Genomic DNA, 72,089 nt, shown 5'->3' with positions numbered 1-72,089 from the left:
AGAGGCGAAGGAAAAAGTAAAGGAACAAAGGGAACATCTGCACGAATCAAGAGAGCAGAAGAATTAGAAGCCCCAGCAATGGCTGGGGGGGGGGAAGAGAAAGGAATAGCCACGAAAACGACCAGGACGAGCACCAAGCATTGGCTCCTGGAGACAGACACAAAGGGGCGAAAACCGCGAAATCAGAAGTTGGAGTTCGAGGAAATTGGCGTAATAACCTCGAACGTTCCATTGAAGAATGGACAACGACGGGAAGAGAAAGGACAAAAACAGAGAACAAGGAAGAAACAAAGGCGAAAGAGCAACAGAGCACGTTAAAGAATATCAGGGTCGGGATCAGGGTCAGCAAAGTCAGGGTTAGGGGGCATGGGTAAACTGAGCAAAGACGGAGGGAAGGAAACGGGAGAACAGATCAGAGGTGGGCGGGCGGGGTCTGGAGGAGGAGGAGGAAGAGGAGGAGACAACGGAGAGGAGCGGTCAAGGACAGCAGTAGGAAGAGGGGGAGTAGAAAGAGGGGAGCGCACCCCAGCAAGAGCAGCAACCGAAAGGGAAGCAGGGGCCAAAGAAACCTCCATAGCAGGAACAGGGGGCGCAACCACTGAAACGGGAGGGGAAGGAGCAACAGAGCCAGAAGTAGGAGCTAAGGAAGAAAGCGAAGCCTTCTTACCCGCCGGGGAAGAGGAAGGAGAGGAGCCAGGCTTACGCTTCTGACTTAAAGAGACAGGTGTCCCAGCAACTACGTACCGGGCAACGGATTCCAGTGTCTCAACAGGAGAAGCCGAACGAGAGCACACACGACGGCCGTTAGGAGAGCGATGGACATCCGCCTGCACCGACAGGCGGCGGGGAGAGCCGATAGATGGAGGAAGAGGATGGGAAGGAGGATCGGAGGGGGACGAGGAAGAAGACACAGGAGACATGACAGACCGGGTTGAAAGAAGGGGAACCCCAGACAGAGGACCAGGAGGGGGACCCCTCGGGAAAGAACTCAAAGGAACAGAGGAGGGGGCAGTGGGCGTATCAGGGTCCAAGGCCCGGAAACGGTTGAGAGTCTGAGGAAGGGGGGAAGGACGAGGAGAGGAAGAGCGCAACACGCGAGCATAAGAGATGTTAGTATAAGGCGGGAGCCGGCGAACCTGGCGCCTCGCCTCAGGAAAAGACAAACGCTCCCGGTGCTTCAGGTTAAGGACGGCCGCCTCAAGCTTGTAATGGACACAGGCACGGGAGAACGTAGGATGGGCCTCACCGCAGTTGAGGCAGCGAGCTTGGGGAGAAGTGCACTCCGACTTAGAGTGACCTTCACTCCCACACAAAGGACAGAGAGAGACAGTCCCAGAGCAGCGGAGGGCACCATGCCCAAACCTCCAGCACTTATTACAAAGTCGAGGAGAAGGAATATACTCCTGGACAGAGCACCTAGCACCAGCAAGAATGACAGAGGATGGAAGGGTCCTACCATCAAAGGTGATCTTCACAACGCGAAGGGGTTGACGGCGACGACCACGAGGGGGACGAGTAAACGAGTCAACCTGGAGGACAGAATGGCCTTGGGCATCAAGGATATGCCGAATATCATCGTGGCAATCCTGCAGATTCCGAACACCGGTTGCAACATGGGGTGGGAGGAGAATAGTGCCAACACTGGAATTCATCTGAACGTTCTTGGAGACCCGAACAGGGATCTCGCCAAGGCAAGATAAGGCAGCCAAGCGGGAAGCCGCATCCTGAGAAGGAGCAGCAACGACACGTGTACCGAGACGAGTGGGGTTGAAAGTAACACACGCATCCACGGAATCTACAAGATGCCGATGGAGGGAGAAATCGTCAGGAGGCGCAGAATCAAGAGGGAGGAGATCAAAGTATTTGGCCCATGAAGCAGGACCAAACAAGGCCTGATACGCATCAGCACGGGAAGGAATCGAGCGAGTGCGGTTGGGGCGCGAACGGCGTTGAGAACCCCTAGAGAGAGGGGGGTCAAAAGGCGCAGTAGTCACAACGAAAGACTTAGCCACACCAGGGGACGAAGTGGTCACCACCGGGGGCTGGAGGCTCGACCCAACCTCAGAGGAGGGAGGGGAGCTGGGGGAAGAAGTCAGGACGGTCAAAGGAGGAGCAAGGTCGGGGCCCAACGCAGCGGGAGCTACAGAGCCTGGTCTTCCAATACAGGCCGACTCGGGGGCTTGGTCGCCCACCCCACGAGCCTGAGAGGGTACAACGGAAACATTCAACGACATAGAGACGAAAAGTGACAAATTCATCCACGAATGTGCCCCCATACCCACCATGGAGCCACAATTAGAGGCAGGACACCCAACAGGAAGCTATCGCTGATCACGCCGGGGCCCCCTAGGGGTGCGTCGTGAGTATACGCCCCACAAACGCCACCTTAAGAACCGTCAGTCCGTCGAGATCGGGTTCAGCGACGAAAGGGGGATTGACAATAAAAGGTTCCCCTCGCTCGAGACGTCGGGTACTACAGTTCTACGGGTGCAAGAGTATGCCTCCTCAAGCACCCGGGCGTCAAAATAGAAGAAGTCCAAAGAAATAATCCAAAACAAGCAAAAGGTCGGCAGGAAACGACAAGCAGATAGGAGAAGAGGGGGGAGAAAAACGAAACATAAGGAAAAGGAAAAGCGATCCGGCACAATTGGAGAAGACAGCAGCAGGAGTGCAAGGCCAGAAAAGGACAGAGGACTGCCCAACGGAGCATCACACTCCGGCAGCCGTCCACCAAGCCCCCTCACGACGCCAACGGGCCGGAAGGGGAGGGGGTGACCTGCAATAAGCTAGGCCGTAGCTGTACTTACCAGTCCTCAACCCGTCCTCGACTCAAGTCCATTACATCCAGCGGTCGACCCCACAGAGGCATTCATAAATTTTAACATGCTGTTCATTCAAAACGGGAATTTTCTCAAGTATAAATTAATATTATAATATATTGGCATATTGTGTATATATAGGCATAGGTTAGGTTAGGTCAGGTGTTTAGGTTCTGTTAGCGATTATTTGTATTTGTAGTACGTGGGTGAAGCATTTACAGCGTTGTGGTTCGAACAAAATTCGTCAGTGAAGCACTTGTTCCGGAAGTGTTCGAACGTCAGCAGTTGTGAGTCGTGTGTAAACCGTTTTTCATTCATAAACAGCTGGGGTTTGGCGGGTGGATGGAATAACTTTTGGGTCTTTGTTTGGAGGACGGGCTGGCGGTCCACGAACAGGTGAGAGGAAGTTATTGGCGCTGAGGTTTGGTGCTCCTGGGGTTCATGAACACTGAGGTTTGGTGTTCCTGGGGTTCATGAACACAGAGGTTTTGTGCTCCTGGGGTTCATGAACACAGAGGTTTGGTGTTCCTGGGGTTCATGAACACAGAGGTTTGGTGCTCCTGGGGTTCATGAACGCTGAGGTTTGGTGCTCCTGGGGTTCATGAACGCTGAGGTTTGGTGCTCCTGGGGTTCATGAACGCTGAGGTTTGGTGTTCCTGGGGTTCATGAACGCTGAGGTTTGGTGTTCCTGGGGGTTCATGAACGCTGAGGTTTGGTGCTCCTGGTGTAACGGGGGGTGGGGGGAAATAGCTCTATCTTGTCCATTATTCCACCCCCCAGTTAACTAACGAGGCCGGGGGAAACAGCTCTCTCTAGTCCGTTATCCCGTCCCCAGTTAGCTAACTATTCTAGAGCACTCCCAGAGTTCCTAAGGCAACCTCTCTCGTTCAACACCTTGTAACCTAGGTATTCGACTACCTAGGTGCTAAGACTACAAGGCGCCGTCACTTGATCAGTTACCCGAAACTCTAGAGAGAACTCTAGAATACAGAATCATTGCCACAAACGTATAAGAGAAAACGAAAGGAAAGAAAAGAATAGTGAAGTAATTGGTGAGGGTTTGGGGTGAGAGAGGTAGAGGTGGGAGGGGCGAGGAGGGTCATTAGTTGAAAGTGAGAGTTTAGAGAGTGGTGGAGGGAGAGGTGTAGATAGGTAGAAGTAGAAGAGTAGATAGTAGAAGTAGAAGAGTAAATAGTAGAAGACGAAATGCTGCCACCATCCATTCATGATCATTACATACAAGACAAGGAATGGAACTTGTCTGTATCACAATATTCACCAAAGATGTTATCAAGAGATCATTATTAGTATGGTCCCATCTTTATCATGTACTCATTCTAAACCATGAAACCAGTAACCACAGAGGCTTTCTCACCTCAACTCAAAATCTCTAGGGAACAAAATAAAGTCCATTTAAATAATAAATTCAACAATTATATTTTTCATGATAAGTATCATAACTTAAGCAATCAAATTAAAATGTTAAAGATTAATATTCAAAGTGAGTCATCCTCCAAGAATCTGAGAACACTACAACTGACTGCCCCTGATCATCACACAACACTTGTAAAACACGACCAAGTCACCTTACTGCTTAACTCACCAAGTGTATGCCTATAGCTGGATAGAGGGGGGGGAGAGTCTGCAGCTGTCAGGCAGCTTCACCCCCGTCCGACCAACAGCCTGTCTCGGCTGTTGCCATCCTGCCCTGCTGCCTGGTCTTCTGTCTTGTTAATGCTTAATGCTCTCGAATCGATAGTTCTCCGAGTATATATTGGGAAACCTAGTAACTAACTCCGCCCACAAGTAGATAGCCTCCGGCACTCTACCAAGCCACTCCTTAAACGTCGGCATGTTTGAAGGCTACCAGGCTCCAATTATGAGATTAGTAGAAGTAAGGTGAAATTCGCATGATCTGACCTCAGGTCACTTGGGGTCATTAATGCTTTGAGGTGTGAGATCTCAGGCCGACAACCTGGCGACTTCTCTAATCCCTGTCTGTGACTCATGTACTCTATGTATGTATTAAACTAAACCAAACACTTTTACAGTGTTACATCTCCCCTTCTCCCCGAAATAAAGTTTTTGCAACACTGCTAAAGCAAGCTAGCTGTGTGCAACAACTTTATTAACGAAAAAAAAATACATCCTAGCTAAACAAATATACATCATCCTACTCTAAAAAATGAAATATGTAGACAGACGTCCATTGTCTCTGGCTGGGCGACGTCACTGCTTGGTCTTGTAGATAATCCTGTACCACATTTCTTCAACACAACTGCCTCCGTCGCTTCTCCGTCGTTAACGCACAACAACCCTTGGTCAACCAGGAAGCCGTTACTACTTGAACTGCGCACAGGACCGTGGAATTCGGTTGTCCCAGCTGATCTGTAATTGGCCCTACGTCAGTCACCATGAGAGACGTATATTGGGGTTCTTCACAGCTATGGGGACTACAAGTTTCGAGACCTTCATATAGTTGCCAACGTAGAAATCTCATCCTACTCTTCTTCCTCCCTGTTGCTCCAGCACGCCTCCTTCAGAGAGACACTTCTGACAGCCACATCAAGTCCGCATGACACAGGAAGAATCACTCAACAGAGCAACATGCTTGCAGGAGGGGTGGCCAGTTAAGGCAAACGATCCTGTCTTGCAATTACGCTCCATGCAATGATGCTGACACCAGCAAGGGACACTAAGCATCGTGTCTCACTCAGCTTGGTCTTATCTTCTCCTCTTCTTTCTTCTCTCTTCTTTCTTCTCTCTTCTTTCTTCTCTCTTCTTTCTTCTTTCTTCTCTCTTCCTCCTCCCATGGATCTTTGACAAGCGACCTCGGGTCCATTGGGGTCCGTCCGTCCTGGGGTCCGTCCTGGGTAGACTGATGTTGGTGGGACAGACTGGAGTCGTTGTTGTTCCTCTTCCATCTTTACTGGGTCGTCTGGGGTCGTCTGCAGAACGACCTGGGGTCCACTGGGGTCCGTCCGTCCTGGGGTCCACTGGGTAGACCAATGTTGACCGACCGAGAGTGTGGGAACCGACCTGTGAGATTTATATTTATTTAATTTATATGAATTTATATTTACGTTAATTTGTATACTTCGATAGCAATTTGTATAATGATAAGTGGACTGTATTTCTGCAATAATCTCAATCTCACAAATCGATCCTCTACACATTAGGGGGATTTATATTTATATATGCAGCCAATCAAATTACAGTAATAGCTACATACATTGATGAGGTTCCTTCTCTTATAGTACAGCAGGTTAGTCCACCAGGTATAACTAGAGTGTAGACACCAAATTATCCTCTTTGAGGTAGCTTCTATCACCCAGTAACTGGTGCACATAATCTTGCATCCTCGTCTTGACCTGTCAAAAGTGCGCTAGCTGTGAAGCCAGAATCCTATATATGACAAGTATATCAGAGAAAACAGTACATGGAACATGAGGACCTGGCTTAATTACCTTTAGTTTGAGGCGATTTCGCGTTCTAACCGGCTAACCCTATATCCTGACATTAATGGCCATAAATGAATGATAAACGGGTTTCGGATAGACACTTAACTTGTATCTGTAGACAGCGTGTTGACAATGGTACCTTTGGTTTCCATAACACTACGTCCAAGTAAATTTAACAGGAGCCGAATTTGCTCCCGTGTGAGCCTCTGGTCTCAATATAAACAACAATGGCTGCCCCTCTTCCTCCACTCTGACGCCTGGCTTACATTGTCCAGATTTCAGAACGTGATAGAAGGGTCACATTTACTCTACTTTAATATTGATAATTAAGTTAATTTATATAAGATGTTTTTATGATGGTAAAGTCCAAAGACTAATGTATTTAAGAATAATTCCCAGCAGAATAGCTGGTGAATTATAATGGTATGTGGTGATGATATCCCGTTTTCTTTAGACGGTAATTCCACTACAAGTTACGTTTTCTATGGGTAACTTGTTGGTAACACAGCTCTTATCTGTCTGTATGATATTATTATTAAATGGTGTCGGATTTTCCGACATAATTCCCCAGGGGCTGCTCACGGGTCGAAGTCCTCTTTAGAACAGACGAACACCGATACTCCTCCTTCGGATTATTAGATTAATTTGATGTTAGTAGTTAGTAATCACACATTTGTGTGTCTGTTCGTACAGGACGGATGTCCCGTACTAGAGTTGCAGGGGTTAGAAGTCTAATGCGAATTCATTTCCCTGTCAACTCTTGAAAGGCTAATATTCAAGCCTTATTACATATTATTTAACCCAGAAGACTGAATGTGATCAAGTACTACAGTCAAGTATGATTCAGGGACTGCAGTGAGATCAGTGACATTAGATATAACTTGAAGTTTGTTCAGGTAACTGGTCACTGATATATAAACACTGAGGCCCATGGAATACATCTTGATTAAATAATAAATGTATCAAATCAGTCATCAGATTTATTGGGGTTTAATTTAGTTAATTGATTCAGAAGATTGAATAGCTCATCATTAAAGTAAAGTATGGTTCTGAGACTGCAGTGGGTTCAGTGACATTGGTCGCAGTGACTTGTAGCTGTTTTAGGCTACTGTTCACTGATTTGCCACTGAGGCCTCATGAACTCATCTTCAGCTTCAAATGATGATACTAACATCAACCTCTGTTACTATAGTCAGCTGTAATCTCCTTAGTATAATGCTACTGGAGAAATATAATCAGCTGACAAATTTAGATTTCTACTGGTATTGTTTATCTGCAGGCATAGGTCTCCTCAGGCTTGATACTGGGCCTGAGAGTAATTTACCTCCTGCAGAGTTTAACATGGTTATACCCTGATATTTAGTAGGGCTACCGATGAATCGATGACAATAGTCTGTCCCTACAAGGAGACCGAAGTCGGTGAGGTGATCAGACTTAATATTATCTGCCAATTTTATTCCTCTATTTCTCAGGAATTTGGCTGTTGCTCTCAGACCTTGAACTTGTAGGTCTACTGGTATTTTGTCCACCACAATGGCTTGTACTCGACAGACGTACCTGCCTAAGCGTACTGATGGTTGTACCACCTGGTAGACTTGAGGTCCTGCATCTGTTACAAACCCTGAGATGTTGAATGACATCTGGGCTACAGGCCTTAATTGTAATTCATCTGCCAGCTTTTTAGTAATATATGTTCTCTGGGATCCTTGGTCAAACAACCCACGGGTATGGACCTTGGCCCTCTTATTCAGGATGGTAATTTGGGCAGTAGGCAAAGTCGTATTACCTTTAGACTTTGCCGATTGGACACTCTTTGTTGGTTGCACCTTGCAGTATTGTACTGTGGTGGGAATGCTATCTTCCACCTTGGGGTTTGGAGACGTTGTTTTGGTGTCTCTGCACAATGCTGCATGGTGCTGACCTTTGTTACACCTATTACAAGGGTGTAATTGGGTATCACAATCCTTGATGTTATGTTTCCTGAGGCACCTCGTGCAATGTTGCAAATCTTTGAGTCGCTCAACACGGGCGTCACTATCAGGAAAATTAGGGCAGTGGTACATTGAATGTTTCTCATTGCAGAACAAACATGTTCCATAGCTTCCAGTACCCTTTGGTGTCACGTTCTTGGGTGACACAGTAACTATAGGCTTGGAGGGTCCAACTGCATATACGCCCACACTGCCACTGTTCCACTTTGGTGTTGAATTATATTGTCTAGATTGAGTTGGAGTACCTTTGGTACTCTGTGGTTTACTATTATTGGTTTCTGAGGGTTTACTTGGTGGTTTTAATTTGTCATGTGTTCGTAATTGATGAACTACTGACTTTAAACCTTCAGATATTTCATTCATGGATAAGATACTTTTATTGTAATGAGCACTCATTTGTCTCAATATGTCCCTAGGTATTTTCTCCTGGACAATTATTTTCAAGACCCACTCAGCCCCGTTTGTATCTGCTGTCAGGCTGAGGGCATTGATCAATGATTCTACCTCCAGCTTGAAGACTTGGAGTGAATCAGCTGAAGCCTCCGGTGGGGGTAAATGCAACAGCTCATGAACTAAATGTGATGTTCTTACTTCTGGATCAGCATAATTATCCTTGAGGAGTTTTACTGCCAGATCATAGCCGTCATTAGTTAATCTCAGATGGGATACTACTGTTTTAGCCTCACCTGATAATTGACCTTGCAAATAAGAGAATTTACTACTCTTTGGTAAAGATTGTTTTGAGTCTACAAGGTCAACGAATTTGTTCCAAAATTCGTCCCAATCTTCCTCATCTTTTCCTGAGAAAGTGGGTAAATTAATTGGAGGGAGTCGAGCTTCTGCTTGACTCGTATTAGATGCAACTGTTGTTGTTGTTGCTGTTGCCTTGTTCTGGGCAATTAATTTGACATAAGGCTGTAACGTGGCCTGAGTGTGATCTTCATAATTCGCTAGATCAACCATAATGTCGTCTATTTCTGTTTCTGATAAATTGGTGTTGGCAAGTTCAGCCACATATGTTGCTATTTGGCATTTGATTTGCTCAAATTTACCTGCAGCTGCTTGATAATAGCTTTCCAGGTCAGCATAATCAACTTGAGATTGTTGTGACAAATCTTCACATTTCTTGATCTGTCTTGTTAAGTGGCCTTTAAGACCTGCAAGGGTTCTTTTCATTCTCCCTGCATTATCCATACTGGCTCGTTGGTGAAGCCTTGTGGGGCTTGTACTTGGGCTGCTCATAATGCTGAACAAACACTGATGGTAGCCTAGGGTAAATTCTGAACTCACTAGGCAATAATCCTACCTCTACTAGAGGTTAGCACTTAAAATTAATACACATTATATATATACAATCATACACACTAATGATTTGAGTGATAAACCAGTGTCACTGGAAGTACCTTTAGGTTAGCTCTTCTATATCACCCTAGGATGGTAGAGACACTAATTAATCACTCAAAGGTGTAATGATCATAAGTAATTTATTATATATACAACTCAACTTGAGTTGATAAAAATTACACCCAAAATAGGGTCTGCACCATTCATTAATGGTGTTAGGTTGTTGAATATAGTACAACTGACTATAGTAATAATGGGACTAGGATGAGCAATAATAGTTCACTAGTCAATGGTTAATATCCTACCCTGTTGTGGGTTGGCAATTAGTAAATATTATACTGTGATCACTAGTGCAATATATATTAAATAATTCTCTATTTGGAGAAATAATATACACAATTATTGATAATAGCCTCTTAATTAGCCTCTATGAAACTTCTAATATTATCTAGAAGTATTAAATATTATTAGTGACCTCGCGAAATAAAGTCCACAAAATTCGTAGATAATCTCTCGCGAAATGTAACACCACGAAATCCGTGAACAATCTCGCGACACAGTCACTAATTTGGCTGGATTCTATATTAGCGCTGTCATTTCACGAAATAACACGCCACCAAATATCTGTGGGTGTGCATGAAACCGCTGACGAAGCTGAACTGGGCTGAGGGAGGCTCCTGAGCTCCCTCGAGGCTACGCTGCCGTCTTGACTGCTGGCCTTTGTTTAAATAACACTGCACTAGTATATTTAATGAATCCACTGGTTAACTGGTTCATCCGGTACTAAGATGACCAAATGTGGGTTCAAAGGACCAAATATTCCGGTTCCGAAGGTCCAAATAATGTGGGAACCGACCTGTGAGATTTATATTTATTTAATTTATATGAATTTATATTTACGTTAATTTGTATACTTCGATAGCAATTTGTATAATGATAAGTGGACTGTATTTCTGCAATAATCTCAATCTCACAAATCGATCCTCTACACATTAGGGGGATTTATATTTATATATGCAGCCAATCAAATTACAGTAATAGCTACATACATTGATGAGGTTCCTTCTCTTATAGTACAGCAGGTTAGTCCACCAGGTATAACTAGAGTGTAGACACCAAATTATCCTCTTTGAGGTAGCTTCTATCACCCAGTAACTGGTGCACATAATCTTGCATCCTCGTCTTGACCTGTCAAAAGTGCGCTAGCTGTGAAGCCAGAATCCTATATATGACAAGTATATCAGAGAAAACAGTACATGGAACATGAGGACCTGGCTTAATTACCTTTAGTTTGAGGCGATTTCGCGTTCTAACCGGCTAACCCTATATCCTGACATTAATGGCCATAAATGAATGATAAACGGGTTTCGGATAGACACTTAACTTGTATCTGTAGACAGCGTGTTGACAATGGTACCTTTGGTTTCCATAACACTACGTCCAAGTAAATTTAACAGGAGCCGAATTTGCTCCCGTGTGAGCCTCTGGTCTCAATATAAACAACAATGGCTGCCCCTCTTCCTCCACTCTGACGCCTGGCTTACATTGTCCAGATTTCAGAACGTGATAGAAGGGTCACATTTACTCTACTTTAATATTGATAATTAAGTTAATTTATATAAGATGTTTTTATGATGGTAAAGTCCAAAGACTAATGTATTTAAGAATAATTCCCAGCAGAATAGCTGGTGAATTATAATGGTATGTGGTGATGATATCCCGTTTTCTTTAGACGGTAATTCCACTACAAGTTACGTTTTCTATGGGTAACTTGTTGGTAACACAGCTCTTATCTGTCTGTATGATATTATTATTAAATGGTGTCGGATTTTCCGACAGAGAGGGCTGCATCTTGGGGTCCCCCGGGGTGGTGGTGGTGGTGGAGCCATGACCTCCAGGTAGTGGGCTGGTCGTCATGGTGGTGATAAACGCCCGTGAGTATGGTACACAGCAGCCGTCTCCCTCTTTTGTATGTGCGTCTCGCCTCTCTTCTGGCTCCCACCTGTGAATGAACAGAAAAGCGACAATACCGGGCTCTCAAACTGTTGTGTGACCCTGTAGTTTGTATAGGGTTTACACAGTCCAGTCATACCGCTCTCCTCCTGGCAACGACTACACTCAAATTTTAATAATCCAATTAACTCTGAATGATATTGACTTGGTGGAACATAAAACAGTAACAGAGTAAAGTTTAAAGAAGAGAGAATAAGGTCATCACTACTTGTAATTTGTCACTAAACGAATCTCCACAAAAAAAAATATCAATACTAATAGACAAAACACTAGCCTAACTTAACTGTACCGTTCCTAATCTTACGTACTTAAACAGCCGTTACTCCCACCCTTAACCTACAGCCACCTACGTGACCCAGAGTGTTTCCCTAGCTTCTCCGCCGGTCAACAACTCAAAACTGTTGCCACCCCTGTGACCAGACTATCTAACGTCGAGCGTCCCCAACGTGAAGTCTACTGACATACTAAGCCTCCCCCTAGCATGCTGTACAATACCAGTACACCTCGGGTTATTGCGTTCAAATGGAGTAAAACAGTCGATCGCAATAATCTGAGCAGAACCACCACTTAATACTACTTAAGAACTACACCTGCCGCTCCCCAACTGACCTGGAGACCAGCGGTGGCTGGGTGTCCCCGTGGGACATGCGAGGTCATCTGTCACACTCAGGTGACCTCCACTACCCACCAACCGCAAAGTTCCAAAATCACCAAATCTTAACACTAACATAAATCACTACACACGCAAGTTCTGGTGAACATTCCCTGAACACCACAAAACTCACAAAATCACTAAACCAAATCACCAGAGAATCACCATCTCCTAACCTGGAAAAAGCTCGCTAAATCGCGAATAATAAACACCTGTCAAGATCTCCCTGATAGCGCCTGAGCGGTAAAAAGACACGTGGGACTGAACAATGTTAAAAGAACACCAATACCTTAAACATTGTTCAACATCGCTGCCAACATTGTAACGGGAGGTGGGGGAAATAGCTCTATCTTGTCCATTATTCCACCCCCCAGTTAACTAATGAGGCCAGGGGAAACAGCTCTCTCTAGTCCGTTATCCCGTCCCCAGTTAGCTAACTATTCTAGAGCAATCCCAGAGTTCCTAAGGCAACCTCTCTCGTTCAACACCTTGTAACCTAGGTATTCGACTACCTAGGTGCTAAGACTACAAGGCGCCGTCACTTGATCAGTTACCCGAAACTCTAGAGAGAACTCTAGAATACAGAATCATTGCCACAAACGTATAAGAGAAAACGAAAGGAAAGAAAAGAATAGTGAAGTAATTGGTGAGGGTTTGGGGTGAGAGAGGTAGAGGTGGGAGGGGCGAGGAGGGTCATTAGTTGAAAGTGAGAGTTTAGAGAGTGGTGGAGGGAGAGGTGTAGATAGGTAGAAGTAGAAGAGTAGATAGTAGAAGTAGAAGAGTAAATAGTAGAAGACGAAATGCTGCCACCATCCATTCATGATCATTACATACAAGACAAGGAATGGAACTTGTCTGTATCACAATATTCACCAAAGATGTTATCAAGAGATCATTATTAGTATGGTCCCATCTTTATCATGTACTCATTCTAAACCATGAAACCAGTAACCACAGAGGCTTTCTCACCTCAACTCAAAATCTCTAGGGAACAAAATAAAGTCCATTTAAATAATAAATTCAACAATTATATTTTTCATGATAAGTATCATAACTTAAGCAATCCAATTAAAATGTTAAAGATTAATATTCAAAGTGAGTCATCCTCCAAGAATCTGAGAACACTACAACTGACTGCCCCTGATCATCACACAACACTTGTAAAACACGACCAAGTCACCTTACTGCTTAACTCACCAAGTGTATGCCTATAGCTGGATAGAGGGGGGGGAGAGTCTGCAGCTGTCAGGCAGCTTCACCCCCGTCCGACCAACAGCCTGTCTCGGCTGTTGCCATCCTGCCCTGCTGCCTGGTCTTCTGTCTTGTTAATGCTTAATGCTCTCGAATCGATAGTTCTCCGAGTATATATTGGGAAACCTAGTAACTAACTCCGCCCACAAGTAGATAGCCTCCGGCACTCTACCAAGCCACTCCTTAAACGTCGGCATGTTTGAAGGCTACCAGGCTCCAATTATGAGATTAGTAGAAGTAAGGTGAAATTCGCATGATCTGACCTCAGGTCACTTGGGGTCATTAACGCTTTGAGGTGTGAGATCTCAGGCCGACAACCTGGCGACTTCTCTAATCCCTGTCTGTGACTCATGTACTCTATGTATGTATTAAACTAAACCAAACACTTTTACAGTGTTACACTGGGGTTCATGAACGCTGAGGTTTGGTGCTCCTGGGGTTCATGAACGCTGAGGTTTGGTGCTCCTGGGGTTCATGAACGCTGAGGTTTGGTGTTCCTGGGGTTCATGAACGCTGAGGTTTGGTGCTCCTGGGGTTCATGAACGCTGAGGTTTGGTGCTCCTGGGGTTCATGAACGCTGAGGTTTGGTGTTCCTGGGGTTCATGAACGTAGAGGTTTGGTGCTCCTGGGGTTCATGAACGCTGAGGTTTGGTGCTCCTGGGGTTCATGAACGTAGAGGTTTGGTGCTCCTGGGGTTCACGAATGCAGAGGTTTGGTGCTCCTGGGGTTCATGAACGCTGAGGTTTGGTGTTCCTGGGGTTCATGAACGCTGAGGTTTGGTGTTCCTGGGGTTCATGAACGCTGAGGTTTGGTGTTCCTGGGGTTCATGAACGCTGAGGTTTGGTGTTCCTGGGGTTCATGAACGCTGAGGTTTGGTGTTCCTGGGGTTCATGAACGCTGAGGTTTGGTGTTCCTGGGGTTCATGAACGCATATTGAGAGAGTAGGAAGGGTCTCCTCTGAGAGCAGTGTCCACACCCTGGGCCAGGGGTCCGGACCTTAAGATTAATGTCTGGTCAGTTCTGTCAGCATCTCCAGACTACATTGACCTTACTCATGTTTCAGAGGTAAAGTATCTGTGTGTTAAGTTCACGGGATGAGTCATGTTTTGTTGTATGAGGGCGAGGCCCTCACTCAGGGCCTGGCGGACCCTGGCAGTGTTCCCGGCCACACGCGGGGGCCAGCCGGGGCCACCAGGGCCCTCACACAGGGCCTGGCGGACCCCGGCAGTGTTCCTGGCCACACGTGAGGGCCAGCCGGGGCCACCAGGGCCCCCACACAGGGCCTGGCGGACCCTGGCAGTGTTCCTGGCCACACGTGAGGGCCAGCCGGGGCCACCAGGGCCCTCACACAGGGCCTGGTGGACCCCGGCAGTGTTCCTGGCCACACGTGAGGGCCAGCCGGGGCCACCAGGGCCCCCACACAGGGCCTGGCGGACCCTGGCAGTGTTCCTGGCCACACGCGGGGGCCAGCCGGGGCCACCAGGGCCCTCACACAGGGCCTGGCGGACCCCGGCAGTGTTCCCGGCCAGACGCGGGGGCCAGCCGGGGCCACCATGGCCCTCACACAGGGCCTGGCGGACCCTGGCAGTGTTCCCGGCCACACGCAAGGGCCAGCCGGGGCCACCATGGCCCTCACACAGGGCCTGGCGGACCCTGGCAGTGTTCCCGGCCACACGCGAGGGCCAGCCGGGGCCACCATGGCCCTCACACAGGGCCTGGCGGACCCCGGCAGTGTTCCCGGCCACACACGGGGGCCAGCCGGGGCCACCATGGCCCTCACACAGGGCCTGGCGGACCCCGGCAGTGTTCCCGGCCACACGCGGGGGCCAGCCGGGGCCACCATGGCCCTCACACAGGGCCTGGCGGACCCCGGCAGTGTTCCCGGCCAGACGCGGGGGCCAGCCGGGGCCACCATGGCCCTCACACAGGGCCTGGCGGACCCTGGCAGTGTTCCCGGCCACACGCGGGGGCCAGCCGGGGCCACCAGGGCCCTCACACAGGGCCTGGCGGACCCCGGCAGTGTTCCCGGCCAGACGCGAGGGCCAGCCGGGGCCACCATGGCCCTCACACAGGGCCTGGCGGACCCCGGCAGTGTTCCCGGCCAGACGCGAGGGCCAGCCGGGGCCACCATGGCCCTCACACAGGGCCTGGCGGACCCCGGCAGTGTTCCTGGCCACATGCGGGGGCCAGCCGGGGCCACCATGGCCCTCACACAGGGCCTGGCGGACCCCGGCAGTGTTCCCGGCCAGACGCGGGGGCCAGCCGGGGCCACCATGGCCCTCACACAGGGCCTGGCGGACCCTGGCAGTGTTCCCGGCCACACGCGGGGGCCAGCCGGGGCCACCAGGGCCCTCACACAGGGCCTGGCGGACCCCGGCAGTGTTCCCGGCCAGACGCGAGGGCCAGCCGGGGCCACCATGGCCCTCACACAGGGCCTGGCGGACCCCGGCAGTGTTCCTGGCCACATGCGGGGGCCAGCCGGGGCCACCATGGCCCTCACACAGGGCCTGGCGGACCCCGGCAGTGTTCCCGGCCACACGCGAGGGCCAGCCGGGGCCACCATGGCCCTCACACAGGGCCTGGCGGACCCTGGCTGTGTTCCCGGCCACACGCGAGGGCCAGCCGGGGCCACCAGGGCCCTCACACAGGGCCTGGCGGACCCTGGCAGTGTTCCCGGCCACACGCGAGGGCCAGCCGGGGCCACCATGGCCCTCACACAGGGCCTGGCGGACCCCGGCAGTGTTCCCGGCCACACGCGAGGGCCAGCCGGGGCCACCAGGGTCCTCACACAGGGCCTGGCGGACCCCGGCAGTGTTCCCGGCCAGACGCGGGGGCCAGCCGGGGCCACCAGGGCCCTCACACAGGGCCTGGCGGACCCCGGCAGTGTTCCCGGCCAGACGCGGGGGCCAGCCGGGGCCACCAGGGCCCTCACACAGGGCCTGGCGGACCCTGGCAGTGTTCCTGGCCAGACGCGAGGGCCAGCCGGGGCCACCAGGGCCGTCACACAGGGCCTGGCGGACCCTGTCTGTGTTCCCGGCCACACGCGAGGGCCAGCCGGGGCCACCAGGGCCCTCACACAGGGCCTGGCGGACCCCGGCAGTGTTCCTGACCAGACGCGAGGGCCAGCCGGGGCCACCAGGGCCCTCACACAGGGCCTGGCGGACCCTGTCTGTGTTCCCGGCCACACGCGAGGGCCAGCCGGGACCACCAGGGCCCTCACACAGGGCCTGGCGGACCCTGGCTGTGTTCCCGGCCACACGCGGGGGCCAGCCGGGGCCACCATGGCCCTCACACAGGGCCTGGCGGACCCTGTCTGTGTTCCCGGCCACACGCGGGGGCCAGCCGGGGCCACCAGGGCCCTCACACAGGGCCTGGCGGACCCTGGCAGTGTTCCCGGCCACACGCGGGGGCCAGCCGGGGCCACCAGGGCCCTCACACAGGGCCTGGCGGACCCTGGCAGTGTTCCCAGCCACACGCGAGGGCCAGCCGAGGCCACCAGGGCCCTCACACAGGGCCTGGCGGACCCTGGCAGTGTTCCCGGCCACACGCGAGGGCCAGCCAGGGCCACCAGGGCCCTCACACAGGGCCTGGCGGACCCCGGCTGTGTTCCCGGCCACACGCGAGGGCCAGCCGGGAGCCCTCACATCAACACGTTGGTCGTCGATCGAATGGGAAGGTCAAGTCTACGCTTAATGTCCTCACTATGCTCAGTGTCAAGGTGGGGTACTGTGCCACTATGCTCAGTGTCAAGGTGGGGTACTGTGCCACTATGCTCAGTGTCAAGGTGGGGTACTGTGCCACTATGCTCAGTGTCAAGGTGGGGTACTGTGCCACTATGCTCAGTGTCAAGGTGGAGTACTGTGCCACTATGCTCAGTGTCAAGGTGGGGTACTGTGCCACTATGCTCAGTGTCAAGGTGGGGTACTGAGCCACTATGCTCAGTGTCAAGGTGGGGTACTGTGCCACTATGCTCAGTGTCAAGGTGGGGTACTGTGCCACTATGCTCAGTGTCAAGGTGGGGTACTGTGCCACTATGCTCAGTGTCAAGGTGGGGTACTGAGCCACTATGCTCAGTGTCAAGGTGGGGTACTGTGCCACTATGCTCAGTGTGAAGAGTAGAATGACTGCAGTGTAGGTCAACAGGTCCTAGTGAGGTAAAATTTATTTATTTATTTATATATATATATACAAGAAGGTACATTGGGATTGTGAGAATACATAGTATTTACAATCTTGTAAAGCCACTAGTACGCGCAGCGTTTCGGGCAGGTCCTTAATCTAGCAGATAATTTTAAGTAGGTAAATTCTAACAGAATTAATAAAATGATAACAGATACATTGTAAGAAAAAATGAGATGAGAGAGATTAGTAAGTATATTAAAGCACATTGGTATATTAAAACTCTAATTGATTACATTGACAGCTTGATTGGTAATTTAACAAGATTAATAGGCACCATACAGCAGATTGACAGCACATATAAGAAGACAGCAATGATCACAATGGTAAAGGTGTTCGGATTGGGTACATAAAGATTGGGAGATTGGGTAGCACTAGATAGAGTGCAATTTTAAAGCAACAAGAAATCAGAAATCATCAGTTGAAGAAGTTGGAGAACAAACAGCATTGTTTAAGAAAAGCAAGACATGGGTTGACATTTAGGGGGTAAGGTAGGTTACATGGAGTTATTTAAGTAGCATTTGGTTTTACTCCTAAACTGGTTGAGAGAGGTACAGCCTTTGACATGATTGGGAAGGTCATTCCACATTCTGGGTTCCTTGACTTGTAGAGCATTTTTAGTTTGGTTAAGTCGCACTCTTGGAATATCAAATAGGTGGGTACATGTTCAGTAATGTGAGCTACCCACTCACCCAACACACACCTACACCAGACACCCTGCTCAGCTCTGTGTACAGGGTGTGTACCTGACCTATCTTATCGCCTTGGAATGTTTTAATACCCCTGTGTGGCTGGCCGAGGAGGCTTGGGAGGTGGTGTAATTAACACAGCCTTCCGGATTTAATTGTGGGAGCTGTGTCAGATATACATACTCGGCAAGTGATGTTGGCACCCGGCCTTTGTGCTGGTGTGTGTGTGTGTGTGTGTAAGCTATTGATATCTGTCGTGAAGGTTGAGTGGTGGAGTAGCGAGGCGGTGATCGGCGGTGGTCGGCAGGCCCTTGTTTACTGGTAACTGTGGTAACCCTCCAGGCCAGTGTCACCCTCGGTGGTACTGCAACCCGTTCTCGCACTTGCCCTTTGTCAATATTGACTCATTTAATAAGTGCATATGTGACATACTAATTGATTATAAATATTTTTGTTTACCTTGAAAAGCTTCATAGAAAACACTGACCTCACCTAACCTTCTTAGTAGGTTATCTTGAGATGATTTCGGGGCTTTAGTGTCCCCGCGGCCCGGTCCTCGGCCAGGCCTCCACCCCCAGGAAGCAGCCCGTGACAGCTGACTAACTCCCAGGTCCCTATTTACTGCTATTTACTGCTAGGTAACAGGGGCATTCAGGGTGAAAGAAACTTTGCCTATTTGTTTCTGCCTCGTGCGTGAATCGAACCTGCGCCACAGAATTACGAGTCCTGCGCGCTATCCACCAGGACGAGGTAGTATGTTAAGATAAGCATCTTATTGCTTCGTAATTACAATTATTACTTAACCTATACCTATAATAGGTTAAGTAATAATTGTAATTAAGAAGCAATAAGATGTTTATCTTAACATACTAAGAAGGTTAGGTAAGGTCGGTGTTTTCTATGAAGCTTTTCAAGGTATACTAAAATATTCACAATAAATTAGTATGTAACATATGCACTTATTTAAAAGGTCAATACTGACTGTACGAAAGTGCGAGAACGGGTTGGGTACTGTGTGTGGCTCACCACTGTCGGAAAATCCGACACCATTTAATAATCATACAGATAATAACTGTATTACCAACAAGTTACCCATAGAAAACGTAACTTGTAGTGGAATTACCGTCTATAGAAAACGGGATATCATCACCACATACTATTATAATTCACCAGCTATTCTGCTGGGAATTGTTCTTAAATACATTAGTCTTTGGACTTTACCATCATAAAAACATCTTATATAAATTAACTTAATTATCAATATTAAAGTAGAGTAAATGTGACCCTTCTATCACGTTCTGAAATCTGGACAATGTAAGCCAGGCGTCAGAGTGGAGGAAGGAGGACAGCGATTGTTGTTTATATGAGACCAGAGGCTCACACGGGAGCAAATTCGGCTCCTGTTAAATTTACTTGGACGTAGTGTTATGGAACCCAAAGGTGTACCATTGTCAACACGCTGTCTACAAATACAAGTTAAGTGTCTATCCGAAACCCGTTTATCATTCATTTATGGCCATTAATGTCAGGATATAGGGTTAGCCGGTTAGAACGCGAAATCGCCTCATACTAAAGGTAATTAAGCCAGGTCTTTAATGTTCCATGTACTGTATAGTGTTTTCTCTGATATAGCTTGTCATATATAGGATTCTGGCTTCACAGCTAGCGCACTTTTGACAGGTCAAGACGAGGATGGAAGAGTTTGTGCACCAGTTACTGGGTGATATGGAAGCTACCTCAAAGAGGATAATTTGGTGTCTACACTCTAGTTATACCTGGTGGACTAACCTGCTGTACTATAAGAGAAGGAACCTCATCAATGTATGTAGCTATTACTGTAATTTGATTGGCTGCATATGTGTAATATAAACCCCCCCTAATGTGTAGAGGATCGATTTGTGAGATTAAGAGATTATTGCAGAAATACAGTCCACTTATCATTATACAAATTGCTATCGAAGTATATAAATTAACGTAAATATAAATTCATATAAATTAAATAAATATAAATCTCACAGGTCGGTTCCCACATTATTTGGTCATCTTCGAACCGGATGACGGATTATTTGATCCTTTGAACCCACATTTGGTCATCTTAGTACCGGATGAACCAGTTATCCAGTGGATTCATTAAATATACTAGTGCAGTGTTATTTAAACAAAGGCCAGCCAGTCAAAGACGGAAGCGTAGCCTCGAGGGAGCTCAGGAGCCTCCCTCAGCCGAGTTCAGCCTTAGTCAGCGGTTTCATGCACACCCACAGATTTGGTGGCGTGTTATTCTGTGAAATGACAGCGCTAATATAGAAACCAGCCAAATTAGTGACTGTGTCTTCGAGATTGTTCACGGATTTCGTGGTGTTACATTTCGCGAGAGATTATCTACGAATTTTGTGGAGTTTATTTCGCGAGGTCACTAATAATATTTAATACTTCTAGATAATATTAGAAGTTTCATAGAGGCTAATTAAGAGGCTATTATCAATAATTGTGTATATTATTTCTCCAAAATAGAGAATTATTTAATATATATTGCACTAGTGATCACAGTATAATATTTACTAATTGCCAACCCACAACAGGGTAGGATATGACTAGTTGAACTATTATTGCTCATCCTAGTCCCATTATTACCATAGTCAGTTGTACTATATTGAACAACCTAACACCATTAATGAATGGTCCAGACCCTATTTTGGGTGTAATTATTATCAACTCGAATTGAGTTGTATATATAATAATTTACTTATGGTCATTACACCTTTGAGTGATTAATTAGTGTCTCTACCATCCTAGGGTGATATAGAAGAGCTAACCTAAAGGTACTTCCAGTGACACTGGTTTATCACTCAAATCATTAGTGTGGATGATTGTATATATATAATGTGTATTAATTTTAAGTGCTAACCTCTAGTAGAGGTAGGATTATTGCCTAGTGAGTGCATTTTACCCTAGGCTACTATTAGTACTTGCTCACAATTTATGAGCCAGTGGTGCCCAATTAACAAGTCACCATGACTAATCCACAGAAAGCAAAGCGTGCTTTAATATCAAGCAAACGCCAACTAACAAGAGATCTCAACCAATATGAACAGTTGTTATATGAGCCTGTAATTAATTATCGTCGGTTGAAAATACCACTGTTACAGATTCAAACCCAATTGCATATATTGAAAGCAAATAGGAAATCTTACCAAAATCAGGTCCACGACGACGACATAGTAGTTGAAGATGTGGAACCATTCCTGTCTGACCTTGCACAATATGAAGAAGAAACTCAAGGCAGGTTGGAACATTTACACAGGATAATTGAATCAGAACAAATAGCAAGTACACCAAATAAAGTAGATAATGTTATGGATGATCTGGATCTTTTTGAGAATAAATGTAAAGCCAGATTAGATCCTTTAATCAACAAGGATAAAGCTTCACCCAGTAAAGCTTCACCCACTACAGCTTCACCCAATATTATACCACCAGAAATTAAGCAGTTCTCAGACAATTTATCCACAGTCTCTGTGGTTTCTGAAAACCCAATACCTGAGGCTACTAAGTTAACATGCCTCCAAACTAGAGGTGAAGCTGAACCAGTAGTAGAAAATGTAAATGAAAATAGCGACAGCACTAATTTCCCAGTCCAGCCTCCTAGGAATAATGCTGGCAATGAGAAAACTGTCATACATCTAGTACTACAATTGCTGGATTTACCTCAACCTGATCAGACTGCTGACTCATTACAATCCTTCAGCATGGAGTTTGAGTCACTACTAAGAATATTCAGTCTTAAGGTTGATATAACTACTAGTGAATGGATGACCAAAGTAGTCCTTCAACGAAAATTGTCCAGCGATATACTAGATGAATTATATGCACATCAACATAACACCATCCTGACAGTACAGGACATCACTGAAGGTTTACATTCCATCATAAACAAACGACGAGCAAATGAGGAAGTTAAAGCCTCTTGCAAGCCTTCAGAAATAGAAAATAAGAGTCAATTAAAGGGTAAAACAACTACCCTAAATAAACATCAGTCAATTACTCAAACATCAATTTGCAGAAAATCTGACAATGCAGCAGCAACCTCCAAGCCTACTGTTACTAGTTCACCCAAACCGGTAACCTCCAAACGTGCAGTAGGCTGGGGGACATGTATGTTCTGCAAAAAGAAACATTCAACATACTGTTGTGCTAATTATCCAACCAGAGACACTCGTATGGAGCGACTCCAGGAATTAGGGAGATGTGCAAGGTGTCTCAAGTCACACAACATAGACTATTGTGATACCCAATTCAACACCTGCAACAGGTGTAGAAGAGGTAGGCACCATGCAGCACTGTGCAAATATACGAAATTAACGTATTCAAGACCCAAGGTGGAAGATAGCATTCCCACCACAGTACAGTACTGCAAGGTGCAACAAACAAAGAGTGTCCAATCGGCAAAGTCTAAAGGTAATACGACTTTGCCTACTGCCCAAATTACCATCCTGAATAAGAGGGCCAAGGTCCATACCCGTGGGTTGTTTGACCAAGGATCCCAGAGAACATATATCACTAAAAGGCTGGCAGATGAATTACAATTAAGGCCTGTAGCCCAGATGTCATTCAACATCTCAGGGTTTGTAACAGATGCAGGACCTCAAGTCTACCAGGTGGTACAACCATCAGTACGCTTAGGCAGGTACGTCTGTCGAGTACAAGCCATTGTGGTGGACAAAATACCAGTAGACCTACAAGTTCAAGGTCTGAGAGCAACAGCCAAATTCCTGAGAAATAGAGGAATAAAATTGGCAGATAATATTAAGTCTGATCACCTCACCGACTTCGATCTCCTTGTAGGGACAGACTATTGTCATCGATTCATCGGTAACCCTACTAAATATCAGGGTATAACCATGTTAAACTCTGCAGGAGGTAAATTACTCTCAGGCCCAGTATCAAGCCTGAGGAGACCTATGCCTGCAGATAAACAATACCAGTAGAAATCTAAATTTGTCAGCTGATTATATTTCTCCAGTAGCATTATACTAAGGAGATTACAGCTGACTATAGTAACAGAGGTTGATGTTAGTATCATCATTTGAAGCTGAAGATGAGTTCATGAGGCCTCAGTGGCAAATCAGTGAACAGTAGCCTAAACCAGCTACAAGTCACTGCGACCAATGTCACTGAACCCACTGCAGTCTCAGAACCATACTTTACTTTAATGATGAGCTATTCAATCCTCTGAATCAATTAACTAAATTAAACCCTAATAAATCTGATGACTGATTTGATACATTTATTATTTAATCAAGATGTATTCCATGGGCCTCAGTGTTTATATATCAGTGACCAGTTACCTGAAGAAACTTCAAGTTATATCTAATGTCACTGATCTCACTGCAGTCCCTGAATCATACTTGACTGTAGTACTTGATCACATTCAGTCTTCTGGGTTAAATAATAAGTAATTAGGCTTGAATATTAGCCTTTCAAGAGTTGACAGGGAAATGAAATCGCATTAGACTTCTAACCCCTGCAACTCTAGTACGGGACATCCGTCCTGTACGAACAGACACACAAATGTGTGATTACTAACTACTAACATCAAATTAATCTAATAATTCGAAGGAGGAGTATCGGTGTTCGTCTGTTCTAATTAGGACTTCGACCCGTGAGCAGCCCCCTGGGGAATTATGTCGGAAAATCCGACACCATTTAATAATCATACAGATAATAACTGTATTACCAACAAGTTACCCATAGAAAACGTAACTTGTAGTGGAATTACCGTCTATAGAAAACGGGATATCATCACCACATACTATTATAATTCACCAGCTATTCTGCTGGGAATTGTTCTTAAATACATTAGTCTTTGGACTTTACCATCATAAAAACATCTTATATAAATTAACTTAATTATCAATATTAAAGTAGAGTAAATGTGACCCTTCTATCACGTTCTGAAATCTGGACAATGTAAGCCAGGCGTCAGAGTGGAGGAAGGAGGACAGCGATTGTTGTTTATATGAGACCAGAGGCTCACACGGGAGCAAATTCGGCTCCTGTTAAATTTACTTGGACGTAGTGTTATGGAACCCAAAGGTGTACCATTGTCAACACGCTGTCTACAAATACAAGTTAAGTGTCTATCCGAAACCCGTTTATCATTCATTTATGGCCATTAATGTCAGGATATAGGGTTAGCCGGTTAGAACGCGAAATCGCCTCATACTAAAGGTAATTAAGCCAGGTCTTTAATGTTCCATGTACTGTATAGTGTTTTCTCTGATATAGCTTGTCATATATAGGATTCTGGCTTCACAGCTAGCGCACTTTTGACAGGTCAAGACGAGGATGGAAGAGTTTGTGCACCAGTTACTGGGTGATATGGAAGCTACCTCAAAGAGGATAATTTGGTGTCTACACTCTAGTTATACCTGGTGGACTAACCTGCTGTACTATAAGAGAAGGAACCTCATCAATGTATGTAGCTATTACTGTAATTTGATTGGCTGCATATGTGTAATATAAACCCCCCCTAATGTGTAGAGGATCGATTTGTGAGATTAAGAGATTATTGCAGAAATACAGTCCACTTATCATTATACAAATTGCTATCGAAGTATATAAATTAACGTAAATATAAATTCATATAAATTAAATAAATATAAATCTCACAGGTCGGTTCCCACAACCACCACCACCACCTGGTGTGTGGCTCACCACCACCACCACCTGGTGTGTGGCTCACCACCACCACCTGGTGTGTGGCTCACCACCACCACCTGGTGTGTGTGGATCACCACCACCACCTGGTGTGTGTGGATCACCACCACCACCTGCTGTGTGTGGCTCACCACCACCACCTGGTGTGTGTGGCTCACCACCACCACCTGGTGTGTGTGGCTCACCACCACCACCTGCTGTGTGGCTCACCACCACCACCTGGTGTGTGGCTCACCACCACCTGGTGTGTGGCTCACCACCACCTGGTGTGTGGCTCACCACCACCTGGTGTGTGGCTCACCACCACCTGGTGTGTGGCTCACCACCTGGTGTGTGGCTCACCACCACCACCTGGTGTGTGGCTCACCACCACCACCTGGTGTGTGGCTCACCACCACCACCACCTGGTGTGTGGCTCACCACCACCACCTGGTATGTGGCTCACCACCACCACCTGCTGAGTGGCTCACCACCACCACCTGGTGTGTGGCTCACCACCACCACCTGGTGTGTGGCTCACCACCACCACCTGGTGTGTGGCTCACCACCACCTGGTGTGTGGCTCACCACCACCACCACCTGGTGTGTGGCTCACCACCACCACCACCTGGTGTGTGGCTCACCACCACCACCACCTGGTGTGTGGCTCACCACCACCACCACCTGGTGTGTGTGGCTCACCACCACCACCACCTGGTGTGTGGCTCACCACCACCACCACCTGGTGTGTGTGGCTCACCACCACCTGGTGTGTGTGGCTCACCACCACCTGGTGTGTGTGGCTCACCACCACCTGGTGTGTGGCTCACCACCACCTGGTGTGTGGCTCACCACCACCTGGTGTGTGGCTCACCACCACCTGGTGTGTGGCTCACCACCACCACCACCTGGTGTGTGGCTCACCACCACCACCACCTGGTGTGTGGCTCACCACCACCACCACCTGGTGTGTGGCTCACCACCACCACCACCTGGTGTGTGGCTCACCACCACCACCACCTGGTGTGTGGCTCACCACCACCACCACCTGGTGTGTGGCTCACCACCACCACCACCTGGTGTGTGGCTCACCACCACCACCACCTGGTGTGTGGCTCACCACCACCACCACCTGGTGTGTGGCTCACCACCACCACCACCTGGTGTGTGGCTCACCACCACCACCACCTGGTGTGTGGCTCACCACCACCACCACCTGGTGTGTGGCTCACCACCACCACCACCTGGTGTGTGGCTCACCACCACCACCACCTGGTGTGTGGCTCACCACCACCACCACCTGGTGTGTGGCTCACCACCACCACCACCTGGTGTGTGGCTCACCACCACCACCACCTGGTGTGTGGCTCACCACCACCACCACCTGGTGTGTGGCTCACCACCACCACCACCTGGTGTGTGGCTCACCACCACCACCACCTGGTGTGTGGCTCACCACCACCACCACCTGGTGTGTGGCTCACCACCACCACCACCTGGTGTGTGGCTCACCACCACCACCACCTGGTGTGTGGCTCACCACCACCACCACCTGGTGTGTGGCTCACCACCACCACCACCTGGTGTGTGGCTCACCACCACCACCACCTGGTGTGTGGCTCACCACCACCACCACCTGGTGTGTGGCTCACCACCACCACCACCTGGTGTGTGGCTCACCACCACCACCACCTGGTGTGTGGCTCACCACCACCACCACCTGGTGTGTGGCTCACCACCACCACCACCTGGTGTGTGGCTCACCACCACCACCACCTGGTGTGTGGCTCACCACCACCACCACCTGGTGTGTGGCTCACCACCACCACCACCTGGTGTGTGGCTCACCACCACCACCACCTGGTGTGTGGCTCACCACCACCACCACCTGGTGTGTGGCTCACCACCACCACCACCTGGTGTGTGGCTCACCACCACCACCACCTGGTGTGTGGCTCACCACTACCACCTGGTGTGTGGCTCACCACCACCACCACCTGGTGTGTGGCTCACCACCACCACCTGGTGTGTGGCTCACCACTACCACCTGGTGTGTGGCTCACCACCACCTGGTGTGTGGCTCACCACCACCACCTGGTGTGTGGCTCACCACTACCACCTGGTGTGTGGCTCATCACCACCACCACCTGGTGTGTGGCTCACCACCACCACCTGGTGTGTGGCTCACCACTACCACCTGGTGTGTGGCTCACCACCACCACCACCTGGTGTGTGGCTCACCACCTCCACCTGGTGTGTGGCTCACCACCACCACCTGGTGTGTGGCTCACCACCACCTGGTGTGTGGCTCACCACCACCACCACCTGGTGTGTGGCTCACCACCACCACCTGGTGTGTGGCTCACCACCACCACCTGGTGTGTGTGGCTCACCACCACCACCTGGTGTGTGTGGCTCACCACCACCACCTGGTGTGTGGCTCACCACCACCACCTGGTGTGTGTGGCTCACCACCACCACCTGGTGTGTGGCTCACCACCACCACCTGGTGTGTGGCTCACCACCACCACCTGGTGTGTGTGGCTCACCACCACCACCACCTGGTGTGTGGCTCACCACCACCACCACCTGGTGTGTGGCTCACCACCACCACCACCTGGTGTGTGGCTCACCACCACCACCACCTGGTGTGTGGCTCACCACCACCACCTGGTGTGTGGCTCACCACCACCACCTGGTGTGTGGCTCACCACCACCACCTGGTGTGTGGCTAGTAGTATAAACCCGGCCAAGTACGTGCATGGGAAAAAAACAAAATTGCACGTACTTGGCCTTGGTCGTAGTTTAGCACCCAAGAGGGACAGGAAGGAAGCGAGACAACCCAGGGCAAGCGCTCCTCTGAGCGCCACGGCACGAGGGCGACACCTACCGGGCATGGGCCCCAAAGGTCGGGCCCAAAGAACATAGGACCACTGCAACCTGTCCACGTAGGGGCGCCTCCAAGGGCGACGCCGGGCCGCTCGCAGGGGGCCCGGCCGGGCATGCACGTCCGAGCAGGGCGCGCCTGCATACCTCAAGACAGACAAACGTGCAGAAGGCACTAGGGAACTAAGGCGGCCCACACGGACCGCGGGGGGAAGGCGCCAACACACGCCAGACACTGGACAGTCCTGACTAAACTTTAACAGAAAATTTTTACATTACCTTAGAGTAGGATGATTAGGGCAGGGGGGCCCCTGCCGTATCGACAGACTGATGAATGCAGGACTGGTGCTGGTTCACGTGTCGTTGAGGCGCAGCGCGACGCAGTTTCGAGATATATAAATATCGAGAAATAAATATCTCTTTGATATCCCCAGGGTCAAACTTAATCTGTGTAAACACTCTATGCAAATTAAGGGACCAAGTCTATGGAACTCTCTCCCTAGTGAATTGAAAAGCTGTCAAACTTTTGCCTAAATAAACTAGCAGTCTCCGTGGTGTAGTGGTAAGACACTCGCCTGGCGTTCCGCGAGCGCTGTCATGGGTTCGTATCCTGGCCGGGGAGGATTTACTGGGCGCAATTCCTTAACTGTAGCCTCTGTTTAACGCAACAGTAAAATGTGTACTTGGATGAAAAAACGATTCTTCGCGGCGGGGATCGTATTCCAGGGACCATAGGATTAAGGACTTGCCCGAAACGCTACGTGTACTAGTGGCTGTACAAGAATGTAACAATTTCTGACCAGGGGGAGAAAGATACTGGCAGTATGGGGCGTTAAAGTTTATTGAAGATTAAATTCTGCAGAACATGTAAATATATAAAGTAAGTAATTGTATAAAGTTTATATTAAACACGGTTTATATTATAGACTTATAACAAAGTTGATATTATATTAAACTTAATATTGAACATGTAAATATATAAAGTTTTCAAATATAAATTAAGTAAATATATAACGTTTATATTAAAATATATAAAGTAAATATAAAGTAAGAATTAACAGTAACAATTCCAAGTCCGAGGACTAGATTTAACTTAAAAGGTACACCCGTAGTAAGTATGAGACCTTAGCCTATAGTGACATGGAAATTAATTCTGCAGAAACCTAAAGGTTAACTGGTACTAGAATTAAGGCCGAGTGCAAATGTGTAGTAATTATATAACACTAGGATATAACAGGCAGGACACAAAGAATAACTAATAAGTGAGAGACCACATAACACGTAATGTACCCGGCCAAGAGGCCGTAAAAGACCTAATGGATAAGGAGAAGGGGGGTGACTACAAGTAGGGCTTACTAGCACCTAGACTGGGCAAAGTATTAGCTGCGGACAGCGGGACACTTGGGGACCGGCGCTGCACCCCCCTTCCCACATGCAGTGGGGAGACAATCGGGACAACTGTGCAAAGCATGACGGGGGTACAAAAGCAGCCGCTTGCAAAGGGGGGGAGGGTGGGGTTTTGCGAGGGCAGCGGCGAGGGCAGGCGGAGTGAGGCAGAGCCCCATTGTGCGCCCGTATTTATACGGCCCCAAACTGCCCGCGCAACGCCGCGGGACGCGCTGCGCAATTGTTTCTTTCTCCCCCGCCAGAAACATCCCCGCTTACGACTCAAGCACTGACCATCTCTTGTATATATCTAAAAAAAAATTTAAAAACAAAACCAAATTGTACCCAATTTCATCTTCGTAGTTTCCTACACTGAGCTTTAAATTTGCTCTGTATCTAGTGTTACCCAATCTCCCAACCTTTATGTACTTAACCCAAACAACTTTATCATTGTGTTCATTGCTGTCTTCTTTTATGTGCTAGCCATATGCTGTATTGTGCCCACTAATTTTTGTTAAACTACCATTCAAGCTGTCATTGCAATCAATCTGAGCTACCAATGTGCTTTAATATACCTACAAATTTCTCTCATCTTTTATTGTTTTTTTCTTGCTTCGTAACTGTTATCATTTTTTTTTTTTATAAATTTTGCAAGTATTTACCTACTTAAAATTTTCTTAGATTAAGGACCTGCCCGAAACGCTGCGCGTACTAGTGGCTTTACAAGATTGTAATTACCATATTATGTATCCTCACAATCCCAATGTACCTTCTTGTATATATATATATATATATATATATATATATATATATATATATATAAATAAGTAAATAAATAAATAAATAAGATCAAATAAATAAATAAATAATAAATAAGATAAATAAATAATAAATAAATAAATAAGATCAAATAAATAAATAAATAAATCTCTCAACCAGTTTAAGATAAAAACTAAACACTACCTAATAAATTCCCTGTAACCTACCTCACTCCTCTATTGTCAACCCATGTCTGTTATTTTTTTTTTAATCAACACTGTTTGTCAACCTATTGTATTTGTGCTGCTTTTTCAGTCATGTTCCCCCTTTTTTTTTTATCTTTATTTGTATTTGTTCTCAACACTTTTTATTCTTTATGCTCAATTAGTATTAAGTTCTAGATATTAATGTTTTTCTTGCCCGAAACGCATTGCGTAATAGTGGTTTTAGGCATTGTATGTACTAGCTCTATATATCAATCCATTAATGTAACATCACTTGTATGTATGTACTGTGACGATAATCTCCTTCAAGAGATTGAGCCTGCTCTTCCCTCCACAATTACGTCGTTGAAATTATATAAAACTACTAGGGAAGAATGTCCAACAACGACAACAACATCTCCAAGGTTTGCCAGAGCGCAAAACGTTGCAGCCAGAGACACCTGTTCAGACTCAAACCGCCAAACTACCTGTTGATCGCTACCGGCTCCGCTGATTGGTCGCCGGTCTGGCTGCACCTGCACTCGCCCCCCCATACTACTTGATGTCTGGGGTCGCCACGACCTCAGACCTCAGAATATTCAGTGCTTTCGTGGTTATCACTCCTCCCGGCTAGACGTTAGCGTGTACTGAGAGAGGTGGTAGCTTAAAGCCAATATTCCAGCACCTTCCCTTTATTTTGTGTTGCACTTCTTGTTATTTTATCTTAACGTAACTTTTCATTGTGTCATTTAATTATTCTTATTATTTTGATTGATTGATTTTATTATACAAATTTGTTTGTCCATTTTTTCATGTTTTGATTTATTTAACGTAATTAAAATTTCATTGTTAAAATTTACTTGTGTTTTGTGTGTCTTCTCCTTACCTTACCACAGACGAAGTTCCAGTTTTTCTATTTTTTTTTTATAACTATGTGACGAGGCCATACCCCTAGCCTTAAACAGCCGAACACCAACGCGTTACCGTCACAAGTTATATGGGGGCCTGTCCGGGATGCTTCACTCAGGTACTGGTGCCAAGTGGTAATTTATGGTAAGCGTATTTAACTTTGTTAACGTAGCTTTACTATTTTTCATATTCAATTTCATTTTTTATAAGGTGCGGTGTATTGTGCATTAGGAGAGTAACATATAGTGAAGGTGAGACAACTTTGGATTACGTGGTGACTGTAGGCCGCAGTCATACTCTTAATTGGTCATCTCTCCCTCCGTGTTATTACTCGTGTTTACCATCTATGTCCCTTGAATATTTCTCATTTTGACAGATCATCATATTGGTACCCTGGTACTGTGGTCTGCCCCGGGTCAAGAGTACCCAATCTTCTGCAATCTGACTGTAGGAGGACAAAGAGGGCCATAGTTTCTCTAGCTCGAACTTTAGTTGCTGAATTGGGACCTCAGCAGCAGTTCTCGTCACCAGTTGACACCTCGCACCCCTACACGTCAGTCAGAGATGATGATACATACAACGGTAGGGAATTAGCTTACTTTTTCAGAGCACAAAAGTTCGCTAATTCTGTAAGTATCATATTAAATTCAGTAGGAAAAACTTGCTTTATGTCCTATAGAGACTTGGCAAGGCATGCCTACATCCTTGGACTACCAATTTTACTTTTGAGACAATTTACTGTTTCATTTGTTTTCGAAACTCTGTTTCATTTGTTAGTAGGATTTTCTTGCCCTTATCCTCTTACATGAGTACCGGGTATAAGATTTCCTGCGCCCTTGATTTAATTTAATCATTTAACATCTTTTACTTAACTTTAATTGTTAAAGATCTCGCAGGATAGGTACCAGTTGCCACGTTGTCCTGTTTCTGACATTCACTATTGAATATTCGTGTACCTTTATTTGCTAATTTCACCATGTTTCGTCTCCAAGCTTTCCGTACAAATCCAGCAGGTGAAATAGGGACTTTAAGTCGTGCCAAGAAGACTGAATTACAAACTCTTGCACATGAGTATCAACTAGAAGTTCCCTACCAAGCCAACAAAAATGACCTACACAACCTGTTGCTGGATTACTATTTAGAGCAAGGTAAGATAGACTCTGAAACTCATGAAACTTACTATATTTCAGAAAAAACTGATTTGGCAACGCTGAAACTCAAACTAGAGCTGGCCAAGATTGAACGTGAGCAGCAAAGAGAAGCAGCTGCCATACGAAGGGAAGAACAAGAACGAGAAATCACCCTCAGAGAACGCGAAGCTGCTTTGAGGAGAGAAGAACACGAACGTGGACTCACCCTCCAGGAACGGGAGGTTGCACTACTCCAGGAACGTGAACGAGTACAGCTTGAAACACTCCAGGAGCGGGAACGCGTACAGCTTGAAACCAAACAACGCGAGTTGGAGATGCAACGCGAGCATGACAAGCAACAAGCGACTCTGGCTCTAGAGTGTCGTCAACGCGAAATCGCCTTGGAAACTTCACACTTCACTCAGCGCCAGCAAGCTACTGCCAATCTTCCCGTCAGTTTTAATATATCACATGCAAGTAAGTTAATGCCATCCTTTGTAGAAGCAGAAGTTGATGTGTTCTTTACCACCTTTGAAACCCTTGCTAATCAACTCAGTTGGCCTGTCGACCAATGGGCCACACTTCTCAGAGTCCATCTTACAGGTAGAGCTGCAGTCACACTCAGTACTTTGGCGTCTGAGAATGACTACCACACTCTGAAACAAGCAGTGTTGGACGCCTACCTCCTCTCTACTGAAAGTTATAGAAGGAAATTCCGTGACCACCTGAAGGCAAGTACCACTACCTTCCTCGAGTTTGCTAACACGAAACGGAGGTATTTCATGAAATGGCTGGAAGCAGCACATGTCTCTACTTTTACAGAACTCGTCAACCTGATGCTTGTTGAAGAATTCTTGAGACGTGTGCCACCTCCTGTCCGCCTCTACTTAGCAGATAAAGAAGAAACCGACTACCTGAAGTGTGCTAAGTCGGCTGACACTTACAGCCTCATCCACCGGCTGACACCCGAACCATCCTCCAGTAAGAAGTCGTGGTACAGTTACGAGAAGGTGAGCCCCGATCAAGCTGGTTCACAACTGTACTGCAAGTATTGTAGACTCTATGGACATACCATAGACAAGTGTGGTAAGTCTCAATACAAGGGAACCACTGACCAACAAAGACCCAAACCAACTCCTCCTAAGTCCGGTAAGCCTGTGATGAATGTTGGTGTTGATGTTAATGATCTTTCTCTTTTCAGTAACCACCTGTATACTGGAACTGTCTCTGCCAACGGTTCAAATCCGGAGGGACGTTTTAAATTGAAGATCTTGAGGGACACAGCGGCTCTACAATCGATCATCTTGAAGTCGGCTGTGCCCAACATCGTCTACACCGGAGAAACCGTCTTCATCACTGACCTCACTGCTACCACTCCATACCCTCTCGCCAGAGTCCACCTGGATTGTCCCTACGTGAACGGGGAAGTCTAAGTCGCCGTCAGGGAAAAGCCTTTTCCCATGCCTGGAGTGCAACTTCTCCTAGGCAACGACTTGGCAGAAGACCTGCAACCGACCAACCTGATCGTCATGGACAAACCCCAGGTGTGTAACTCTGTGCCAATAAACCTTATTCTTGAGTATGTTCCAGCAGAGGTTCAAGAGAGTGATGAAGTTTCTCCTCCGGTTCTCGTGACCACCCGTGCACAAGCCGCACGTCCACAGCCAGCTGACTCTACTGCTACCGCTGTCCCTCAAGACCCTCAGAAACTACCCCCGCATCTGACCAAGTTGGAGTTCCGTAAGTTGCAGAGGGAAGATCTTACTTTAACACCATTGTTTTTCCAGGCTGAGACTCAACCCGACAGTATTCCTGGGTTCTTCCTAGAGAACGACTTGCTCTACCGCAGATATAGACCCAGTAAACTGAAGGAGGAGGACGATTGGGCCAACATCGAACAACTTGTGATTCCCACCAGCCTGCGGCCCACTATTCTACACCTGGCCCACGGAGCATTCTCCCACTACGGCTTCAACAAGACTTACCATGGGATTCGTCAAGACTACTACTGGCCAGGTATGGTAAATAACGTCAAACAGTACGTAAAACAGTGTCATACATGTCAGATAGCAGGCAAACCGAACGTCTCCATTCCCAGAGCACCACTGATTCCCATACAGGTGCCTGCGGAACCTTTCCACAGACTCATAATAGACTGTGTTGGTCCTTTACCTCGGACCAGTTCAGGTAACGCCTACATCCTAACCATCCTGTGTCCTACCACCAGATTTCCCATAGCAGTTCCAGTGAAGAACATCACGGCTGCTACGGTTATAAAACATCTATTGAAGATCTTCACTCAATACGGATTTCCCAGGGAGATTCAAAGTGACTGTGGTACCAACTTCACCAGTGATCTCTTCAAAAGGACACTGGAGGAGTTCAACATCAAACAGGTATTGTCCAGCCCCTATCATCCTGCTTCACAGGGTTCTCTTGAACGTAGTCATCAGACCATCAAAGCACTCTTGAAAAAGTTTTGTAGTGAAACCTCGAAGGATTGGGATAAGCAGCCTTACCTGAATAAACTACCTTACCTGAATAAACATATTTTATTTATTTTATTTATAAGAGGGCTGGTTGAAGGGAAAACAAGGCAAAAAAGGCAATTACAAAATATAAAAAGTAATAAAGTAAAAATAAACTTAATTATAATTTCTAAAAAAAAAGCTTAGTTAAGATCCTAAAAAAAATGTATGAATTAAAAAAAATAAAAATGAACTAGAATAATTAATTCCAATAGATGACCAATACAGACAAAATTACTTCGACTTATATTAATCACCTAAACTGAAGTTCACTATACTAAAGCAATTACTGTACACTATAGCAAATTTCTAAAGTTACACTATAACAAAACGAGGTAGATTACTTTGAGATACACAGGTACACTAAAACTAATGGTTTACACTAGAGAACACAGGCAATGCTAAAGTACAATGGAGCATGGGGGAGGCTGCGCAATCTAGGTAACAATGAAGTACAGGTTACCTAGCCTGCACTTGGTGACAAGGGGGTTAAAAGGAAGAGGCACAGGTGAAGGGGTTGTGTCAGGCCGGGCTCATGGCCTGACTAACTGATAGAGTCAGCCAGGTCAGTCAAACCACATACGATTAATCTATCAAATATGATTTGAGAGAGAGAATGCTCTGTGGTTACAGCATCGGTATTGCTTAAGGCGTTGAGCTTTGTTTTAAGACGAAGCTTGGGCTGATCTCTAGTTTGCTTCTTGGGTGGAAAGGAGGTAATCTTTCACAGAGCAGAAAGTGCCGTTGTTGTCTCTCCTGGTGCAAATCAGAAATCTGGTACACTCTGAGTTCAAATCCAGTTTTAGTTATCCACTTGAGCAGTGCTGACTTTCAATAAAGAAGTTCTGGAGGGCTTCTGTGCAAGGGTTAGGATGAGCTAGCCTAGCTAACCATTTTTATACTATTATGACAGTTAATTTCAGTAACACGATCCATAACGCTCAGAATATTAAGTTCCTTTCTCATGTTAAGTATCCTTGTGGTACGAGGGGACCCAAGATAATCCTCAAGGCTTCGTTCTGCAATTTTTTAAGCCCTCCAAGCTTTCTTTCAGGCACCAAAACAAGCAGAGGGGACAGCATAATCCAAACACAGCCGGATTTCGAAATCCAGCTCGATAAAATCATCAGAACAAATGAGGGACCTGTGACAAATCGCTGGCTTCCTGTCTTTTTCCAAGCCACAATAGAGAGATAGTGGCCCTCAGGTAAATTCAGATAAATAAAGCCACCACTATGCAAAGCGTTCCGGGCAAAACTTAGAATACATCAGCATATTTGAGATGATTTTCCCATGTGTTTTTCACACGTTTCCTTTTGCTTCTTTAAATCTGCTTTCATAATAAAATAGTTTAGCTCATCATATTCCTAAGTGTCGATGAGTATCTCTACTAATTAATTTATAACTGGGCGAATATATAATGGTCGGAGTGGTAATGGATGAGTGAATAATATAGTTATAGAGCACCAGGTATAGCATATTAGTTGGTCTAAAATCCTTGACATCTGGGCATTCACGGATATATAAAGTTGAAGAGAGCGGCCATCTTTTTCAAGAGTTTACAGGCAGCGTGGCGGCGCCGGAGGAGCGCGGGACCTGGGGGTACCCGCAGTGCTGCTCATCCTTGGTTTACGCGGTCAGTACTCTCTTGATCATGCTTATACTTATCACACTTCATGTTAAAGTTTACTGGGTGATGTGGGTGGCGTGATGGATGGTGGAGAGGCAGGCGGCGGGGTGTGGGAGCGTGCTGGACCTCCCAGCCCCGGGTACACTCATCACAGATAATAAAGCAGCTCTCAAATTCAAATTCCAAAGACTATTCATAAATGTTTGAACATATATAGCTACATAGTCTTCCCCGTGTAGTGCACTCTTGTGATAATTACTTGAACATTTATAGTTTGGGTTAATTTACAGTAAATTATTTACCAAAGAGTGGTAATAGTAGCTCTTAACTTGTAAGTAGATATACAATAGAGCATACTCGAGGTTTAGAAACTGCATTAATCAATGATGTAAAAAATCTTTCCCGTTGCCTAGCTAAATGAATGCTTATTAAGCTTATTTTAGATTTTTTTTCTAAAAAAAATGCTTATTTTAGCATTTATGAATGCTAAAATGCTAAGCTTTCCTTTACGAGGCCACTAACCTCGTCGAGGACAGGAAGCTGGCGGCTTGTCGAAGGAAATGTTGCCCAAATACTTTTGCCCAAGTGTGGAAATTGAACCTGAGATTTTAAGCCATGATTCTACTGTAGTCAGCAAGGCGGACAGCCCGCCGCCTGCTTTCATAACTCTCACTGTATTTCCCACTTCTAAACTTCCCTTCACCCATGCCTCTCCTTCCTCTTTACTCCTCCCCCCCCCAAAAAAAAATCTAGTGTGAATCCATGAATATTAAATAATAGATCAATGATTCTAGTGTGAATCCATGAATCTAGATTAATGATTCTAGTGTGAATCCATGAATCTAAATCAATGATTCTAATGTGAATCCATGAATCTAGATAAGGGATTCTAGTGTGAATCTAGATCAAAGATTCTAGTGTGAATCCATGAATCTAGATCAAGGATTCTAATGTGAATCCATGATATCTAGATAATTGATTCTAGTGTGAATCCATGAATCTAGATCAAGGATTCTAATGTAAATCCATGATATCTAGATAATTGATTCTAGTGTGAATCCATGAATCTAAATTAATGATTCTAGTGTGAATCCATGAATCTAAATCAATGATTCTAGTGTGAATCCATAATAAATAAATAAATATGAATAAATATAAATATGTTTATTCAGGTAAGGTACATACATACAAGTGATGTTACATTAATGGATTTATGGATACATCCATGATTCTAGATCAATGATTCTAGTGTGAATCTAGATCAAGGATTCATAGTGTGAATCCATGAATCTAGATCAATGATTCTAGTGTGAATCCATGATTCTAGATCAATGATTCTAGTGTGAATCTAGATCAATGATTCTAGTGTGAATCCATGAATCTAGATCTATGATTCTATTGTCAATCTTCTCTGTTGTCCTTACATTTTTTTTTACTTGAGAAGTTGAAAAATGAACTCCAAAGCTCATTTTTAGTTTTATTTGGCCTGGTTCTTTGAAATGCATTTCATTAACTCTTTGCTAATATTTTCAAAGGCAGAGTAGGAATGATTGCAAAGTTCCTTGCTGCATGATATATACCCGATGATGAGGTGAAGGTGAAGCACCTCACTTGTAAGTCCATTCTTGAATGGAATTGAATGCCCGAAACGCTTTGCGTAATAGTGGCTTTAGGCATTGTATATACTAGCCCTAACTATAAATCCAACACTCTTTGTAAAATCTCTTTTATGTACCTTACCTAAATAAACATTTTGATTTTTTGTTTTTTCATTGTATCTTTTCAATATCCTGTTTGCATGATAGCTGGTGCAGTATGTTGTATGTTCTGTCATGTTCTGGAAGTTGGCAGTGTAATTTGGTGTCAGTTAGCTATTGATACATGGCTTTGTTTGCTTGATGTATAGTGCCTTGCCAATGTCCAGTCTTCTGTTGTTACTGTATTTGTCTATTATTTTGGTATTATTTGTCAGGATGTCTCTGGTGATAATGATAATAATTTTTATTTACAAGAAGGTGCAATGGGATTGTGAGGTTACATATGATTAGTATTTTTACATTCTTGCAAAGCCACTAACATACATAGCATTTCGGGCAGAACTGGTGATGGTCTGTTTATGTAAAGAGACTATGTTTCTTAATAGGGGCTGTGTACAGTATTTTCATGTTCATAACCCTGCCTGGTTACATAGGTATCCACAAATCTTACCAAGATAGGAGGGGTACAGTTATTTATTATGCAAATGAATTTAGGTATTTCAAAACTAATTCACACAAGGTAACTACAGCAAATACCATTACAATATAAATTTTCTACATTCACAGTTTGAGCTAGTAATAAACTAACAAACTAACTAACATTTACAGTCTCCGTGGCATAGTGGTAAGACACTCGCCTGGCGTTCCGCGAGCGCTGTCATGGGTTTGTATCCTGGCCGGGGAGGATTTACTGGGCGCAATTCCTTAACTGTAGCCTCTGTTTAACGCAACAGTAAAATGTGTACTTGGATGAAAAAACGATTCTTCGCGGCAGGGGATCGTATTCCAGGGACCATAGGATTAAGGACTTGCCCGAAACGCTACGCGTACTAGTGGCTGTACAAGAATGTAACAACTCTTGTATATATCTCAAAAAAAAAAAAAAAACAGCCAAATGGGGACCTGCCTAATAATTCTAATCTTTCCTGAATTTATCCGAGGGCCACCATCTATATGGGTCTTGATAGGGATAGGAACCTGCCAGCTTGTCAAAGGTTTCCCCATTTTTCCTGATTTTTTCTACTTAGATTTTGAACAGCAGTGTCTTAACATTGATGGTTTCATCATAAATACTGTACCAAAATTATTGGGAAAATTGATGGAAAAAATAGCATCGGGTCGCTGTCCTACATTGTGGCTTGTTGAGCTTGAAGCCACAAAGTATGTGGCACATTTGACCTTTTAAAGAAGTGGTCTGGATCAAGATCCTCCAAATTGTTCATTCCAAATTGTTTAGTGTTTTAAATGTTTCAATGAGATCAGCCCTGTCATGTCTGATTTGCAGTGTTTATGCTCTACAAATCAAGGGGCCCAGAATGTGGAATGACCTTCCCAACCATGATAAAGACTGTACCTCTCTCAACCAGTTTAAGTTAAAAACGAAGCTATACCTAATAAATTCCCTGTAACTCACCTTACCCCTCTGTTGTCAACCCATGTATGATTTTTGTTTTTTTTGTTTTTCAAATCAACGCTCTTTGAATGTAATTTTCTGTAATAATTTGTAATTGTATTTGTGCTGCTTTTTCAACAATGTTTTCCCCTCTTTTACCTCTATTTTTATTTGTACTCAACACATCTTATTTTTACCCATTAGTTTTAAGCTTTAGTCATTAATGTTTTTCCTGCCCGAAACGCTTTGCGTAATAGTGGCTTTAGGCATTGTATGTACTAGCTCTATCTATAAAGCCAACAAACTTTGTAAAATCTCTATGTATGTACCTTACCTAAATAAAATTATTATTATTATTATTATTATTATTTATTGATTTATTCATATACAAGAAGATACAATCGGTTGTTAAAGTACATATGTTGGTGGTCGAGTAGTGCATTCTTGTAAAGCCACTAGTATGCATAGCATTTCAGTCACGTCCTTAAACTAGCAAATAAGCATAATGGTAGGTAAATTGTATCAGAAATTGAATTCATGTGATATAATATGTACATCAGTATAACAACCAATCAGTGTGACAGTATATGTATTAGTATACAAACTAATTACTGAACAATTTGGATGTTGATCCAGACAGTTTCTTCCAAAGGTCAGATGTAACACAAAAAAGGAGCAACAATTTCAAGCTCAACAAGCCACAATTCAGGACTGAAAACAGAAGATGCTTTTTCACCCACAGGGTTATTAAACCATGTAACTGCCTACCCGCCGAAGCCATAAATGCCAAAACTCTGTTAAATTTTAAAATCCAGCTGGAAAAAATCATTAGGTCAAATGTGGGGGACGTTTGACAAGCCACCATTTTCCTGTTCACATCAAGGCACTAGTATGTTAGTGGCCCTCTGGTAAATTCAGGTATAAAGAGATAAAATTAACAATATACGGAATTAGTTGCATTTCTACATTATTATACGAGTGAGCTCTGTGTCCCTCAACTGTTCGTGGTATGAGAGTCGACTTAGTTCTATGATGGTCTATACTGAAGAACATAGAACTAAGTCTATACTGTACCTTCATCTTTTTTAGTCTTATCCCACAACCAAAAAGCTCACAGGTAAGCATAGAAAAGACATTACATCTTATTTGTAAAAACAAATCATCTAATGAAACAGAAGTAAAAAATATAAAGATTTAGAGGAAAATAGGAAAGGTTCCTAGGCACTGTACATCAACAGTGTACTTAACGTTAATGCAAACATACAACACAACCATAAAAGTACCTAAAATGGTCAGCATACTATAACAAAATCAGATATGTCACCACACTGTGGTTCTATTGTAATTATGTAATACTGTACAGGTAATTATAATAATAATAATAACAATCATTTTATAAAAAATACAGAGGATCACATTACAATGGTTACATAGTTGGTTCAGTATTTATATATTTTGTAAAGCCCTCTAATTACTCACTAATTTATCCCTACCTCACTTAAGGTATCAGTTTTAATCACTGCAAACTACCTCACACTCACCAACTATCAAAAATCTATCAAGAGTTATAACAATTTTTGTTTTCAGGCAACTCAAAGCTTCTTTGTTCAAATCTCTTAACATGCTAAATATTCACACTATATACATTCTCCTGTGTCATGCAAATGACACAGACAGAGACAGACAGAGATCGTCACAGCCCCCTTTCACCCAAGGCCGGCTTCCTTTATGACCCAGCAGAAGGAAAAGTAATAATTATTAATTATATTATTATAATAATAATTATAATAATAAATGTTGTAATAAATAATTATTACTCTTCCTTCTGCTGGGTCATGAAGGAAGCAGGCCTTGGGTGAAAGGGGGCTGTGACAATCTCTGTCTGGAACCCATAGATGAGGGGTTCAAACTTTCACCTCCTGGGGCTCGTGCAGCCCAAGCTCTGATTCAGGAGGCTGGGGTCATTTTTGCCCTTCTTTGCCTTTGGTGGTTCTTCTCCGGCCTCAACCACGGTGGTTTCCGGGTTTGGAGTCCCTGTGCCTTATTTTACCAACTTCGAGGTAAACTCCAGAGCTGGAGCCCCTAGGGCAGCTCGTTGCTGCCTTCAATCTCGTTCTGACAGTTCCTGCGACGGTGCTGGAACCAATCGTATTAGCGTTTGCCTTTTCATTGGAGACTTTCGGCACCGTGGAGAAAGAGGATCAGCTGCATGGGTGACAGCTTCTTCCCTGTATCAACCTAACCTGGCTTTGGGCCCTGGAGAGGCCACTCCAGACCAACAACCAGAGAGCAACTCCATAGTTTCCTGAGACTGAGGAATGCCTACCACTACCACTACTACTACTACTATCACTATCATGCTGTACAATGTCACATTTACTCGAGGACCCTTGTACTCATAATTCATTAGGTATAATATACAAATATAACTACAAGTGTATATCCTTTCTCATTGGCCTGTGTCATGAACACTCTGGTAAAGGTGTTGGTGTCCGACCACCAGCATTATGTACTCCCGCCAAAAAATGTCAAATCATTTACTCTATCTTAAGTTTTGTCCAAAACCCTTTGCATAAATAATGGTGTTGTAATGTATACAAATATTGCATTTAACAAGCAACTCCTGTAATCTGATCCATTGTACATGTAAATAAAATATTATATTATTATTTCTGTATGGTGTCTACTCCAGTGGTTAGAACAAACAACAAAATTGCAAGGAACTCTTCACTTATTCATAAATGAAGATAATGAGGGGTAGCAAGAAATACTGTACTGCCATCCAGTTGAAAGATTCTCTAATGCTTTGGAAATTATAGTTATAATAATTTATGAATGCATAATATTAAAGGCTCTGTAGCACTGGTAAATGCAGTTGGGGGTCAGAGCTGAAAAGTTCCTGGTTCAGTTATTGTCTTATTATTCAGTTATTATTCAGTGTTTGGGCAACATATCCTTTCACTTGATGCCTATGTTCACTTAGACTGGAGTTTAGTAAAGTGTTGTGGGTTGCTGCCTTAGAAGGTCTGTAGGTGGCCTAAGGGGCCTTCAATAAGCCTAAGAGGCTTCCTATACAGTACTTAATGTGTACCGTATATTTTTATATTGATTTTTCACCATTGAAAGGTATTGCAGAAACCTTCAAATAAGAACTGTAATTTAGCTCATAGTACAAAACTATAATGTCGTCCCCAAAACAAAGCAAAACAAAAAAATGTGTTTGGCTCCGACTTGGAAGATTTTTTCCTTCAAGGTCACATTTTAACCTATACTGTAGGTCATAACAGGACCTACAGTATATTATAAGGATAAAAACTCGGTATCTCAACTAGAAAACAGAGTTTAGAGTTTAAAGTTTCACTTTAAGAAGGTCAAAATCTGAAAGTTCAATCTTTCAGTTTAAAGAGAAACTGAAGTTGTATGTGATCACTGCAATATTGAATCACAACGTTTTTTCATAAGTTTAGCTTGTCAAGGGGGTAACGGCTCTCTCTTGGTCCCGTATTTTGGCCTGTATAATATCAGTCTTGTTAATGCATTGACTGAGACAGGCTAATTTACACAGATAAAGTATACAGAAACTTCCAAAGATAACCTGCACTTTGTGTAAGTTTGCCAAATAATTTTTTTTTTAAATCCATGGGTCTGGTAGCATGAATGATCAGTTAGAATAAGATTTTGTTGGCATCTTGTGGTGATGAACTTAAAAAGTAAAGAAAAAGTGAGGTTAATTGTGTGTTTTTTCTGCGTCTCCATAAGAAATTTCTTTTAAACAAACTGAGATCAAATCATATACAGTACTGTACTCTACTAAGAGATATATTTTAATTAGCAGTCTCTAATTATTTTCAGGAGCTTATAAAGATGGATGGAGAGTACCCCAAGAAGGGCAGTGATGTTCTGAAGCAGGATGGTGTGCCAATAAAGAATGTAACTTGGCCACAGAGAACAGAAACAGGGAAATTGACAAAAAATTCTCACGGACAGAAGAGAATCCTTCTGATGAAGGGAGAGGATTCATTACACACTGGAGTATCTACAGTTAATACTAGTAAACCGTTTATACAAAAGGTCAAGGTAGGCTTAAACACAGATTCAAAAGTGACAGAAATATTGAAACTGAAAAATTCATTAGAGAAGGAAGATGAGTTATTATTAAATGAAGGAAAGTCAGTGAAGAACAAAACTGATCAGGTGGAGAAGGGAGGGCCGTTGTGTGCGGAGAAAGAACAAATGAATACATTAGAACCACATGACTTTGGCGAGTCATTACTGGAAATAGATCTCCATGTAAAGAATAAAAATGAGCTGTTTGAGAGGCTAGAAGAGGCATTACAAAATCCATTGGACATACCTGTACTAACAACTTCAGAACGCCCAACAGAGAAGGCTGCTAAATCACTCGGTAAAGTGCAGGAATTTCAAAGTGAAGAAACCTTATTGGAGCAAGAATGTAAGCAATTAAGGAAAGGAGATAGCTCTTTACACAAGAAAGATAAGCAATTAAAGATGGTAAATAATCCCCTAATTAATATAATGGTAGAACACAATTATACAAGAATGTGTCCTCATAATAAAAGTTCTGAATGTATTACTAAAGTAGAGCAGGCAGTTGTGTCTCAAGAAAACATAAATCATTACACCAGTAATAATACTTTCTGGCATGCTTGTGGTTCTCAAATAGGAGCACATACCCCACACACATTCACTGATACCGAGTTATTATTGCAAACCAAAAGGCCAATGGGATCATGCACCGAATATGGAAAGGTTACCCGGATACTAATAAAATCCAACAAATGTCTGTCAGAGTGTGCTTCACAGTCAGAGAACACAACAGTAATGATACATAAAGTGGAAGATGTCAAACATCTGTTAAAAGAAGATGCTAATGCTAAACATGCTTTTAAGAAAACAGGAGAGAATGTTCAACAACCATTGAAGAAAGCAGAGAATAATCTGAAGTCATTGAAGAAAGCAGAGAATGATCTAAAGCCATTGAAGAAAGCAGAGAATGATCTAAAGCCATTGAAGAAAGCAGAGAATGATCCAAAGCCATTGAAGTTAGCAGAGAATGATCTAAATAAGCCATTGAAGAAAGCAGAGAATGATCTAAAGCAATTGAAGAAAGCAGAGAATGATCTAAAGCCTTTGAAGAAAGCAAAGAATGGTCAAAAACAGCTAAAGAAAGCAGAGAATGGTCAACAGTCATTGAAAATAGTAGAGAATGTTATACACTCATTGAAGAAAGCAGAAAATGTTATACAACCATTGATGAAAGTAGAGAATATTCAACAACCATTGAAGAAAGTACAAAATGTTATACACCCATTAAAGAATGCAGGGAATGTTATACAACCATTGAATAATGCAGAGAATGATAAAAAACTGTTGAAGAAAGCAGATAAGTTAATACAACCATCGCAGAAAGCGGAGAATGTTTTACAGCCACTGAAGAAAGCAGAGAATGTTCAACAACCATTGAAAAAAGCAAAGAATGCCATACATTCATTGAAGAAAGCAGAGAATGATATACAGCTGCTAAAGAAAGAAAATGTTGAGCTGCCATTTAAGAAAATTAAACCACAGAAGACAGGAAATATGACTAAAGAAAAAATAATAGTGCTGCATATTTCTATGCAGTCGGACAATACAGCAGCAGACACTCTGAAGACGGTAGAAGTGAATATTAGCCTGTCACTAAAGCAAACTGAATTACAGAAGGCAACAAGTGTATTTAAGGCAAAGACAGTTGAGGAACAATGTGATATTGCACTGGTGAAGGCAGCAGGAGAACCGCATACCAAGGTAGTTATGAATACTGCCCAGGGACTGAATGTGACTGAATCACCAAATGCTGTATATGGGTGTAAGGCAAAGACAGTAATACCACAGAGTGGTATTCTTTCACTGAAACCAATAGCCGAAGCATCATTCAACATAGTGAATACTACCCAGGCAGTAAATATAAGTGAATTACAGAAAACAGAAAATGAAATTAGGGAAAGGAAAGTACAGCCACAGTTTGATATTCCATTACTGAAGATAACAAGAAAACTAGAAAAAGAAGTGAAAGTCGTCCACTCAACGAAGACAAATGAAACTAAGGCTAAGTCAGTATTGCCACATGTGATTATTTGTATAGTGAATACGATAGGAGAGTTGGAAAAGAAAGGAAATGCAATTATTATCCAGCAAATAAAAAACACTGAAGCACAGCAGACAACAAATGAAACTGAGGGTAAGTCAGTAAAGTCCTTTGCCAGTCAGCAGTTGAAACCAATGGAAGACATGCACAGAAGAACATCATCTTTGCCCCTGCAGCCAATGGCCGAATCTCAGAATGTAGAAAAGTACCAAAAGAGTTCGTCACAGTCATTAAATGCCTCGCAACTCGTGAAAAAACAGGATGTAATGAGCAGAGTTGATGAATTACATAAAGTAATGACAAAGGAACCTTCGATGACAGTAGATCCACTACAGAAGGCATGCATGCCCCGAGACAGGGAACTCACGTTAGCAGAGAAGACACAAAGTGCAGGTCCCTCATGGAAACGGAAACTACCTCATTGTATAGGAAAGAAACGCATTAGAGTAGTAAATCCTGTGATAAAGTCTATTGATGTTTCAAAGAAATCAGCAGAGTCAATGGAAAAGAATAACAGACCAGTAATGGAACTTGATAAACAAAGGAATAATGTTGTGATGTCACTCAACACAGATGGGCCACTGACAAGGGCAGCTGTCACTCAGAGCATAGCATGTGATTCACGTGAAGATGTGATCAAATTAAATGCACCAGAAATAGGTAATACTAGAAAACTTGAGATACTTAATGGTAAAACATTTAATATTAAAATGAAAACCAAAGCTAAAGTGGACACAGCTGTTTTTAAAGATAAAAGTGCCATGATACAAGAGGACAATGGATCTGAGCTTGTACCAGATGGACCTAGCATGAAAGCATTTATATATTTGTATAAGAAGAATCAACTCTTAAGAAAATCAAAGAAATTCCAAAAGTTGGCTAATAAACTTGAGATAAAAGCTTCTAAACTTAGGCAGAGTGGAGGGTTCCAAATCAACAACGATGAACTACTAAAGACCATTTTGAAATATGTTGAAAGGAAAAATGCCTTGACAATTCAGTCTGATGATTTGTTTCAGGAATATTTAATTGCTAGTAAAAAATTTGAAAGAATATCAAAAGAGGGTTGCAAGTTGCAGGAAGCATTGAGAAAGACAAGACTGTTGAAGGAGGTGGTCAACACATTGCAAAAAATGGTTAAACAGGAGATTAATAAGGTAAGAGTAGAAGGGTGTATGGCAACATATCTTGACAAGGTCTGGAGAAAAAGATGGGCAGTGCTTAATACGTTATCACATTCAGCTGCATTATGTAACGAGTCATTAACTAAGAAAGTCGATCATTTTGATGCAAAATCGGGAACAATTCATTATGAAGCTCTTGACATTGAGAAGCAGACATCATGCATCATTAGAAAGAATACTATGGTTATGAAAAAAATGGCAAAGCTCCAGAAGAAAGTAGACAAGTGTAGGAAGCATATATATCTGGCCAATGCAGCTAAATTAGAAAAATGGGCTGAATGTTATAATTACTTAGCTGAAGTTTTTCTGATTCAACACCATGTGCTTCAGGCTGTGTTTAATGAAAATAATGGTAATTCTACCCAACAGAAAGCTTTGGATAAAGCACAATTTAATTATTTATCTTGGAGGAAAACTGATATCCATAAAATTGCTGATAGGCCTCTTAAGAAACAAATTAGTAAAAGGAATCAACAAAATTTTTTAATTGAGCCATTAAGCATTTCAAGAGTCAAGAGCACTAAATTTTCAGCAGCAGGCCGGAACATTGAGGTATCTACAGCATCCACAAGAATGTGGAGCGTTTCATCTAACACAAAGCGTTGAGCTTCCAATGATACCCCGAAGCAAGTTTCAACAACATCCACATTACATTGCAATTGAACTACTGTCAAGTTGAGTTGCACACACAATAGGTGAATCTTGAGGTGATGTTTCTTTTTACTGAATTTCATCTGAATATTTTTAAATCCAGATGAGATACTGTGAAAGTAATGTGGAAATTATTTAGAATAACAGGAAAGTACTTTAAATTATTAGTTCCTTAAATGTTTATTTCACAAATACTAAACATAGAACCATATTTTAAGTCTCATAATGAAAAGGAACCACATAAGTTTATTGTGAAGCAGAGGCAGTGTTCATGTTTTGGGAGAGTGATAGACTCAAACTTCACCAGAGAAGTCACATTGGAGCCTAAAGAAGGGCAAGGTGTACTCAAGTAAGTAGCTCTCAAGTATAATTTTAGTTTTTCTCAAAGATTTTCTTTATTTGGTTTCATGTAGATAGAGTTTGTTTATAAATATAATTTGCTGTACCATACAGTACTTAAGTTGGTACCATTTATTTGCAAATTTGTGCTTACATTTCTATTTAAATTAAATTAACTACTGAACTATTTTCTCATTTAAAATATATACATGAAAGCAGGTATGGATTGCTACCCAAATATCTTTTGCTTTTTGGAAGTTGTAATTTTGGGCAAATTAAATTACCATAGTCAAAGTTTATTTTATAATCCTTGCCCAAGGCTGGCAGTGAGTCATATGCTGTACAGTTGAGTACTGTGTCTGCCCGCTATGTGGTATACATTTTGAGCATGGTGCAAAAAAGAAAAGAATGTGCTTAGGCTCGCCAAACCTTACATGTTTGTTCATCGTCCCTTAATAATTCAATAGACTTAATATCCTAAGAGTTTAATTGGGTATAAAACCAAAAATATATTCATGACAAGAAAATATTTTTTATGTAAGTAAAAGGCTGAATACAATATATTGCATCTCATTTAAATTTAAAAAACAACATATTCAAAATTATGGATTATTTGATCTTTGCATTTTTAATATACTTTTGCTTTCATGTAGTAGTGGATATTACTAAATTTTTTAGGAAATTATTTATTTTTACTTTAACCGTGCTGTATGCTTTTTAATACAGTTAGTAGAAGGTGACATTTTTCAGTGGCTGGCCCAATCATATAGATACAATGTGGACCTGTCTTGGTTATGTACATTTTCCCTATGAGCTAGTGCAGCCAACCTCTCATTACTCTAGGGGGATTATAGTACCATAATCCAAGATGGTAAGCCAGACAGAAGGATAAAGAACAAATTAACACAAAATTAATTTATTCTGTAAATAATATATTACAGAGCTGGAGGGAGAAGTGACTAGCCAGATGTGGGGTGCTGCAGGTCAGGAGATTAGATGAGGTAGCAGCAGGAGGTCCTGGTGATGGTAAAGCACAGTACTCTGCCTCCATGGTAGCTACAACAAACTGTTGTTTGAGCTCAGGGCTAAGGTTGCTGGATCAGGTTTCATTGGCTGGACTGGAGTGGGAGGTGCCATTATATATCTACAGACAGAAGGGCTGTTGCAGCCAAAAGCAGCAGAAGGTAGGTCACTACAGGATTTTCACCAATTTTTCTTTGGGTATTGCTTCATTAGTGAATAGAAAAAATGCCTGATTTTATCTGATTAATCTGAGGGCCACTAACCCTAGTGGCCTCGATGAGGATAGCAAACCGGCGGCTTGTCATAGGTTCTCCCATTTGCCTTGAGGATCTTTTCCAGGTAGATTTTAAAACTTAACATAGTTTTGGTAATTACGGTTTTGGCGGGTAGGCGGTTCCATGGGTTTATAACCCTGTGGGTGATAGAGCATCTTCTCTTCTCAGTCCTACATTGTGGCTTGTTGAGCTTGAAACTGTTGTTCCTTGTTTGTGTTACATCTGACCTTTTGAAGAAATTGTCCAGATCAACATCCTCTAACTTGTTCAGTACTGTACAGTATTTTAAGTTTCAATAAGACCCGCCTTGTGACCTTAACCGTTCCTGATATGAGAGATGACTTGGCCTTTTATTGCCTGGTGTTGCACCTTCTCCAGAGCAGCTGTGTCTTAATGAAAATGAGGTCTCCATGCCTGGATACAGTAATCCAAATAAGGATGCACCAGAGATTTACACAGTTGAATCATTACCTTCTTTTCCTTAAAGTCAAAAGTACGCTTGATTATTCCAAGAGTTTGGGTAACTTTCCTGATTACTGCCTCCACCTGTTGTGCAACTTTTAGTGAGTGTTGGATTTTGACTAAGGTCCTTTTCTTCATAATTCTGTTGTAATGTAATGCTATTAATTTGGGAGTTGTGGCATGGGTTGTTATGCCCCACATGCAGGGTCTTGCAGTTGTCGATATTAAAAAGCATTTGCCAGTATTCTGACCATTTGTGGAGTTCATGTAAATGTCTTTGTAAGGCTTCATTCAATATCATTATCATTTCCAACTTTAACATAAATCTTTGTCTCATCTGCAAATTGATGATGTGGTTTGTAAATCTCATCTATGTCACTGATGTATATGACAAAAAGGGTAGGCCCCAAAATAAACCCCTGTGGCACCCCCACTTGCCACATTTCTCCATTCAGATTTATTCCCATTTAGCATGACCCTTTGTTTTTGTTTTCAACCATTGTTTTAGCCATTCTTATATTTTACCATTTATTCCATGGACCTGTAATTTCCTAGCCAGTCTTTCATGTGGTACCTTATCAAAGGCTTTAGCAAGTAATTATCAAAAGAAGGCACCAAACCGGGAAGGCTATGTAGCACCATCAAATACGCAAAATAATCAGAGGGCGCTAAATATCACCAAGGATGCCAATACGAGAACAAAAACGCATAAGGCGAACGATATCAAAAGTATCCGAGTCACCAAGAATTCTATCGAGGGACAGGTGACCGCGAGGGGCGGTCGGAAAGCAAGACACACGCTCGTCCTGGAAGTCAGGACATTCAAGAAGGACATGCACCACCGTAAGAGGGACAATGCAACTAGGACAATAAGGAGCAGGGCGGCGCTCCATCAAGTGACCATGGGTTAAGCGAGTATGGCCAATACGCAACCTCGCCAGAGCTGTTTCCCACCGCCGGTTACGGTGGAAGGAGGACGGCCACGAGGAAACACAACATTTAAGAGTACGTAGCTTGTTACCAGTAACAGACAACCAAGAAGCCTGCCAACGGGTAAGGACTGAGGAATGGATAACTGGGTAAAAGTCGGAATACGGAATGCCTTTACGAGAGATGGGACAAGAGCGGACAGCTTCCTTAGCGGCAGCATCCGCACGCTCATTTAAAGACACACCAATATGGCTGGGAACCCAACAAAACTCAACCGACTTAAATTTACTGTGAACGAGAAACAGCCAATGCTGGATCTCGACAACTACTGGATGAACCGGATTAAAGGACCCGAGAGCCATGAGGGCACTACGAGAGTCAACAACAACCACAAAGGAAGACTGACAACGAGAAAGCAGGAGACGAAGAGCATAGAGAATAGCATAAAGTTCTGCTGTAAAGATGCTAGTCTCCGGAGGCAAGCGACACATATAAGTGCGATCAGGAAAAACAACAGAGTAGCCAACACCGTCCGCTGACTTAGACCCATCGGTGAAGACAGAAACGGACCGGGAGTGAGAAGAAAAGTGCTCGAGGAAAAGGCGTTTTAGAACCGTAGGAGGGGTAAAAGCTTTAGTGATACGGGTCAAGGAAGTACAAAACCGCGGAAGAGGGACCCTCCACGGGGGCAAAGAAGGAACAACACGAGGAGAAACATCAGAAATACGAACGGAGAGAGAATCCTGTAGGCGAGATAACCGGACAGAAAGAGGGAGGTGGTGAAGAGGAACAGGAGCCGCAGGAGGGGTAAAAGTTAAAGCACGACAGAGGCGAGAGGAAGGATGTTGCAAGGACCGCGCAAGATAGCGAAGACAGTACCGATCACGGCGGTCCTGGAGAGACAGGAAGCCAGTGTCAACATACAAGCTAAGGATGGGAGTCGAACGAAAGGCACCAGAACTGAGGCGCAACCCAGTATGGTGCAAAGCATCAAGACGGCGAAGAGTAGAAGGAGAAGCAGACGAGTAAGCAGGGCAACCATAATCGAGCTTAGACAGGACGAGAGAGGAATGTAAAGCAAGGAGAGTGCGCCTATCTGCCCCCCAAGAAGTATGGGACAAGACCCGAAGGAGGGTAAGGGCCTTAGAGCACTCAACACGGAGGTAAGAGATATTGGGAGACCAAGACAAACGAGTGTCAAGGAATAACCCCAAAAGCTTCGCGGAATCTTTGTTTTCAAGGGGATGACCATAAAGTGACAAAGAGGGACGAAGAACAACCCGTTTCCGCGTAAAAGTCATGGCACAAGTCTTAGAAGTAGAGAACTTGAAGCCATGACCTGTGGCCCAAGACGACACGGCATCAATTGCAAGTTGAAGCCGGCGTTGAAGGAGAGGCGAATCATCACCCTGACAACAAAGGGTAAGATCATCGACATAGAGAGCGGAGAAGACACCAGAAGGAAGAGAGGAAAGAAGACCATTGAGGGCAACAAGAAAAAGAGTAGTGCTCAGAACACTACCCTGGGGCACACCTTCGTATTGCTGAAAAGAGGGAGAGAGAGCGGTACCAAGGCGCACCCGAAAGGAACGATGAGAGAGGAAGCTGCGGAGAAAGAGAGGGAGATGACCACGAAGGCCAAAAGAATGAAGTTGAGATAGGATATGATAACGCCAAGTGGTGTCGTAAGCCTTTTCTAGGTCAAAAAGGACGGCAACAATGGAGGTCTTCGCAGCAAAAGCAGTACGAATATAGACCTCCAAGTTCACCAGGACATCTGTCGTGCTGCGGCACTTGCGGAAACCAAATTGAGAAGGGGAGAGGAGGTGATGGTGTTCCAGGAACCACATCAGACGAACGTTAACCATACGTTCAAAGAGTTTGCAGACACAACTTGTGAGAGCAATAGGGCGAAAGTCCTTAGGGGAAGTACCCAGAGACCCCGGTTTGCGAACAGGGAGGACAACGGCATCGAGCCAGTCCTCAGGGACTGACGACGACTCCCAGATCCGATTATACAGACTCAGTAAATACTGAGACGTGCTCGGAGGGAGATGGCGAAGCATCTCATAATGAATACCATCGGAGCCCGCCGCCGTAGAACCGCAGAGGGCCAGGGCAGAACGAAGTTCAGAGAGAGAGAAGGGATCATTATAGGGAAGCTGAAGATGAGTGCAGAAATCTAAAGGACGAGACTCAAGGACAGGTTTACGAAGAAGGAAAGATTGGGGAAGATGAAGACCAGAGCTAACAGAAGAAAAGTGGGAACCCAGTTCGGAAGCGACCTGCAACGGGTCCGCCACAAGAGTATCATGGAGGTGAAGGACCGGTGAAACATCGGGAACAAACTTACCCGCTATCTTGCGGATACGCTTCCAGATCTGGGCCAGAGGGGTCTCGGACGTAATTGTTGAGACATAAGATGCCCAACATTCACGTTTAGCCGTACGGATGGCCCTACGGGCCACCGCACTCGCTTTCCGAAAGAAAAGAAAAGAATCGGTCGTCTGCCTACGGCGGTGCCTCTTCCAGGCTGCACGCTTACAGCGGACAGCCCGAGCACAGTCCGCATTCCACCAGGGAACGCACTTCCGTGGACCCCGAGAGGAAGAGCGAGGAATAGAGCGGAGGGCAGCGTTGAAGACAGTGTCATGAAAAAGGAGGAGAGCGCGAGAGAGAGGCAGAAGGGAGAGGTCAGGGAGAGCAGCACTGAGGGTAAATAGGGTCCAGTCTGCCTTAGCAAACTGCCACCTAGGGAAAGAGAGGGAAGGGCGAAAAGAGAAAAAGGAAACAAGGATGGGGAAATGATCACTTCCATGGAGGTCATCAAGAACCTGCCACGTGAAATCTAAGTAAAGAGAAGAAGAGCAGAGAGAAAGATCAAGACAAGAAAGGGTGCGAGTCCGAGAGTCCAAATGAGTGGGCTCACCAGAATTCAGAAGAGACAGGGAAGAAGAGAGGAGAAACGGCTCAAGGAGGCGACCCCGGGTATTCGTCAGAACGTCACCCCAAAGAGAATGACGACAATTGAAGTCACCCAGCAGGAGCACAGGCTCCGGCAAGGAGTCCAGGAGGTGTTTCAAATCAGGAAGAGAGAGCGGGACACTCGGGGGGAGATAAATGGAACAAACTGTGTACCATTTCCCCACAAAGATACGAGCAGCAGAACAATGGAGAGGCGAAGGAAAAAGTAAAGGAACAAAGGGAACATCAGCCCGAATCAAAAGAGCAGAAGAATTAGAAGCCCCAGCAATGGCTGGGGGGGGGGAGAGAAAGGAATAGCCACGAAAACGACCAGGACGAGCACCAAGCATTGGCTCCTGGAGACAGACACAAAGGGGCGTAAACCGCGAAATCAGAAGTTGGAGTTCGAGGAAATTGGCGTAATAACCTCGAACGTTCCATTGAAGAATGGACAACGACGAGAAGAGAAAGGACAAAAACAGAGAACAAGGAAGAAACAAAGGCGAAAGAGCAACAGAGCACGTTAAAGAATATCAGGGTCAGCAAAGTCAGGGTTAGGGGGCATGGGTAAACTGAGCAAAGACGGAGGGAAGGAAACGGGAGAACAGAGCAGAGGTGGGCGGGCAGGGTCTGGAGGAGGAGGAGGAGGAAGAGGAGGAGACAACGGAGAGGAGCCGTCAAGGACAGCAGCAGGAGGAGGGGGAGTAGAAAGAGGGGAGCGCACCCCAGCAAGAGCAGCAACCGAAAGGGAAGCAGGGGCCATACCTCCATAGCAGGAACAGGGGGCGCAAGCACTGAAACGGGAGGGGAAGGAGCAACAGAGCCAGGAGGACCTCCATAGCAGGAACAGGGGGCGCAAGCACTGAAACGGGAGGGGAAGGAGCAACAGAGCCAGGAGGAGGAGCTGAGGAAGAAAGCGAAGCCTTCTTACCCGCCGGGGAAGAGGAAGGAGAGGAGCCAGGCTTACGCTTCTGACTTAAAGAGACCGGTGTCCCAGCAACTACGTACCGGGCAACGGATTCCAGTGTCTCAACAGGAGAAGCCGAACGAGAGCACACATGACGGCCGTTAGGAGAGCGATGGACATCCGCCCGCACCGACAGGCGGTGGGGAGAGCCAATAGATGGAGGAAGAGGATGGGAAGGAGGATCGGAGGGGGACGAGGAAGAAGACACAGAAGACACGACAGACCGGGTAGAAGGAAGGGGAACCCCAGACAGAGGACCAACAGGAGGATCCTTCGGGAGAGAACCCAAAGGAACAGAGGAGGGGGCAGTGGGCGCATCAGGGTCCAAGGCCCGGAAACGGTTGTGAGTCTGAGGAAGGCGGGAAGGACGAGGAGAGGAAGAGCGCAACACGCGAGCACAAGAGATATTAGCATAAGGCGGGAGCCGGCGAACCTGGCGCCTCGCCTCAGGAAAAGATAAACGCTCCCGGTGCTTCAGGTTGAGGACGGCTGCCTCAAGCTTGTAATGGACACACACACGGGAGAAGGTAGGATGGGCCTCACCGCAGTTGAGGCAACGAGCCTGGGGAGAAGTGCACTCCGACTTAGAGTGACCTTCGCCACCACACAAAGGACAGAGAGAGACAGTCCCGGAGCAGCGGAGGGCACCATGCCCAAACCTCCAGCACTTGTTGCAGAGCCGAGGAGAAGGAATGTACTCCTGGACAGAGCACCTGGCACCAGCAAGAATGACAGAGGGTGGAAGGGTCCTACCATCAAAGGTAATCTTCACAACCCGGAGGGGTTGACGGCGACTACCACGAGGGGGACGAGTAAACGTGTCCACCTGGAGAATAGAATGGCCCTGGGCAGCGAGGATATGGCGAATATCGTCGTGGCAGTCGCGCAGGTCCCGAACACCGGTTGCAACATGGGGCGGGAGCAAAATAGTGCCAACACTGGCATTCAACTGAGCGTTCTTCGAGACCCGAACGGGGGTCTCGCCAAGGCAGGATAAGGCAGCCAAGCGGGAAGCAGCATCCTGAGAAGGAGCAGCAACGACACGTGTACCGAGACGAGTGGGGTTGAAAGTAATGGAGGCATCCACGGAATCAATGAGATGTCGATGAAGGGAGAAATCGTCAGGAGGCGCAGAATCAAGAGGGAGGAGATCAAAATATTTGGCCCACGAAGCGGGACCAAACAAGGCTTGATAGGTAGCAGAACTGGAAGGAATCGAGCGAGGGTGGCCGTGACGAGGACGGCGGTGAGAACCCCCAGAGAGAGAGGGGTTAAAAGGCGCAGTAGTTACAACTAGAGAAGGAGCCGCGCCAGGGGACGAGGTAGTCACCACTGGGGGCTTGGGGCTCGACCCAACCACAGAGGAGGGAGGGGAGCCAGGGGAAGGAGTCAGAGAGGCCAAAGGAGGAGCAAGGTCGGGGCCCAATGCAGCGGAGGCTACAGAGCCCGGTCTTCCAATACGGACCGACTCGGGGGCTTGGTCGCCCACCCCACGAGCCTGAGAAGGTAAGCCAGAAGCAGCCGAAACAGGGGTTATCATCTTGACGAAATGAAGAATTCACTCACGAATGTGCCCCCACACCCACCATGGAGCCACAATTAGAGGCAGGACACCCAACAAGAAGCTATCGCCGATCTTGTCGGGGCCTCCTAGGGGTGCGTCGTGAGTATACGCCCCACAAACGCCACCCTAAGAAACCGACAGTCCGTCGAGATCGGGTTCAGTGACGAAGTGGGGATTGACAATAAAAGGTTCCCCTCGCTCTCGACGTCGGGTACTGCAGTTCTACGGGTGCATGAGTATGCCTCCTCAAGCACCCGGGCGTCAAAATAGAAGAAGTCCATGGAAGAACCAGAACGAGCAAAAGGTCGGCAGGAAACGGCAAGCAGATAGGAGAAGAGGGGGGAGAAAAACGAAACAGACGGAAAAGGAAAAGATGCCCAGCAAAATTGGAGAGGACGGCAGCAGGAGCACAAGGCTAGAAAAGGACAGAGGACTGTCCCAAGGAGCATCACACTCCGGCAGCCGCCCACTAAGCCCCCACACGGCGACAACGAGCTGAGCGGGGAGGGGGCCGAAAAAGTAAGATTAATAATTCTAACACGAATTTTCTCGATCTTACTTATGTTTCTTTTCACTGTTGATGGTAATTGAAAAATCAATTCTCCAAAATTAATTTTTATTTATAGTCTGACGCGACACTTAAGCGCGTTTCGTAAAACTTACTACATTTTCAAAGACTTTAGTTTACACACACACACAACTATAACTGAATAGAGCTTAAACATCTTCAATTTTTTATACCTGCATTTGGATGAAGTGAAAACAAACTTTCAACATAAGCCAGAACACGAAACAATGGGTATTGAAGGTAAGAATGGAAGTAATTGCAGAGGGCCTATTGGCCCATATTTCTTGATGCTTCTGTATTGGAGCGGAGTCTTGAAGTGGGTAGAATATAGTTGTGCATTAATTGGCTGTTGATTGCTGGTGTTGACTTCTTCATGTGTAGTGCCTCGTAGATGTCAAGCCGCTTGCTATCGCTGTATCTATCGATGATTTCTGTGTTGTTTGCAAAGATTTCTCTGGTAATGGTTTGGTTGTGGGAAGAGATTATATGTTCCTTAATGGAGCCCTGTTGCTTATGCATTGTTAAATACCTGGAAAGAGATGTTGTTGTCTTGCCTATATACTGAGTTTTTTGAGACTTACAGTCCCCAAGAGGGCATTTGAAGGCATAGACGACGTTGGTCTCTTTTAAAGCGTTCTGCTTTGTGTCTGGAGAATTTCTCATGAGTAGGCTGGCAGTTTTCTTGGCTTTATAGTAAATCGTCAGTTGTATCTTCTGATTTTTGTCTGTAGGGATAACGTTTCTATTAACAATATCTTTTAAGACCCTTTCCTCCGTTTTATGAGCTGTGGAAAAGAAGTTCCTGTAAAATAGTCTAATAGGGGATATAGGTGTTGTGTTAGTTGTCTCTTCAGAGGTTGCATGGCGTTTCACTTTCCTTCTTATGATGTCTTTAACGAAACCATTGGAGAAGCCGTTGTTGACTAGGACCTGCCTTACCCTACAGAGTTCTTCGTCGACTTGCTTCCATTCTGAGCTGTGGCTGAGAGCACGGTCGACATAAGCGTTAACAACACTCCTCTTGTACCTGTCTGGGCAGTCATTGTTGGCATTTAGGCACATTCCTATGTTTGTTTCCTTAGTGTAGACTGCAGTGTGGAAACCTCCGCTCCTTTCCATGACTGTTAAATCTAGAAAGGGCAGCTTCCCATCCTTTTCCATCTCGTAAGTGAAACGCAGCACGGAACTCCGCTCAAATGCCTCCTTCAGCTCCTGCAGATGTTTGACATCAGGTACCTGTGTAAAAATGTCGTCAACATACCTGCAGTATATGGCCGGTTTCAAGTTCATGTCGACTAAGACTTTTTGCTCGATGGTACCCATGTAGAAGTTTGCAAACAGGACACCTAGGGGAGAACCCATGGCGACCCCATCTACTTGCTTATACATGTGCCCATCCGGGCTCAAGAAGGGTGCCTCTTTAGTACAAGCTTGGAGTAGTTTCCTTAGGATATTTTCTGGTATGTCTTTCCACCTCACTCAAATATAGATATAAACAAATCGGAGATGTGTAAGTTCTATTCAGTTGTGTATGTGTAAACTAAAGTCTTTTAAAATGTAATAAGTTTTACGAAACGCGCTCAAGTGTCGCGTCAGACTAGAAATAAAAATGAATTTTGGAGAATTGATTTTTGAATTACCACCAACAGTGAAGAGAAATGTACGAAAGATTGAGAAAATTCGTGTTAGAATTATTAATCTTACTTTTTCGGTCATATTTAATAATATATATATATATATATATATATATATATATATATATATATATATATATATATATATATATATATAATAAATAAATAAATAAATAATAAATAGGTACCAACACCAAAGGGCAGACCCCCTCACCAGGCAGGAAAAACAAAAGCAAAAAACCCTTCAAGCACACAACGACCCAGGCGGAAAAGAGCTGGCTGCTATATTAAGGTGAAAACAAGCTGCACAGTACCTCCTACCCAGAGACAGTGGTGCATGAAACACTCCAGCTCGGTCCGTCTAATTACCACAAGCTACACAAGCTTCAGAAAGCTTCCTGGCAATACGTTAGTAATGAATAAATATGATATATTTACTCATTATAATGTTGGTGCTGAATGTACAACACGAAAAAACATAATTTTAATCTGAAAAAGTATCTTTTTATAAAGAAATTAGGCGAAAATAAAAAGCTGGTGACACCAAATCAAGTCGACGATCCAAGCGTCGGTTAGGTTAGGTTAGGTTAGGTTTGGTTAAGTTAGGTTAGGTTAGGATAGGTTAGGTTAGGTCAGCCTAACCTAACATATCATATTTATTCATTACTAACGTATTGCCAGGAAGCTTTCTGAAGCTTGTGTAGCTTGTGGTAATTAGATGGACCCCTCCAGCTGACCCCAAGGGCAGGCAATCACAGAGCCACAAAAGACCTCAGCAGAGGTAGCCCCCAAGCAACTTGGGGAAGATGACCCCAAGTCGCAAGGGCAGTACTTACAGGGCACCTAGGGAAGATAACCCTAGGCGCATGCAGCTCGAGTACAGGCAAAACTACCACTGGCTCTCACACCACCACTTGACAGGACCACACCACAAGGCACAGCACTGAAAAAGATTGGGAGCCAGAATCACACGATCACCAGATCACCAGATCTCGCATCAGCCACAGAACTAGGGGTGTGGATAGCTGGCGTGGGGGTCTGAGGCATTCCCTTCCCCACTCCCTTCGGGGAGGGGGGGTGAGCTGCGCTGATAGTTGTGGTGTCGTGTTTGTTTGCTTGCTTTTTGTTTGGGGCGTTCTGTCCAACAGTTCGAGTTCGACTTTCTGTAGCAATTTTTCAACCAGATGCAGTCCAGACTGTGGGTGCAGTCTATAGAATTCCTAACACTGATGTGTCCGAATTCAACTCAAACCTTAGAAATCTAATATGTACTTGATAACAGACTGAACAAAAACCATCTAATTATCGCAGGGGACTTTAATATTGACCTCTGCGAGCCTGAACACCCTACTGCTCTTAGCTTCCTCAACTGTATAAATTCCCGCTTCCTCATACCCTTAATCACTAAACCTACTAGAATCACTGATAGCACTGCCACGACTCTAGATCACATCTGGACAAACATAACCTCTCCGCTTACTTCAGGTATAATCACCGATAGCACTACAGACCATTACCCCACATTTCTCTTAACTAACATTAGCAAACCACCTCTAGAGTCAAGAGAGTTAAGTTTTAGACTGCACAATGAAACTGCTATAGACAATTTTAAAACTGCTGCTGATAATGTCAACTGGGAGTCCGAATTAGGTAACATAGGGGACATCAACCTAGCAGTGCAATCTTTTCTTCAAAAAACTCTTAGCCTTTATAACACCCACTGTCCTATGCTTACAAAACAAGACACAACCAAAAGGCTTAACAATCTCTGGCTTACAAAGGGAATACTTAAATCCATTAATAAAAAACATGACCTCGAGAAGAAGTATAGGTTAGGAATTGTCTCCAAAGAATTCTCAAAGAATTACTCATTATTGCTATCTAAGATAATTAGACGAGCCAAAACTAAATACTACGAAGATAAATTTACCCAAATAAAGAGCAACATTAAACAAACTTGGAGCACAATTTCACAAATATTGGGATCAAAGAAGTCTTTAAATAACAAACCAACACTCCTGTCCAATAATGATGGTCAGCTTTCAGCCTCTGATTCTGCTATTGAGTTCAATAGGTTCTTCTCTTCCATTGGGTCATCCCTTGCAAATGATATTCCATCTTCCAGTACTGACATTAAGAACTATCTTACAGGTAACTATCCACAGTCTCTACCTAAAGCCTATTAATTCCACAGACGTCAATGAGATAATCCTTTCCCTTAAAACCAAGTCTAGTGCCCTTGAGGAGATACCAACTTTAATTTACAAAAAAGCCTCCAGATCTTTAGCCCCTGCTATTGCTTTGCTCTTCAACAAGTCACTTGAACTCCAAACCTTTCCAGATATTCTAAAAAATGCGAGAGTAACGCCTGTCCACAAATGTGGTGATCTCACAGATGTTAACAACTACAGACCTATATCAATTCTGCCAAACTTGTCAACAAATTTTGAAAAGCTAATCTATAAGCAGCTTTACTCGTATCTAGCCAAACACAATATACTTAGCCCTTGCCAATATGGCTTCAGACCCAAAAAAAGCACTAACGATGCACTTATTAGTATGCTTAACTCGATTCATACAGCTCTTGATAAAAATGAGTTCCCTGTTGGGTTATTTGTGGACCTGCGTAAAGCTTTTGACACTGTCAACCACCAAAACCTTCTTAAATTACATCATTATGGAGTCAGAGGACACTCCCTGCAATACCTCAAATCCTACCTTACTGACAGGCTCCAGTATGTTTCTGTGAATAATACAATTTCTCCCACCCTACCCATCAACATTGGTGTTCCTCAGGGCAGCATACTTGGCCCTCTCCTCTTTCTCATCTACATTAATGACCTTCCTAATGCCTCCCAACACCTCAAACCAATTCTATTTGCTGACGACACAACCTTCATTTACTCCAGTTCTGACCCCCTTGCTCTAAATGCCACAGTAAATACTGAGCTAAATAAAGTCCATCTTTGGCTAACTGCCAACAAACTCACCCTTAACATTGACAAAACTTTCTATATTCTGTTTGGCAATAAATCCTCTAATCAAATAAATCTCAAAATAAATAATACCCAAATTTGTAACAAATTAGATGGCAAATTCCTTGGCATTCTCATTGACAACAAGCTGAATTTCCAGGGACACATTCTAAATATATCAAAAAAAAGTTTCAAAAACTGTGGGCATTCTTTCTAAGATCAGATATTATGTACCACGCCCTGCCCTGGTGACTCTCTATTACTCCCTTATCTATCCATATCTCAACTATTGTATTTGTGCTTGGGGCTCTACTACCCAAAATCATTTACGTCCTCTAATTACTCAACACAAAGCTGCTATTAGGACAATATCCAACTCTGGCCCCAGACATCACTCGGTACCCTTACTCAAATCTCTGAATATGTTAGACATTAAGTCACTGCACATTCTCTCGTGTGTATTATACATATATAAAACGCTAAACTGTAATGCCAATCCTGACCTCAAAAGCTTCATAGAAGGTTGTAACAGAACCCATGAGCACCACACCAGAAATAAATACAGTTTTGATATTCCTAGAGTACGACTTAATCAAACTAGAAATGCTCTACAAATCAAGGGGCCCAGAATGTGGAATGACCTTCCCAACCATGTTAAAGACTGTACCTCTCTCAACCAGTTTAAGATAAAAACGAAGCTATACCTAATAAATTCCCTGTAACCTACCTTACCCCTCTATTGTCAACCAATGTCTGTTTTTTTTTAAAGAGCGCTGTTTGTCGACAGAATTGTATTTGTGCTGCTTTTTCAGATTTGTGCTGCTTTTTCAGCTATGTTTTCATTTTACTCTTTATGCTCAATTAGTATTAAGCTTTAGTCATTTAAGTTTTTCGTGCCCGAAACGCTTTCGGTAATAGTGGCTTTAGGCATTGTATGTACTAGCTCTATCTATAAGTCCACCAATCTTTGTAAAAAAAATTCTTGTATGTATGTACCTTACCTAAATAAACATTTATTTATTTATTATTATTTATAGATAGGGTTTGTTTTGGGATGCCTGACCCAGTCAATGGCAGACATAGAATGTTTCCAACCACATGGGTTTCTATAGACCATTGCTCCTCGTGCATCTCTTGAGGAGGCAAGGGTCTAATAGATTCATGTCATCCCAGATAGCTCCAGGGAGGGCTTTCCCCAGGAAAGGGCATCATATACCCTATGTAATTTTTTTTGTTTAAATCGGTGTTGCTACAATTTTCAGTTATTTTTTCTTTGCTGTATAGTTTTTTTTTTCAATATTGTCTACCCGTCATTGATTCCCAGGGGTGTGGGGGGGGGGGTGTTGGCCTTGAAGTAATTTGGCCTTTTATATTCATTCCATCTATACTAAAATTTAATTACATTCGAGTTTTTTGTTTTTCTTCAGTAGCAAGATTATCCTGTGATGTAAACAGGGCAGCAACTCCTCCTCTGCAGTCTAGTGCACCAGCAACTGTTCTTCAGGGATGGGTTCACTTTTGTTAAATTAAATATAAAGCCAGGTATGATCCCATGATGGAGGAAGGACCTTGAAATATAAAGTGTTACAGGCTTCAAGAAGGCCTTGAATGTGTATCTTGCACTTGACCAAACCAAACCCCAGAAAATAAAGAAATGACGACGTTATGGTCCATCCTGGACCATTATCAGGTCGTAAGCGATTTCTTTTCTTTCGTTTGTTTTTCTATTTTGTTTTCATATTCTTTCCTATCATGTTCTTTTTTATTTTGTTTCTTCATCTTCTGGTGTGTGGTTTGGTCATCATATCTTCAGTCACGTTATTGTGACTCATCATCTGCATCTTGCACTTAGTTTGGTATTTGGCTATTAATGCACTACATACACCTCTTTTATTGGTAAAAGTAATGATTATTTCCAGTATCTTAAATATAACTTTAATATTGTTCAAAGCTTATTAAAAACCATGCTCCTTTTCAACCAAGGAGCAACCTTAATCCTTTTCAACCACTGTTACGGGGCGTGTTTTTTGTGAAATTCTGGCTGTGCGCCAAAAATAAAGTGTTTGCAAAAAAAAATTCTTTGTAAAATTTTAAATTCCCTTCCTTGAACATGTACATGTAAAAAAAAAAAAAAAAAACCAGCGTTGAATGTAATGAAACGCCATCTTCTGGGCGAGACCCGGAGGCTCCCCGGAGCTTTACCGGCTATGCTAATGTCAGACTTTGGCATCAGTCATGTGTATGGAGTTCTAGGGCCTACCGGGGACCACGAGCCAGAACCTGGCCCCCCTCAGAGAGGCAAGGGGAGCAATGGCCTATAGAAACCCCCGTGTGGTTGGAAGCATTCTATGTCTGCCATCGACCGGGTCAAGCATCCAGAAAGGTAAGCATTCCAAAACAAACCCCTATTCTGGTGAAAATTGCTACCTAAAGCCGAACTAGTGGATAGAACTCTTCAACAGAAAACAAGGAAACTAGTATGACGTCATACGTCACCCCGCCGCTGTCTGCACAGCTCCCCCCTCCCCGGGAGGGGGAAGGGGGAGCTCCAGACCTCCCACGCCGGCTATCACCGGAATCGTTTGACTTTTCCTGAAGTGAGACGCCAAGTCCGCCGTCCCCACCCCTTCACTGGCGTATCTTATGCTCACGTGTTGTATTCTACCTCCTCGTCCTTCCTTCCTTCCTTCCTTCCTCAGTCACGCAACCGTTTTCAGGCCTTGACCTGGACACGCCCACCACCTACTCACCTGTTCCTTTAAATTCTGTCCTGGAAGGTCTTCCTCCTGATTCTTCTTCTGGAGTTTCCTCTCTTCCTACCCTGTCCGCCATGTCTTCTGTGTCTTCTTTTCCTTCTCCACCCGATCCTTCTTCCCAACCCTCCCCGCAATCTCTTGGCCCTCCATGCTGCTTGTCAATCCAGCCTAATGTCCATCATCCTCTTTGTTGTTGTTCTTCTGCCGAGACCATTGAGTCTATTGCCCAGTACGTAGTTGCTGGAACACCCGTCTCTGAGTCAGAAACGTAAGTCTGGTTCCTCTCCTTCCTCCCTAGCGGGTAAGAAGGCATCGCTTTCTTCCTCGCCCCCCCAACTCTGACTATCGCTACGTCCCCTCCCATTTCCGTGGTTCTCTCTCTCTCGGTTTTCTCCTCCTTCTCTGGACCCCGTTTGTCTGCCTCTGATCTGTCCTTCCGCTCCCTTCCCTCCATCCTTACTAAGTTTACCCATGCCCCCCTTATCCTGATTTTGCTGATCCTGATCTTCTTTAATATACTGTGTTCTTCTTTACCTTTGTTTCTTCACTGTTCTCTGTTGCTGTCCTTTCTCTTTTTGTTAATGTCTATTCTTCAATGGAATATTCGTAGATTTTATGCCAACTTCCATGAATTTCAATTTCTGATTACACAGTTTTCACCACTTTGTTTGTCTCCAGCAGCCGATGCTTGGTGCTAGTCCTGGTCGCTTTCGTGGTTATTCCTTTCTTTCTCTTCCCCTCAGCTCTTGCTGGGGCCTATAACTACTGCACTCTTGATTCGTACTGATATTCCCTTCATCCCCCTACTGTTTCCATCGCCTATCCATTGTTCTGCTGCCCGTGTTTTTGTGAGTAAATGGTATACAGTCTGTTCCATATATCTCACCCCAAATGTCCCGCTTTCCCTTCCTGATCTTAAGCACCTCCTGGACTCCTTGCCTGAGCCGGTGCTCCTGTTGGGCGATTTCAACTGTCGACATACCCTCTGGGGTGATGTTCTGACAAACACCCGAGGCCGTCTTCTCGAACCCTTTGTCCTCTCTTCTTCCTAGTCTCTTGAATTCTGGTGAGCCCACCTATGTGGACTCTCGAACTCGCACCCTTTCCTGTCTTCATCTTTCTGCTCGTCGCCCCTTTACTTAGATCTCATATGGCGGGTTCTTGATGACCTTCATGGCAGTGACCATTTCCCCATCCTTGTTTCCTTTTTCTCTTTTCACCCTCCCCTCTCCTTTCCTAGGTGGCAGTTTGCCAAAGCTGACTGGAACCTATTCACCCTCCGTGCTACTCTCTGATCTCTCCTTTCTGCCTCTTCCTCGCGCCCTCTTCCTTTTTCATGACACCATCTTTGACGCTGTCCTCCACTCTATTCCTCGCTCTACCTCCCGGGGCACGCAGAAGTGCATTCCCTGGTGGAATGCGGACTGTGCTCGGGCTGTCCACTGTAAGGGTGCAGCCTGGAAAAAACACCGGCAGACGGCTGATTCTTTTATTTTGCGACAGCAGCGGGCTCGGATGACATTCATTATGAGATTCTTCGCCATCTCCCTCCTTGCACGTCTCAGTATTTACGGAGTCTGTATAACCAGGCCTGGGAGTCGTCGTCAGTCTCCGAGGACTGGCTCGATGCCATTGTACTTCTTATTCGGAAACTGGGGTCTATAGGGACATTCCCTAAGGACTTCCGCCCTATTGCCCTCGCGAGTTGTGTCTGCAAACTCTTTGAGCGTATGGTAAATGTTCATCTGATATGGTTCTTGGAACACCATCACCACCTCCCTCCCTCTCTCAATTTGGTTTTCGCAAGTGCTGTAGCACGACTGATGTCCTGGTGAACTTGGAGGTCTATATTCATACTACTTTTTCCGCGTAGACCTCCGTTATTGCCGACCTTTTTGACCTGGAAAAGGCTTATGACACAGCCTGGAGATACCATATTCTGTCCCAACTTCGTTCTTTTTTTCTTCGGGGTAATCTCCCTCTCTTTCTCCAAAGCTTCCTCTCTCGTCATTCCTTTCGAGTCAGGCTTGGTGCCACTCTCTCTGCCTCTTTTCGGCAATACCAAATACAATTGGCAATACCAATACACCAATACTTTGGTGTATCCCAAAGTAGTGTTCAGAGCGCTACTCTTTTTCTGGTTGCCCTCAATGGTCTTCTTTCCTTCCCTCCTTCTGGCATCTTCTCCGCTCTTTATGCTGACGATCTTACTCTTTGCTGTCGGGGGTGATGATTCGCCTCTCCTTCAATGGCGGCTTCAACTTGCAATTGATGCCATGTCGCCTTGGGCCAACAATCATGGCTTCAAGTTCTCTGCAACTAAGACTTGTGCCATGACTTTTACTCGAAAGCACGTTGTCCTTCGTCCTCGCTTTGTGATCATCCACTTGTGCACAAAGATTCTGCAAAGCTTTTGGGGTTAATTTTTGACACTCTTTTATCTTGGTCGCCCCATATCTCTTACCTCCGTGTTGAATGCTCTAAGGTCCTTAACCTACTTAAGGTTCTGTCACATACTTCTTGGGGAGAAGATAGCACACGTTCCTCTCTCTGCATTCCTCTCTCATACTATTAAACTATTATGGTTGCCCTGCTTACTCTTCTGCTTCTCCTTCTACTCTTCCCCGTCTTGATCTTTTGCACCATACTGGGTTGCGCCTCAGCTCTAGTGCTTTTCGTTCGACTCCCGCCCTCAGCTTTTACGCTGACACTGGATTCCTCTCCAGGACCGTCGAGATCGCTACCGTCTTCGCTACCTTGCGCGGTCCTTACAACACCCCTCACTCTCGCCTGTATTGTACTTTGCCTTTTCCCCCTCCTGTAGTTCCTGTTCCCCTTCACCACCTCCCTCTTTCTGTCTGGTTGTCTCGCCTTCAACATTCTCTTTTGGTTAGTATTACTAATATTTCTCCGTGTTGTTCCGTCCTTGCCCCCGTGGAAGGTCCCTCCCTTCCTCATTATTGCAAATCCCTGACCCACATCACCAAAGCTTTTACTCCTCCTACAGTTCTGAAATGCCTTTTCTTTGAGTACTTTTCTTTTCTTCACACTCCCGCTCTGATTCCATCTTCACCAATGGATCTAAGTCTGCGGATGGTGTAGGCTACTCTTTTTCCTGACCACACCTATGTGTGTCGCCTCCCTCCGGAGACTAGCATCTTCACAGCAGAACTTTATGCTATTCTCTATGCTCTTCATGTACTTTCTCGTTGTCAATCCTCCTTTGTGATTGTAGTCGACTCTTAGTGCCCTCATGACTCTAGGGTCCTTTAATCCTGTGGTCGTCGAGATTCAACATTGGCTGTTTCTTATCTCTAGTAAATTTAAATCCGTAGCATTTTGCTGGGTTCCCAGCCATATTGGTGTTTCTTTAAATAAGCATGTGGATGCTGCCGCTAGAGAAGCTGTCCACTCTTGTCCCATCTTCCATAAAGGTATTCCTCATTCCTACTTTTACCCGATTATTCATTCCTCCATCCTTGCTCGATGGCAGAGTTGTTGGTCTCCTGTTGGTAACAAGCTGTGTACCCTTAAGCGTAGTGTGTCCCCGTGGCCTTCCTCCTGCCACCGTAACCGGCGGTGGGCAACGGCTCTAGCAAGGTTGCGTATTGGCCATACACGCTTAATTCATGGTCATATAATTTAGCACCGCCCTGCTCCTTATTGTCCAAATTGCACTGTCCCTCTTACAGTCATGCATATTCTTGTTGAATGTCCTGACTTCCAAGACGAGCATGTGTCTTGCTTTCCGACCGTCCCTCGCGGTCACTTGTCCCCCCGATAGAATTCTTGGTGAATCGGATACTTTTGATATTGTTCGCCTTGTGCGTTTCTGTTCTCGTATTGGCATCCTTGGCGATACTTAACGCCCTCTGATTATTCTGCACATTTCACGGTGCTACATAGCCTTTCCGGTTTGGTGCCTTCTTTTGACAATTACTTAGCTACTACTGTACTGGAAGATACTGGAGGGCCAAGTACCAAATCTACACAGTAAAATAACAACGTACTGGAGTGAACGACATGGAAGAAAATGTAGAATAGAACCAATGAAGAGCAGAGGTGCCATAGGCACAATCAGAGAACACTGTATAAACATCAGAGGTCCGCGGTTGTTCAACGTCCTCCCAGCAAGCATAAGAAATATTGCCGGAACAACCGTGGACATTTTCAAGAGGAAACTAGATTTATTCCTCCAAGGAGTGCCGGACCAACCGGGCTGTGGTGGGTATGTGGGCCTGTGGGCCGCTCCAAGCAACAGCCTGGTGGACCAAACTCTCACAAGTCGAGCCTGGCCTCGGGCCGGGCTTGGGGAGTAGAAGAACTCCCAGAACCCCATCAACCAGGTATCAACCAGGTATACGCTCGCTGTATCATCCTCAGTGCTGTTGTATCTGACCCTTGTGTTAGGTCCTTGTGTCTAGCTTCATCAATATCATGACCCTTATGTTCTTCAAAGTCTCAATTTCACTAGCAGAGAGTGATCTTTCAACTCTGCATCAAACAGGGGTTGGGAGCCAGAGGCGCGTGCACCACCCATGGTTACTCGCTCCGAACTGATCCAGCCAACAGCTCTAGGGCATTTCAAGATGGCTGCCTCACTGGAGGTCCCAGGAATCCATTTCCTACCCAACCAACCACGCCCGCATTTTGAATGGGTACAAAATCATAAATTGGTGTTTTCTTGGCCGGCGCAGTTTTAGGGGAAACTAGTTCTCTCAGCCAGCACAGCAGTGGTTAAACCAAAATTAGTTCATTGTAAACAAATTATTATTCCATTACAGGTAACAAACATAATGGGTTTCTAGTATTGTTAAACTTTTATTTATTTATTTATTTATTTATTTATGCATATACAAGAATGTACATAAGGAATGTGAGGATACAATTATGGTAATTACAGTCTTGTAAAGCCACTAGCACGCGCAGGGTTTCGGGCAGGTCCTTAATCTAAGAAAATTTTAAGGAGGTAAATACTTGCAAAATTTATAGACAAAATTTTTTTTTTTTTTTTTAAATATCAGGTTCTAATGAACTTTGTATTTTTTTGAAGCCTAGTATTTGTATTGTATTCTGTAATAGATGTAATCTGTATTCTGTAATATAATCTATAAATTATAGATTACTTCAATTAGTTAATTATAGATATTTAGTTCATTTGCTTTGATAAGTTACTTTGTAATTATCTTCTATCAGTTACCTCACAGTGTGACTGTCCATGTTTTTGAGCCACACACACATTGTGATCAAATATTTCGGACATGTTTAGAATCAAACTATGTATTTCCATTATGTTAGAAAATCCACATGTAAATCTTTGTTTCTATGCTCAGACTTCTTGTAACAAGTCTGTATAGTCAGACAAGTCAGACTAGAGCAACAGACTTGTTGCTCTAATCTGGCCTCTATTTGGACTGGCCTCTTGTATATCCCATACAAATATTAGTAATTTCAAATCGATACTTAGTACAGTAGTACAAATAGATGGCTTCTATAGCTAAACACAGATTTGTTAGTGAAGACAGTGTGTTAGTTATATAAATGTACAATTTCAATAATGTAATGAAAGCAGCACTTCTACGAGTAATAAAATGACTCACTGTTTTGTTTGAATAATAATTCACTTCGTTCATCCCAGAAATCAGTAATACAAAATGTGTGGCTTAGAAAACCTTTTATTGTTGAATAAGTGCATTTATACAACTGGCTATGCAAGAGAAGTATTCACAAAATAACCAAAATGCTATAAATATTTTTGTACAACATTTAGCTGATATTTTCACAAACTACCATAAGAAGAAATAATTATACTATAAAATATTCATAAATTTAGGGAAAAAAATTAGTAAATACTGTAACTTAAATTTTTTTATAATGTCAGCATTAAGTGTAAAATATACAAGAGGAAGGTACAGTATTAAGAATATTTTGACAGCAACAGTCAAACAGACCAATGATGAACTAAACTTCCAAATTGCAAACAAAGCCCTAATGCTAATTTTATGTAATAAAATGTTTTGATAAATTTGATTCAAATCGTTAAAAGGAAATAAATAGAAAATATTAAAATCAGAAAACACACAATATAAAATTACTAATACTGATTTGTTTAATAGTATATTACAGAAGTGTTATAAAATGGGTTGTCAGTCACGTAAAGAATGTTTGTTAACATTGCAGGTGTGTTGCAAGATAATTTCATTCCAATAGATGAAAGCCTTCTTGGCATAAGCTTACAAAGTGCATTTAATATCACTTAAACAAGATAGAACAATAAAAACATTAAACATTTAAATCAATATTATATATATATATATATATATATATATATATATATATATATATATATATATATATATATATATATATATATATATATATATATATATATATATATATATATATATAAAACAAATCATCTGAATATTACATTCTCAATCTGGATGTTTTGGTCAGTATGTTATCCTACATAGCACTGAAAATGCATTTTAATTTCAACAGAATAACACACTGGGTTATATTGATCAGACGGTGCAGTGCAAGTGTATGTATGTATGCAAGTGTGTATGTATATATACGTGTGTATATGTATATTATATATACAAGGAAGTACCACCTCTGGCTGGAAGAAGGGGGACCCATAGCCTCGGAGGAAACCACACAACGCATTGGAGGGCCACACTGCATTTTTTTATATATATATGTATATTTTATTTATTATATATACAGAGCACCACTTGGTTTCCGAACCCCTTGGAGACGAGACCTGTCGGTTAACATGTAAGTTCGTATACAAGAAATGGAGAAAAAAATATAAAAATTTATGAAAAAACTCTAGGGGAAAAATCGACACGTTCATAGCGTAAATGCAACCGTATTTTGTTTGTACTCACCAATAATTGAAGTCCTGATCTGCTTATGTTGATGAAGCATAGTTATTTACATGGAAGAGGTGGTGGTGGATGTTGGTGTTGGGTTGACTGAAATTGTTGGGTTGACTGGGTCAACATGCGATGAGTCAGGTGCAGGTGATGCAATGCGAGCTTTCTTGGAAGCCATTGCAAAAGACTCCAGTATCCACTCAATTTAACGGCCTCTTTTATACCGATCTGCCGGTATTAACGACCGGTTTGGGAGACCGGTATCTGGAGCCTGCTATACCGGTCTGCGGTCGATATTACCGACGGTCTGTCGGTATTGGGTTTGTTGTGGCATCAGCCACATATATGACTGGATCGTCCAGTCATATATTACATCTTAATTTTCTTTTAAAATGATTCACTTTAATGAAGAAAATTGTAAATTATTATTAATAAAATATTTTGAAACAGTTTTTATTAAGCAAAAGTCTTTGTTTTCTTATTAAATACCTTTTATAGTATAGGCACTAGGTATTTTTTTTCCCACGGACCTAGAATGTACTCCGCCGGGCCATGTGTTCCCATTGTTTACTCTGAACTCGCGCGGCTAGCTTCAATTGTGAAGGATATTACTGTACTGTAATTGTGATCTTCTTTTTAATTTACAAAAATGCCAAAAGTTACCCAAAGGAAGCGCCTGACGGTTGCACAGAAGCTGGAGTTAATTAAGAAACTTGATAAAGGATATTCTCATGCACGAGCAGCAGCAGAGTTTAACATCGGGAAAATTACAGCAAGTGACATCAAGAAACAAGGATACTATTAAAATATGCCTGAAAATAAGTGTACATACAGTATGTACCCTGTATACAATATAAATATAAAACAAGCGCTGCAGAGGATGACGTAATCTTCACAGCTTCGTAATCTTCAGCTTCATTAAAAGTAAGTCAATTTACCAATTTTATTATAGTATTACAAGATATTAATTGTTTTTTTTCAACAAAAGCTACATATTAGTCTCTGCAAATGTATATTCTATCGTCAGCAGAGAATAGGTGAGCTCAAAATATTTCGTCTTGGCTAGCTCTCAGTGACAAGGCTCGATCGCCA

The 72,089-nt window shown here is 44.2% G+C and overlaps 2 protein-coding genes across 2 annotated transcripts; both read left to right on the top strand.

Moving 5' to 3' along the window:
• The first annotated feature begins 15,084 nt into the window (after positions 1 to 15,084).
• Positions 15,085 to 43,538, top strand: LOC138350205 (collagen alpha-1(I) chain-like). Its single transcript, XM_069300553.1, has 2 exons — positions 15,085 to 17,183; positions 43,529 to 43,538. The coding sequence occupies exons 1-2, from the start codon at positions 15,085 to 15,087 to the stop codon at positions 43,536 to 43,538; spliced, it is 2,109 nt and encodes a 702-aa protein (XP_069156654.1).
• On the top strand, positions 36,420 to 63,448 carry LOC123745432 (uncharacterized). The gene is made up of 4 exons (XM_045726000.2): positions 36,420 to 36,532; positions 43,529 to 48,008; positions 48,940 to 49,182; positions 62,788 to 63,448. The coding sequence occupies exon 2, from the start codon at positions 43,541 to 43,543 to the stop codon at positions 47,612 to 47,614; it is 4,074 nt and encodes a 1,357-aa protein (XP_045581956.2). The 5' UTR covers positions 36,420 to 36,532; positions 43,529 to 43,540; the 3' UTR covers positions 47,615 to 48,008; positions 48,940 to 49,182; positions 62,788 to 63,448.
• Positions 63,449 to 72,089: the final 8,641 nt, after the last annotated feature.

This window comes from Procambarus clarkii, chromosome 44, assembly GCF_040958095.1.
Source record: "Procambarus clarkii isolate CNS0578487 chromosome 44, FALCON_Pclarkii_2.0, whole genome shotgun sequence".
Classification (NCBI taxonomy): domain Eukaryota; kingdom Metazoa; phylum Arthropoda; class Malacostraca; order Decapoda; family Cambaridae; genus Procambarus; species Procambarus clarkii.
This window is presented reverse-complemented; position numbering and strand designations above follow the sequence as displayed.

Bases quoted from the DNA above. Each gene is read 5' to 3' on its own strand.
- LOC138350205 (XM_069300553.1), top strand. From the start codon at position 15,085: ATGGCCCTCACACAGGGCCTGGCGGACCCTGGCAGTGTTCCCGGCCAC.
- LOC123745432 (XM_045726000.2), top strand. From the start codon at position 43,541: ATGGATGGAGAGTACCCCAAGAAGGGCAGTGATGTTCTGAAGCAGGAT.